The sequence below is a fragment of the Dreissena polymorpha genome, chromosome 1 (assembly GCF_020536995.1).
Source record: "Dreissena polymorpha isolate Duluth1 chromosome 1, UMN_Dpol_1.0, whole genome shotgun sequence".
In the NCBI taxonomy this organism is placed as follows: Eukaryota; Metazoa; Mollusca; class Bivalvia; order Myida; family Dreissenidae; genus Dreissena; species Dreissena polymorpha.
The window spans coordinates 107,805,119-107,864,223 of NC_068355.1; the positions used below are offsets into that span (position 1 = coordinate 107,805,119).

General features: G+C 34.5%; 1 protein-coding gene and 1 long non-coding RNA gene across 2 annotated transcripts; one reads left to right on the forward strand and one right to left on the reverse strand.

Moving 5' to 3' along the window:
* Positions 1 to 19,952: 19,952 nt before the first annotated feature.
* LOC127843580 (uncharacterized) lies at positions 19,953 to 30,874 on the reverse strand. Its single transcript, XR_008032220.1, has 5 exons — positions 30,693 to 30,874; positions 25,421 to 25,556; positions 24,328 to 24,459; positions 22,860 to 22,985; positions 19,953 to 21,539 (listed from the first exon to the last, which is right to left on the reverse strand). It is a non-coding gene; the product is annotated as an uncharacterized LOC127843580 (long non-coding RNA).
* A 27-nt stretch (positions 30,875 to 30,901) lies between these two features.
* LOC127843574 (TLC domain-containing protein 2-like) lies at positions 30,902 to 56,344 on the forward strand. Its single transcript, XM_052373245.1, has 4 exons — positions 30,902 to 31,254; positions 41,695 to 41,777; positions 54,751 to 54,833; positions 55,861 to 56,344. Exons 1-4 carry the CDS (start codon positions 31,037 to 31,039, stop codon positions 56,086 to 56,088), a joined length of 612 nt encoding a protein of 203 aa, XP_052229205.1. The 5' UTR covers positions 30,902 to 31,036; the 3' UTR covers positions 56,089 to 56,344.
* Positions 56,345 to 59,105: the final 2,761 nt, after the last annotated feature.

Genomic DNA, 59,105 nt, shown 5'->3' on the forward strand with positions numbered 1-59,105 from the left:
CTATATTAATTATAACCATAATATCCACAAATATTTTCCTTAAAATGTCAAAATACCATTGTGAGCGCTTTAAAAAACCACGTTTGCATGAATGACCAATCGCGAAACGATATTTCGCTGAACAGACGCGGAAACGTAGAGACGTGACGTTATGTCATACCATGATTGTGTTAGTCAATAGTTGGGGCCTCTATAACACCTTCTTGGTTTTACATTACGTTAAAATTTACGTAAATAGTAGTTTTTGCTTAAATTTACATTTGGTTTGTATATATTCATGTTTGTTAACATTTTTTCTGCGCATATACGTGTTGACATATATTAATACCAACAACATGTTGACGATGTACATAGTGAAAGTCAAATAAAATTTCTGACTGTCTAATTAACAAATATTTCAGGACACGTTTTGTCAGTTTATGCAGTGATTTATACAGTGATTTATTAAACGTCCCGCCGTGAATTGGATCTTCTACATTTGGATTATCCGTGTAAACATGGTGCAGTACGCACACCACGTTTATTCTAAAAAAAGAGTTTTTTTGTGTTAGTTTGTTTCTCAGTCAAAATATGACAATTGCACTTGTTTTAACACATCAACAACAATTATAACAAAACTTATTTTGTGATGTATTTGATAAGATCTAACACAAATAGATCCTTACTTACACATGTTTTAAATGAAAAACTTTAAAAGTCTTAAATTGTGCTCGTGTGATCACGTGCGATTTCATACACATTTTATACATTTATCTTATTCAGGTTTATGAATAATATGTGCTTTATACTTTGTTCTAAGAAGTTGAATGTATGATTATCATAAATGCTAGACCTTAATTTGCAAAAACTGGAGAAGATAAAAGTAAATCAGACCCGGGGGGGGGGGTAACTTCCTATATACGGGTATATAGGGGTGTGCCGATTTTATGGGGTGAGTTTTTCGACTGAAATTATAGATATGGGTATGGTTTTGAGCATCTAAGTATAGATATGGGTATTGAAATCAGAAATTTGCTTGTATATAAATGCATATAGATTTGAAAGTATCAGTATCAAAATGGGTATGATAAATGTCATTCTTGAATATAAATTGGAATCAAACAGTAAATTTCAGTAACGGGAAAGATGCAGAAACTTGACTGTGTCCACTTTATCGAATTCTAGTATTTATACGGGTCCAGTTTATCAAAATTCTTGTATTGAAATGGGTCCACTTTCTCAATAGTATTGTATACAAATGGGTATGCTTTAACAAAATTCTTGTATCAAAATGGGTCTACTTTATCAGAGTTCCGGTATATAAATGGGTCACATTTCGGAAGTCTCAGCGGGACACCCCTACCCTACAATTTGGGAAGTTACCCCCCCCCCCCCCCGGGAAATCAGATAATAATTCAATATAACATGTCAGCTTTCAATTTCCAGCAGAGTTGTCGTACATGTTCTCACATACAGGTAATAATACACTAAATAATTTCCCTATATAATTCAATGTAAATGCGACAACTTTGAGCGAAAATAAATGCAACATTTTGCACATAGAGACCCCCATAACCATACCTTTTCTTAAAGGCCATTCTAAGCGGAATCGATTTATGCAATAAAAAAGATATGTCATGTACAATGCAAGAAAGAACTTGACACAAATCAAAATCGACTGTTTTTGCAACTTTTTTTTCGGCCGTTTCTTAGTGGAATGTAACCTTTTCTAGTGCAATGGTTTACGATAGTCTTCACGTGTATCATATTTCAGGGATTCAGTAGTGAACACCTATTCATGCCCTACCATTATCACCGCAAGATAACACCCGAATAATGGTAAAAAGTGTAAAACATGCCTTCCTGTCAACTATGATATTTTTTTAAAGAGTACAGCCCTACATGAAGCGATCATTTAGTGTATTGTAACCTACAATGCGAATGTAATGTTACCGTCGTGGAACCAATCGTGATTATGGAAGCATATTTTATGGAAGCATATTTGTGCCACTACTTACCAGATGTAATAACGTGAAAATAATGGCGGATTTCGCGAAAAAAAAAACGTTTTTCTCGATAACAGATAAATGTTCACGAAAAGAAAATAAATTATGTTAACACGAATTTTTCCCTGTTAGTGCTTTAAACTGCCACCACAAAAAGATAAATTAAAGTTTTTACGAAAATAAATCACTTATCTCGAAAACAGATAACTTTTCATGAAACCTTACTTTTCGTGAAAACTTTTCACGAAACCTTAAAAAATTCGCGAAAATTGCCAGATCTAAAAATAGATGCACTTCAGAGCCTTTAACGTGAATACCTAACGTGGTGTTCTACGCGTGGTCTGTTAGTATGTTTTAATTAACTTATACAAAATAGATCTATTAATTGTATAATATAGTGATATTAATTGTTATTAAAAATGTTTGAAATGTGTTTGTTCTACACTTCTTTTATAAATATAATTTGGGAAGGCACGTATTCATAAAAATCAATGTTTTCATTGGTAAACTTATATTTTTTGTTACAGCTGTCCCAGAGCTTTTTTTTTTTACTTTTTGCTGTGTCTGAGGCACTTTATAAAACCTTGTAAGACCTAAATTATTTAACATGAAGTGTTAAAAGTGTTAGTATGGTCTTTTGTGAGTGTTTTTTTTTTTTTTTTTTCAGAGTATTACCTATCCTAGAATTCCAACATGCCAGATTTTCAGAGATAGATATTGCGATACCTTTTTAGACTGTGAGCACATGCTGTGCTACGTTTGCAGCTGCAAAGAAAGGGGTTCGATATGCCCCATTTGCATGTGTCAGTTCAACATGTCAAAAAACGGTTTTACTTAATAAGACTATATTTCTTGGACTGATTTATGGCGAGGGAGTAGTTGGGTACGATTGATTAACCAATGAAAACCCAGATGGTTTTTTTATACAGCAGTAACCAAGCTCATACTATGTACTATGTAGTTTTAATCAATATTTAATGAAAAGTATTAAGAAATACCCAAGGAGGGTGACACTCATGATATTATGATGTTTTTTCATTATTTTGGAAATTAGGTTTTACACACTTGAGCACAAAGTATTTCTTCTTTTGATTTTCTTGCTGTCCTGTTGGTAAATAGTTTTACATAGACTTATTTAGCGCCATCTTGGCCTTGTATATTTGACTTGAGGGTTTTAAACATGAGATGTCAGCATATATGTTCATGTATACTTGTGTACTGTTGGATTGTGTTTTATAATTGCTATGTTTTTACAATTCTTATAGAGCACTTATTAAACCAGGGTATCTTAAGTGTGGGTATTAATTTGTTCAAATTTGGATATTGATTTCAAATTTCTAAATGTCCGATTGACATTACATTGGTAAATATTTGGATATTTTTATATATAACATAGTTTGTGGATTTTTTTTCAGATTTCATTTTTTACACAATGAAAGTGTATATTTTAGCAATAGTGTCAAATGAAAAAATTTATGACAATGAAAGTCATTTTTGATAAGGCTGAAAATAATGAATATTGTAAAATGAACTATAAAATACATTTTCAATTCATCCAAACATTGCTTGATAGCTGGTAGAAATATTCCTGCTAATGAAAAGGAAACTGTGTCCCTTTATGTAAAACGGTAATTTTTTTAGAATTTTATTCTTGAGAACAAAGTAAAAACTTAAGTTTTCTGATAAAAAATGTATTCTTTTAGTAACATTTAATACAATGTTAATGTATACTTTTAGTAACATTTTAATAAAAAAAAGCAAATACCAATGAACATAAATGTTATACATTGTCATCTTTGAGATTATTAAATAAAGCTTACTCAGTTTAAAAGGCCTGTCTGTGAAGAGTTTGAAATAGTTCTGTATTACACAAATTTTCAAGTTTTTTTTCGCATTTTATATCCTTCAGTTTAAGTTGTTATCCCCCCTGATAGGTCGGAGGGGGATATGGGAATCGCGATCGTCCGTCCTTCTGTGCGTCCGTCCCTTTTTGTCCGGATCATAACTCTGCCATTTATCACTAATCAAATTTCACTCATCCTGCAACGAAGGCTCCCTACTATTAGACGATGTGTCTCGCCGTAAATTAAGATTGCTACCCCCAAGATCAATGTCACACTTATAGGTCAAATGTCCATATATGACAATATGATAGTATTTCGCGTCCAGAGCATAATTTCGTCATTTATCAAGCAAATTTCTTTTAACTTGGCAAAAGTGATCCCCATCATAAGACGATATGTCGCGCTTTACAAACCAGGGTCCCTACCTCCAAGGTCAAGGTCACTCTTATAGGTCAAATATCTATTTATGACAATATGATACAGTTTTTGGTGTCCGAAGCATAACTTAGTCATTTATCAAGCAAATTTTAATAACTTGGCTCAAATGTTCCCCATTATTTGATGATGAGTGGCACACAACAACCATGTCCCATTCTTCAAAGTCAAGGTCACACTAATAGGTCAAATATCTATATATGACTATATGATATAATGTTTTGTGTCCGGCACATAACATCTTCATTTATCAAGCAAATTTCATCTCACTTGGCACAAATGTTCCCCATCATTTGCCTAATTGTCGCGCTTAACACCCAGGTTCCTACCCCCATTTTCAAGGTCACACTTATAGGTCAACTGTCCATATATGACAATATGATAGTGTTTCGCGTCCAGAGCATAATTTCGTCATTTATCAAGCAAATTTCTTTTAACTTGGCAAAAGTGATCCCATCATAAGACGATATGTCGCGCTTTACAAATCAGGGTCCCTACCTCCAAGGTCAAGGTCACTCTTATAGGTCAAATATCTATTTATGACAATATGATACAGTTTTTGGTGTCCGAAGCATAACTTTGTCATTTATCAAGCAAATTTAAATTAACTTGGCTCAAATGTTCCCCATTATTTGATGATGAGTGGCACATAACAACCATGTCCCATTCTTCAAAGTCAAGGTCACACTAATAGGTTAAATGTCTATATATGCCTATATGATATAATGTTTTGTGTCCGAAACATAACATCTTCATTTATCAAGCAAATTTCATCTAACTTGATACAAATGTTCCCCATCATTTGCCTATTTGTCGCGCTTAACACCCAGGTTCCTACCCCCAATTTCAAGGTCACACTTATAGGTCAACTGTCCATATATGACAATATGATATAGTGTTTCGTATCCGGGGCATAACTTCGTCATTTATCAAGCGAATTTCATTTAGCTTGGCACAAATGTCCCCCATAATTAAACGATGTGTCACGTTCAACACCCAGGTCATAACCTCCAAGACCAAGGTCACACTTATAGGTCAAATGTCTATATATGACAATATGATACAATTTTTTGTGTCCAAAGCATAACTTCGTCATTTATTAAGCGAATTTTAATTAACGTGGCACATATGTTACCCATCATTTGACGATGAGTAACGCTTAACACCTAGGTCCGTACCTCCAAGGTCAAAGTCACACTTATAGGTCAAATGTCTATATATGACAATATGATACAAGCTTTTGTGTCCTGAGCCTAACTTCGTCATTTATCAAGCAAATTTCACTAAACTTGGCACAAATGTTTCCCATCATTAGATTATATGTTGCTTTTAACACCCAGGTCCCTACCTCCAAGATCAAGGCCACTCTTATAGGTCAAATGTCCATATATGATTATATGGTACAATGTTTCGTGTCTGGAGCATAACTTCGTCATTTATTAAGCGCATTTCATTTAACTTGGTTCTATTTTTTTTCCCCATCATTAGACTATGTGTCGCTCTTAACACCCAGGTCCCTACCTCCAAGGTAAAGGTCACTCTTATAGGTCAAATGTCCATATATGATTATATGGTACAATGTTTCGTGTCCGGAGCATAACTTTGTAATTTATTAAGCGCATTTCATTTACCGGTAACTTGGTACTATTGTTTCCCATCATTAGACAATGCGTCGCGTTAAACACCCAGGTACCTACCTATAATGTCAAGGTCACACTTATAGGTCAAATCTCCATATATGATACAGTTTCATGTTTCATTCGTGTCTGAAGAATAACTTCGTCATCTTTCAAGTGAATGTTATTTAACTCGGCACAAAGGTTCATCATGATTGTCCAGTGTGTCATGCTTAACAGCCAGGTCCCTACCCACAAGGTCAAGGTCACACTAAGACTTATAGGTTAAATCTCTATTTATGGTACAATGTTTCATGTCCTGCCTGCGTCCGTAGCACAATTTCGTCCGCGAAGTTCTTGTTTTTTTGTGTGTTTTTTTCTTCTTATTTTCTTACCTTTTTGATAACATTGATTTCACATTGATTGCTATGCTGTGATATGACAAAAAGTCTGTCTTATTTTATATAAAAAAATTCTTAAATAATCAGTGTCATTATTAATTTTATTTGCCCTTGCTTGACTTAATCATGTTAATGTGTTTTAGCTCTACTTTTCGACGCATGTTGAGTTATTGTTGTCAGACCATTGTAGTTGAGGACATCAGTCTTGTTTAAGTGTGTGACTGGTGTCCATTTTTCAACAACTATCAAAGGTTTTCACCTCTAACTTTGAACACTTTCAGCCAGTTGTGTAAACTTTGATAAAAGTTATCATTGGTTATCTTTTTCAATATCTCTGGTGTTTGGATAATTTAATTTGGATTCCAGTTGTATAAAAAGATTCACGAGACCATTACATGCTTTGGATATCGTTTTGTTGTTGTTAAAGTTAACCAAGGTCTTAACCAATTTGGACAAATTTAAGCAGTGCGCAAAGATAACCGGCGGATAAGATATCCAAGTTTTATACAATGGGCTGTTGTTAACTATCAAAAGGAGAACACCAACTTGCAAGACAGATAATCCAAGAAATATTTTGGCAGAATTATACCCCATTTTCAACGTATATTTGTTCACTTAGATTTTCATTTTATAATAATAATCTAGCACTGCCCTGAGAAAAGTCGAGTGTGTGGATGTCGAACGGTTCTTGTTTAAATATCAGCTTGATTACCATCAAACAAATTCAACTAATACAGCCACCTCTGACTTACCTTTGCACTTTCGCATACTCTGTGTAGTTGTACCTTAACAAATAGTTAGTTGTACATAACTATTGATGTATTTATCCATGTTTACTGGTGTGTTTGAGGTATGTTACTCAAAGGTCAAGGTCACATGTAGACTACTGCATAATAAAAATTAGTTTGGATATGAAACACTCTTATTGTATGGCATAAAACTGCTATTCTCACCCACATTGGCGGAACAATGCAAGACGAGAAGTGCCTTATGACAACCCCTGCATTCAAGGGAACACGAAAAAATGACACCTGACAGCCCTCTGACACGACTGCAAGAAACAATGATATCAAATTTGTCAGTCGTAATGAGTCAGTTTCTCTCGTTTATCTTAAGTCTTTACAGAACCGTCTCAAGGCTCACCTTGTGTTGCATTGTTCATACCGTATGCCCAAAAAATTTATAACTATTTGACAGTATAAGGGCGATTACCACACATGGGCAGAACAGAAGCATTCCATCGTTCATATGACATTTGAAAGTGTTACGCAAACAGTGCAGTGATCCAGAAATTATATTTCCAGACACTCTACCCTTCGTGTAACAGTACTTCACCCGTGACGGTATTGATTCCATATACACCGTAACCTGGTTTGTGTTTTATTTTTATTTCAGGGTGTTCATAACAAATAAAGCTAGCATTTTGGCCACATATTAAAATGATATTTTAAAGCGAAACTGACAAAACATGTATTGTTTTATTGACACACAATCAAACATGGCAATGACAACGCATACAAAGCCAACAGCTTGTTTAAAACTAGTACTTGCTCTGCTTTCAGACACAACTATATATATTAATTGACATTTTGTCAACCAATGCACAAGTTAGCCAGCTTGTAAGGAAGTATCATTAAGTTCATTTTTGTTTCATTTCCGTGTTAAACGAGGCGTTCAATGTACATGATTATTGCAGCAAAAAGCTCTGTTCCTTCTTCTCTGTTTCTAGGTGGGTATTGAAGATTCAAATCTCCGACAGCTGCTCTTGCAATTGTCAGGAACTCTTGTGATACACCAAGTTCTGGAGGGCGTTCTGAATACTCCCGTTCCACATCATTTAATTCCCTTTGGTCAACCAGTGATATTTTACAATCTCTTGCGCCATGTACTTCTGGCTGAAAGAACAACACCTCAGGTTTTCCTGCAGGACATGAAATTCGGTTATTTCGACGAACACAATGAGTATTCCAAATATTGCAAACTTCATTCAGGTCTTTACTAATGACAAGAAGAAAACAATATCTAATGCATTCTAAGTGCACACTATCAGATGTGTCCAGTAACCGAAATCACTCATATCTTTAAAATGGTTCATCCAGACATTTCCACACATTTCTCTAAGACTTCGCCAAAACCACTCAATTCAGACATTTCTGTTAGATGAAACATAGACGAAGCTTTGGATCCCCTGGTACTGATCTGCGTCTGTCCATCGTAATGCCATTTGCACATCACGGACAATAGAATTTTCTATACCGCGTCACCGTAAACCCGAACTGGAATGCCATCAATTTCCCTAATGTAATCTAAATAAAAGCTAGATATGTACATCGGCAGCACCTTGTGAATCAATGAGTCCTAAAATAAGACGAACCATCTCAAATGTAGCTGCAAGTCCATGATTAATCAGGAGTCTTTGACGCATTTGCCGGTAACCAGCATTTTCACCGGAAGCTGATAACTCAAGCAATATTTCTTGAATAATTTCGTCGAGACTGTGCTGACTTTGGCCTCTAGTCAGGCGGTAACGTCTCAAGACTCGGAAAATTGATCGTTCGCTTGTTATTGTTCCATGTCGTATGGCCATAACTCCAAGAATTTCACGTATAGAATAACCTCTCTGACGATACAAAACAATAAGCTGTGATAATGACATACCCCGAAGATCGGCGTCCTGAATATCGTATACGGGCATGACCTGGAATTACCATAAAGAAAATTAGAGATCTATTATTCAATTAAAAAATCCAATGGTCTAACAGGTGGCTTTCCAAAGGGGGAAATTGGTACTGTACCGTTTTCGACCTTTGAACTCTAAATGTGACATTGACACTGTATAGACTGTTGCATTAATGAATACAGAACAATCGCACATCCATTTCTCACCCAGTAATTTCCATTTTTGTGTCTGAAAATAAATATGTAAAAACAGCTTCATGTATTTTCGTCAACAAAGATGCATTTACATAAAAAATAAAAAAATAAAAGGAAACTTACTACTTGCTATAGTATGCACGTACACTCCAGTTCTTGGTCTGTAGGATAAAGACAATGTTCACCAATTGAAGAGCATCTATTTTTATATAACTGGCATCTTTCGCGAATTAATATTCATAATTTCATGAAGTTATCTGATTTCGAGAAAAGTTATCTGTTTTGCGAAATCTTCCATTATTTTCATGAACATTTTATCTGTATGTGTTGGCAGTTTAGAGCACTAACATGCATAAATTCGTGTTAACAAAATATATTTATTTACGTGAAAATTTATCTGTTTTCGCGAAAAGAATTTCTTTTTCGCGAAATCCTCCATTATTTTCATGTTATTTTAAGTTGTTAAGTGGTGGCACAAATATGCTTCCATAATATTTGTAACATACCTCAAACACACCAGTAAACATGGATAAATACATCAATAGTTATATACAACTAACTATTTGTTAAGGTACAACTACACAGAGTATGCGAAAGTGCAAAGGTAAGTCAGAGGAGGCTGTATTAGTTGAATTTGTTTGATGGTAATCAAGCTGATATTTAAACAAGAACCGTTCGACATCCACACACTCGACTTTTCTCAGGGCAGTGCTAGATTATTTTTATAAAATGAAAATCTAAGTGAACAAATATACGTTGAAAATGGGGTATAATTCTGCCAAAATATTTTTTCGATTATCTGTCTTGCAAGTTGGTGTTCTCCTTTTGATAGTTAACAACAGACCATGGTATAAAACTTGGATATCTTATCCGCCGGTTATCTTTGCGCACTGCTTAAATTTGTCCAAATTGGTTAAGACCTTGGTTAACTTTAACAACAACAAAACAGTATCCAAAGCATGTAATGGTCTCGTGAATTATACAATTGGAATCCACATTAAATTATCCAAACACCAGAGATATTGAAAAAGATAACCAATGCTAACTTTTATCAAAGTTTACACAACTGGCTGCAAGTGTTCAAAGTTAGAGGTGAAAACCTTTGATAGTTGTTGAAAGATGGACACCATTAACACACTTAAACAAGACTGATGTCCTCAACTACAATGGTCTGACAACAATAACTCAACATGCGTCAAAAAGTAGAGCTAAAACACATTAACATAATTAAGTCAAGCAAGGGCAAATAAAATTAATAATGACACTGTTTATTTTAGAAATTTGTTATATAAAATAAGACAGACTTTTTGTCATATCACAGCATAGCAATCAATGTGAATTCAATGTTATCAAAAAGGTAAGAAAATAAGAAGAAAAAAAACACAAAAAAAACAAGAACTTCGCGGACGAAATTGTGCTACGGACGCAGGCAGGACATGAAAACATTGTACCATAAATAGAGATTTAAACTATAAGTCTTAGTGTGACCTTGACCTTGTGGGTAGGGACCTGGCTGTTAAGCATGACACATTGGACAATGATGATGAACCTTTGTGCCGAGTTAAATGAAATTCACTTGAAAGATGACGAAGTTATTCTCCAGACACGAATGAGACATGAAACTGTATCATATATGGAGATTTGACCTATAAGTTCGACCTTGACATTATAGGTAGGTACCTGGGTGTTTAACGCGACACATTGTCAATGATGGGGAACAATAGTACCAAGTTAAATGAAATGCGCTTAATAAATGACAAAGTTATGCTCCGGACACGAAACATTGTACCATATAATCATATATGGACATTTGACCTATAAGAGTGACCTTGACCTTGGAGGTAGGAACCTGGGTGTTAGTTTAAACCTATTTATTTTAGCTCGATTGCATCGAAAGCCTAAGGCTTATATAAACGCTCTCGAGTCCGTTTCCTGGGCCGAGAACCAGTACTTGGTGTCTTTAGGGGAGATCTAAAGAACGCTCCCACGTTTGGGATCGAACCCGTGACCTCCCGGTCGCTAGGCGGACACCATATCCATTACACCACGGCGACCTGGGTGTTAAGAGCGACACATAGTCTAATGATGGGGAAAAAAATTAGAACCAAGTTAAATGAAATGCGCTTAATAAATGACGAAGTTATGCTCCAGACACGAAACATTGTACCATATAATCATATATGGACATTTGACCTATAAGAGTGACCTTGATCTTGGAGGTAGGGACCTTGGTGTTAAGCGTTACTCATCGTCAAATGATGGGTAACATATGTGCCACGTTAATTAAAATTCGCTTAATAAATGACGAAGTTATGCTTCGGACACAAACAAATTGTATCATATTGTCATATATAGACATTTGACCTATAAGTGTGACCTTGGTCTTGGAGGTTATGACCTGGGTGTTAAACGTGACACATCGTTTAATTATGGGGGACATTTGTGCCAAGCTAAATGAAATTCGCTTGATAAATGACGAAGTTATGCCCCGGACACGAAACACTATATCATATTGTCATGTATGGACAGTTGACCTATAAGTGTGACCTTGAAATTGGAGGTAGGAATCTGGGTGTTAAGCGCGACAAATAGGCAAATGATGGGAAACATTTGTGCCAAGTTAGATGAAATTTGCTTAATAAATGAAGATGTTATGTTTCGGACACAAAACATAATATCATATAGTCATATATAGATATTTGACCTATTAGTGTGACCTTGACCTTGAAGAATGGGACATGGTTGTTATGTGCCACTCATCATCAAATAATGAGGAACATTTGGGCCAAGTTTATTAAAATTTGCTTGATAAATGACAAAGTTATGCTTTGGACACCAAAAACTGTATCATATTGTCATAAATAGATATTTGACCTATAAGAGTGACCTTGACCTTGGAGGTAGGGACCCTGGTTTGTAAAACGCGACATATCGTCTTATGATGGGGATCACTTTTGCCAAGTTAAAATAAATTTGCTTGATAAATGACGAAATTATGCTCTGGACGCGAAACACTATCATATTGTCATATATGGACATTTGACCTATAAGTGTGACATTGATCTTGGGGGTAGCAATCTTTATTTACGACGAGACACAACGTCTAATAGTAGGGAGCCTTCGTTGCAGGATGAGTGAAATTTGATTAGTGATAAATGGCAAAGTTATGATCCGGACAAAAACGGGACGGACACACAGAGGGACGGACGATCGCGATTCCCATATCCCCCTCCGAACTATCAGGGGGGATAACAACTTAAACTGAAGGATATAAAATGCGAAAAAAACTTGAAAATTTGTGTAATACAGAACTATTTCAAACTCTTCACAGACAGGCCATTTAAACTGAGTAAGCTTTATTTAATAATAATCTCAAATATGACAATGTATAGCATTTATGTTCATTGGTATTTGCTATTTTTTATTAAAATGTTACTAAAAGTATACATTAACATTGTATTAAATGTTACTAAAAGTATACATTTTTTATCAGAAAACTTAAGTTTTAACTTTGTTCTCAAGAATAAAATTCTAAAAAAAATTACCGTTTTACATAAAGGGACACAGTTTCCTTTTCATTCGCAGGAATATTTCTACCAGCTGTCAATATAAAGAAGTGACACTCCAGCTGCTGGAGCAGTATTGAATTTTCATTAAAAACAATTAGTTGGTCCTTTATTTAAGGCAAGTGACCAATTGCCCAAACAGTACAAACACGGTTTCTTAAAAAATAATAAAAACACAATACCGCTACCAGCCTCTGAAGGCTGAAAATATAACAACATCGAAGATATGTACGGGGATACACGCTACTGCATCCACGCAGCACACATCAAACTGTTGTGCAATGCAATATAAAGAAGTGAAACTCCAGCTGCTGGAGCAGTATTGAATTTTCATTAAAAACAATTAGTTGGTCCTTTATTTAAGGCAAGTGACCAATTGCCCAAACAGTACAAACACGGTTTCTTAAAAAATAATAAAAACACAATACCGCTACCAGCCTCTGAAGGCTGAAAATATAACAACATCGAAGATATGTACGGGGATACACGCTACTGCATCCACGCAGCACACATCAAACTGTTGTGCAATGCAATATAAAGAAGTGAAACTCCAGCTGCTGAAGCAGTATTGAATTTTCATTAAAAACAATTAGTTGGTCCTTTATTTAAGGCAAGTGACCAATTGCCCAAACAGTACAAACACGGTTTCTTAAAAAATAATAAAAACACAATACCGCTACCAGCCTCTGAAGGCTGAAAATATAACAACATCGAAGATATGTACGGGGATACACGCTACTGCATCCACGCAGCACACATCAAACTGTTGTGCAATGTAATATAAAGAAGTGAAACTCCAGCTGCTGGAGCAGTATTGAATTTTCATTAAAAACAATTAGTTGGTCCTTTATTTAAGACAAGTGACCAATTGCCCAAACAGTACAAACACGGTTTCTTAAAAAATAATAAAAACACAATACCGCTACCAGCCTCTGAAGGCTGAAAATATAACAACATCGAAGATATGTACGGGGATACACGCTACTGCATCCACGCAGCACACATCAAACTGTTTTGCAATTCAATATAAAGAAGTGAAACTCCAGCTGCTGGAGCAGTATTGAATTTTCATTAAAAACAATCAGTTGGTCCTTTATTTAAGGCAAGTGACCAATTGCCCAAACAGTACAAACACGGTTTCTTAAAAAATAATAAAAACACAATACCGCTACCAGCCTCTGAAGGCTGAAAATATAACAACATCGAAGATATGTACGGGGATACACGCTACTGCATCCACGCAGCACACATCAAACTGTTGTGCAATGCAATATAAAGAAGTGAAGCAATGCCGGGGGTAAATTGAAAATGTATTTTATAGTTAATTTTACAATATTCATTATTTTCAGCCTTATCAAAAATGACTTCAATTGTCATAAATTTGTTCATTTGACACTATTGCTAAAATATACACTTTCATTGTGTAAGAAATGAAATCTGGAAAAATTTCAACAAACTATGTTATATATAAAAATATCAAAATATTTACCAATGTAATGTCAATCTGACATTTAGAAATTTGAAATCAATATCCAAATTTGAACAAATTAGTATCCACTCTTAAGATACCCTGGTTTAATAAGTGCTCTATAAGAATTGTAAAAACATAGCAATTATAAAACACAATCCAACAGTACACAAGTATACATGAACATATATGCTGGCATCTCATGTTTAAAACCCTCAAGTCAAATAAACAAGGCCAAGATGGCGCTAAATAAGTCTATGTAAAACTTTTTACCAACAGGACAGCAAGGAAATCAAAAGAAGAAATACTTTGTGCTCAAGTGTGTAAAACCTAATTTCCAAAATAATGAAAAAACATCATAATATCATGAGTGTCACCCTCCTTGGGTATTTCTTAATACTTTTCATTAAATATTGATTAAAACTACATAGTACATAGTATGAGCTTGGTTACGGTTGTATAAAAAACCCATCTGGGTTTTCATTGGTTAATCAATCGAACCCAACTACTCCCTCGCCCTAAATCAGTCCAAGAAATATAGTTTTATTAAGTAAAACAGTTTTTGACATGTTGAACTGACACCTGCAAATGGGGCATATCGAACGCCTTTCTTCGCAGCTGCAAACGTAGCACAGCATGTGCTCACAGTCTAAAAAGGTATCGCAATATCTATCTCTGAAAATCTGGCATGTTGGAATTCTAGGATAGGTAATACTCTGAAAAGAAAAAAACAAAAACACTCACAAAAGACCATACTAACACTTTTAACACTTCATATAATTTAGGTCTTACAAGGTTTTATAAATTGCCTCAGACACAGCAAAAAGTAAAAACAAGCTCTGGGACAGCTGTAACAAAAAATATAAGTTTACCAATGAAAACATTGATTTTTATGAATACGTGCCTTCCCAAATTATATTTATAAAAGAAGTGTAGAACAAACACATTTCAAACATTTTTAATAACAATTAATATCACTATATTATACAATTAATAGATCTATTTTGTATAAGTTAATTAAAACATACTAACAGACCACGCGTAGAACACCACGTTAGGTATTCACGTTAAAGGCTCTGAAGTGCATCTATTTTAAGATCTGGCAATTTTCGCGAATTTTTTAAGGTTTCGTGAAAAGTTTTCACGAAAAGTAAGGTTTCATGCAAAGTTATCTGTTTTCGAGATAAGTGATTTATTTTCGTGAAAACTTTAATTTATCTTTATGTGGTGGCAGTTTAGAGCACTAACAGGGAAAAATTCGTGTTAACATAATTTATTTTCTTTTCGTGAACATTTATCTGTTATCGAGAAAAACGTGTTTTTTTTCGCGAAATCCGCCATTATTTTCACGTTGTTAAATCTGGTAAGTAGTGGCACAAATATGCTTCCATACGTGATACATCGGCTATCTCGGATTCCTCCGTAAGATAGGCTATGAAATAAATTGTCTGCTGATCCAGAGTGATCGGTCAACCGTACAAAGGTCTAAAAATAAACCTTTATTTATAGATCTGCAATTCTTCGTTCACATTATATTATAAATTTGTGTTTTTAATCTATCTCTCTATGCCAGTACACGTTTTAGAACATGTCCTGTCATGTCATAATCCATATTTTAGGGTTATCAATGATTATTGTATATAAACCGATACAGCATTATTTGAAATTGGGATTAACATTACACGACGTCTTGACAACCATGTGTTTATTTGTTTACGCTTTTCAACGATCTAAGCGTGCAAAGGTCCTCGGATGTTTCGCCCCCAAGACGTTTCCGCCCTCGTCGTTTCGCACCTGGTCGTTTCGCCCCCAATTAGCGCAATGTTAAAATGTAGAATGTTTTGTCACATACCATTATTGTGTAGTTTGTGCATCGATGGTATTTAAATAAAATGTGTAACAATTTAATTGGTGATAGGTATATAATCATCAAAGAAAGTATCCTGAATCAATAATGTAAGTATATCACGCATAAATCCGACAAAGGGTAGGTGATAAAAACAAGGAGTCACAATAAGTATATACATAAATGTAAAATGCATACAATCAAACAAAATTAATTGAGAGTTAGATGATGATTTTTTTTATTGACTTGATAATCACAATCCAATAAATTCGAAACAAGTATCTTTCATAAGCGGTTCATCAAGCTGGTATACACATATATATTTGAGGAAATTGACCGTTAATTTTTATAGAATGCGTATTAAATTAACAATGTATTTCATTCCTTCATATTGTTATTGTGATAAAACAGGTGTAAGTTATGGTAGCTAGAGCGCTTACTATTTGTAGAAACGAAATGTGAAAATATTTGGCGATCCTGATTTATTAAAAAAAATATAATTACGACTCATTCAGTTTATAATTGTGATTTGCTTTATATCCTTATTGTGTATTATGTATACTCGAATAAACGAAGTGATCTGTTATATTCACAAAAGAAGTTAATTGTAAAAAGTTAATGAAATGATAAGTTTTAGAACAATATCAGTGAAATGCAACAATTTGGTAAAACAAAATAAACTCTTTAAGGGTGATGGAATATAGTATCCTTAATCAGATATGGTTTTAATGAATATAGAACTTCGGAACTCCTCATGTTTTTTTAACAGGTTTTTGTTTATTTACCTATGAAAAAACTAGAACATATTTATGTACTGCAATTTCATATTTAATAAATAATAATTTAAGTCGTAAGACATTATTAAACATATTAAATGCGTTAAATTCCTTTGATTAACTTGACACATAACGCACAAATTGGTGCTTAGACAATAATCAATTAATGACACACGCTTTCAATTGTCAACCAAACAATGCAGTGCTCCCACAATGGGTATTTGATTAACAGTCTGAACAAGTGTCATAAGCATGCCGCTCAATGCGGGTATCTTATCTTTGAGAACAATATGCCGCTAATCCGATGTAAAATAAATAAAGATCGGCATATGGAGTGGCGGTTCTGAAATAGTCCTTTTATGAATGTCTAATATATTAAGTGTATTGACAAATATATGATTTAAATATGTTAATTTTCAAATACACATTTGTTTATCAACAAGACTTTTGCGAAAAAATATAGTTTGATATAAAACTGTTCAAGCATACAAAAACGCAAATGAAACTGTGTGTACGAAGCATATTACAACCGTTTCTTTCATATTTCTGTCTTCCTAATTATTGAGTAATAGCGTATTATTAATTATTAAAATGAAAGGACAAATAAACTTGTCTTTCTATGTACTTGATTTACTTATAAAACGATATACATTTGAAAGGACAAATAAACTTGTTTTTCTATGTACTTGATTTACTTATAAAACGATATACGTTTACTTATTATAAAAAAAAGTTATATAATCCAGCTATATAGTGTATGGATAATCTGATAAACAATACTTCCGTCATTGCACTGGTATTTCTCTTGAGGAATACAAAGCCGCTGTAAAGTCAGGATGCTAGCTTGACTTCGTATGCAGTCCTTATTCAAAGGAACAGACATGTAGAACAGAGGCCACCGATATTGATGCCGACTACTTACTTTTCTTCATGTTGCTTGTACGCTGTTATGCTTTCATTGTCGTTAAGTACTGAATGATCGGAAGTGTTCATAAGTTTCACGTTGTTTTGCACTGTTATTTTATGTCAAATAAATGCATAAATAGATCAGAAAATTATTTTTTTTGTTGTTGTTGCTTCTCTAGACTATACGTTAAATTATTGACGTGATATATATCCTCTTATTTAAATAAAAACTGGGGGCAAAACGACGAGGGCGGAAACGTCTTGGGGGCGAAATAACTTGGGCGCGAAACGTCTGGAATTCCGTCCAAACCTGACCGTGTCAGTTTTGGAAGAAAAACTATTTGGCAAAACAATATGGAAATACAACGCCTTTGCAGCAACATTTACGACAATGATTTTTTTATTCTATTTTAATTGGATTTTTAAAGTATTAAATAAAACTTGTAACTTTGATAATGATAAGTAGTTATATCTCTTTTTATAGTGAAAATATTGTGAATAAACATATTAAATTTGGAATAAAGATTTATAGTGCTGATTGTGCACTACGCGCGCGAGGTGTTTATTTTGCGGATCGGCTAGTATGAATTACGAGTGTTATAAAGCCCTATTTGTCTGCGTGAACACATTTGATGCTTTAGATGCACATCATGTGGAGTTTTGCAAACAGCATTAGATACAGACTGGCACACTATTAGGAGTTCAGAATACATATTTATAGTGAAGATCCTGTAACTTCTATTTGCCAGCGTCTCTGCGTCTCTTCGCAAGTTTTTATACGGGCGTTATAGCGTTGGTGAAATAATGGGCGCCTACAAATCTTTATCCAGATAACGTTTGCATCATGCTTATAATGTACGTTAAAATCGGGTTTATAAATTATTGTTCCCAAATGATATGTGCTCAGTTTACATGACATGCGCTTATATACGTCCATTATCCCATAGTTGAACCCTACAAATACATGCGTCAAAAAATTGAGTGAGCTTGGGATATGCATAGGATAACTCGTTGACTTCTATCTATGGACTATCTGCGCGAATACGGGTGCAATAGCGTTTGGGAACTAATGAGCGCCGATTATTCTGCGTCCAGACAACGTTTTTTTATATCCCGCGTAAACGGTTATATTCGTGTTTAAAAATGATGGTTAACGGTAGTCTGGGCCCAGTAACATTTACATACGGTCGTACGTGCATTATAGAGCATTTAGAGCCCTATCAACCTGAGTCGAGAGTCAACACATTAAGCATAGGCGGCTCCAATGGAGGGGAGCGGACGCGGCGTACGCCCCCCCCCCCTTAAAATCTTCAAAGTAAAGTTAAATAAGTTGACGTTTCACCCTTAGCTAGATCTAAATCACCTATGTAAACTTATTTTTTTCTTCTTCTTCGTACTCAGCATTGCCCAATAATCACAGACAATCGCTAAAATGTTTTAACTTTATACTCTCTGTCGCCTGGCGTATAAACTATGCATACTTTTGGCATTATAAGAAGGTACTTTGATGAAAGTAAATAAGGCGTGACATGTTCGAAAAGTGGTTGACAAAGCCTTCAAAATCAGTTAAATCGAGGAGCTTCCGGGAGGAGGGGGGGGGGCTTCTGTTGACTGTGCTTTAATGCTATCAAATAACTAAGTTAATTAGATTGATGTACGTGCATAAAATCTCTGCGTGTTTTATTTTTTATATTTTTTTTTTACCATTGTATAATTAATACCCCACCCCCCTCCAAAAAAGCATCCAGACAACATCCACTTCGTGCTTATACGGTACAATTCGGGTGAAACCAGGGATGGATCCCTATTTATCTGTGTTTTATAAATGAAGGACCCCTATAAAGCAGCGACAAACAAACAATCTCATGTGCTTATCCCTTTACCTCTCAGAAATGCACTTTGACGCATTTTAAGTCCTTTAGAAAATTAAATTAAGTCCTTTCTTAATATATTCAAGTTTTAAATGCTTCATTTCCAATCCTTATGTACTGATGAGTAACAAACAGCATAAAACCTTAACAGACTGCGAGTTGCTGTTCTGGGTGTATGCTGGTTGCAAAATCAATTTTCACTTTGCTTCTTATGGGAGAAAGGGTTATACCGTCTATATTACATTTTAGAAGTTATACATTGTAATTACCTTATAATTGATGGATTGTTATTGTCAATAACTTTATGTTCTCTGATAATGTCATTTCTTCCGTTTTAATACAATAATTGTTACAAACAAAAATGCTTAGAACAAGAACAACATTTATTCAGCAACATAGCTTATACAAGCTCATAGCTTACATTATATATGGATTATACAATTTATATGTGATGGTAGAAGATAAAGGTTGGACGATATTGTTTTGAACTGGTTAACATGGTATGTTTATGAAGGGAATACATGATTTCATGTAATATTGCAACTGCGTATCTAAAATTTACTAATTTACTCACCAGACATACCATAAGAAGAATTTGCAGTATGGGGACGAACATATTGATACTGATTTTTCAGTTGTTTAATTAATGACATTAACATGATAAAAAGGAGTACACTTTATTGGTAAATGTTCAATGGGTTAATGTGCGTGATGCATATGGATCAATTGTTAGGGTATAAGACTAAATATATCTAATATGTATATCATTACATACATGCATGCATACATAAATATATACAACTTTATATGGTATTTCAATATGAACACACATCTATGAGATTTAACCATCCTTGGCCACATAAGTGCTGTTGAGTGCAGTCCTATGTTTGGTTAAATTTATTTGTTGCGAAAACCCGGACTAGACTTAAAAGGTTACAAATAAAAAATAATTACAACTTTAAGTATTGTAAGATCATCTTTGAAGAGTGTCGCCATAACTAATGTGATAACGACGAATATGGTTAATTTCACAACTATACACAGTTAACATCATGAAAACTCATTAATTACAGGTTGGAACACTCAATCAATCATACCATTATTAAAAATACATACGTCTCCTAAAATGCAGATAAAGTTGACATTTTAACAACGCATTTTTTATACGAACTTCATCTTTAATATTTACCAATTCAAGGTGAAATGGGTGAAATGGTGAAATGGTTTACACACAATCTATACATTTCTGCCATGCACGTCTGTGGCAAACCATCTCGTTTCAAGAAAATCATACCAAAACATCGAATAAACTATGGTTATACGCAAATGCTAAAAAATGCATCGATTTTTAATCAAGAAAAAATATAAACAAGCAATAAAGGGACGCAAATATGAACGCTTTTGTTTTGCGGACATATTACAAAATATAGAAAAGAAGAGCGTATTAATAAAAGAAAGGCACAACATTAAATATATAAGACATTTGACATTGCAATGCTATTTCAGCAAAATAACAAAATGCGATTGGTCAATCAAACGAAAATAAGCCAATGAAAATCCTTAAAAAGTATATTACACATGTGTAAGATAAAAATATTCGTAATGGTTATATTACATGGGGAAGCAGGGTATGGCATGTGATAAATATATATATCTGTATTGAAGTAACTGTTAGTTACACACTAAGCACACTCACTAGCTGAACTAAGCTGTGTTGGCCATAATTGCTATCACAACCCTTCTTTGCTGCCTTATTCATGTGATATCTGATCACTTTTTGTGTAGGGGCAAATCTCCTATTAGTTCTTGATGGAGCAGGTGTTACATTCTTCATAACAAATGAGGTCAGATGGCGTTGCATTTCTTCAACATTTGCAACGTCCTCTTCCACCACGAGTTCTTTAATTTTTGAGGCAACATCACTGTCGATACGTTGCAACAGCCCAGCGTTCTGTTGAAGATTCAATAAGAAATATAAATAGCAGCAATTAATATAAACATGCACTTTGCAAACATTATCACCCCAATTTACGAGCATCTGCATTTAATACAGATCTTCAAGCTAATATAAATACATTATTATAAAGAGCAGTCAATTGAAAAGATGTAGATGTCTCAGTGTCTGACAGAAAGTGTGACCCCAGAGTGCGTTGTTGCTGATTAGTTAAGATAATCAGTAAAATTTGAATCTTACATTAACAAGAGCTTGTTAACAGACAAAACAGCAGCCCCCTAGTGGATATTTGCTGCATTTTATTTATATAACCATAGCAATCAGCAATTTGAACCATATTAAAGAAACTGACATGAAGTGCATATTCCCAATACGGCCATTTATGCCCTCCAAATTTTATCAACTCTGCTTACGTACTTTTTGAGTCAGCACGCTTTTAGTTTCCAATCATTTCTTTAAACTCAGCAATAATTTGCGCAGGAGGCAAAAAGAAATGAAGGAAATTTTACATTCAGCTATTAGTCCCTCTTTCAACATACCAAATTTCATCAACCTAGGTAATTTACTAGTTGACATATTGCAATATGCTGATTGCGAAAGATGGACATACACACACACAAACGGAATGACAACTGCAAGTTCAATATACCTATGCCTTTCGGCAGGGAATAATAAAGAAATTATAATGGAAACCAGGGCATAATCTTTATGTCCTTCTTCTCCTCATTATTTCGTTATTATTATATTAATAATTGCAAAACTTTGACTTCTTAAGAAAGTCTTTAAACAGTCATTTTTTAATAAAAGTCCATATAAAAGATTCGACCACTGGCGTGTAGCTACCTTTGATTCCAGGAGCATGCTTTTAACAATCTTTAGTTATATTCTTTGATGTAAAATAACAACTATCAAAACTCAAGCATTTAGAGAAAATAAATTGTAAGTTATTTTATTATACACATCATCTTTTAAGGAAAGATCTAGGATAATGTAAAGGTACAGAAAGCTGCCAATCAAATCAGGTTTAAAGCTGGAGCAGTCTGATGACATTTTTAAATATTCTGCTTAATCCTATTAATCTTTTAGTTAACACTGGTAAAAATAGCTATGAAGCAAAGTCTTTGTATTTGGTTTTAAACATTTGCAAAAAATCAAATTCAAAGATTTTTACATTTTTTTTTAATTATTACGTGCCAGGTAAACAGGTAAACAAGAAATCCCCATGATGGGGCAATTGTTGACAAGTTTGTTCACATGTTACAGCAAATGAAACAACAGAAATTTAACTTTACAGAGTGTTACTTTACATATCAGTACCTCTCCACTTGTATGGTACTTGTGTTCGATGTTAGGAAAGACCACCATTATCTTCTTGATGCCTTTACTCAGATCACTCCTCACATTAGAATCAGCCATTTTTTTGTCCAGCTCGCTTGATGAACCCTTGAATTAAATGACATAATGTTGACAACCTAAACAGTGCTTAAAACAAAAAATAGCAAAAAATGATTGGATGAAGATGTTTAATTTAATTGTCATCATATTTTGCTTATCACACGTTTTCAGAGGTAAAAACAATAAAAATGAAGCAAACACAATAAAAATGAAGCAAACACAATACAAATGTACATTTTGTATGAATCAGAAGAAATTGATGATATAACCAGTGGATTTTGAGCATTGGTGCAATAGTAAGGTTTCTTAAGTTTTATGATTACAATAAAACAATGTAATGTACAGTAATTGTCCGGCTTGTGGGTAAATTAAATAAAAGAACAAGGGCTGTTTGTAAAACATGCATGCCCCCCATATGGGCTGTCCGCTGTAGTGGCAGCCATTGTGTGAATACGTTTTTTGTCACTGTGACCTTGACCTTTGACCTAGTGACCTGAAAATCAATAGGGGTCATCTGCGGTCACGATCAATGTACCTATGAAGTGTCATGATCCTAGGCAAAAGCGTTCTTGAGTTATCATCCAAAATTCATTTTACTATTTCGGGTCACCCAAACCTTGACCTTTGACCTTGTGACCTCAAAATCAATAGGGGTCATCTGCAAGTCATGATCAATCTACCTATGAAGTTTCATGATCCTAGGCTTATGCGTTCTTGAGTTATCATCAAAAAACCATTTTACTATTTCGGGTCACCGTGACCTTGACTTTTGACCTACTGACCTCAAAATCAATAGGGGTCATCTGCGAGTCATGATCAATCTACCGTAAATTTGCGGCCATAAGTCGACCTAAAAACGCTCCCAAAATTGACTTTAAAAGTCAACTCGACTTATGGATGAGGTACTAAATAAAAATAAAAAATAAACATATTTCTGTGCCTTTTTTTTAAAGTAATAAATCTCCAAAGCGGAAGAATAATGACTGTTTACGGTAAGGCCGACTCGTCTTTTACTTAAATGTCCGCCGATAATAAAATACTCATGTTTACATTGGTTTTTAATGCAATAATCTTCGTAATAAGTCCAAATAAAAACATGTAAAAATAACTTCGAAAATATTAAACATTTGTGAAATACTGTAAAGTGGCGAAAAATAAAAATAGCAATTTGTCTATCGATACATCGTCCGTTGTCTTCTAAGAACAATAGAAAATCGACTGCTGAACTTCGGTACCCATGAAGTTTCATGATCCTAGGCCCAAGCGTTCTTGAGTTATCGTCTGACAACCACCTGGTGGACGGACCGACAGACAGACAGACCGACCGACATGAGCAAAGCAATATACCCTCTCTTCTTCGAAGGGGGGGCATAAAAACAACACATCCAACCTCTTCAGGGGTGAATATCAACACTTCCTTCAGAATGATAGAAGCAGGACAGTCCAATTTTTTGGAGAGCTGCACTGCATGCCTTGTTTTCTATTTAGCATATGAATGTTGCTCACTGCTAACTGTCTTTGTCTGGAAAGTATGTTAATATCTTTACAACTTTATGTACATGAACATGCATATTTTATCTGATATCACACAGTGTTGAGTTTTGACAACTATTTGGACCAAATTTGTTTAAGAACAGATACTGTAAGTCTAATTTCATCATAATATTAGTCAGTATAAAACAAAAGGGTTAACATTTTACTCTTCATGGAATAATCTGATCAATGTTGGCATTTTACAAAGTCCAAAGAAATAAATTTTATATTTTTATCTGAGCATTCATCAAGACAATAAGACCAAATTTTTTTGTTCTGCACTGAAATCAACACCATTTTAAGAACATTTTTAAAATTCTCTGTCCATCATTACATGTACATTGTTTATTTGTGCATTAAATGGATTACAGGATGCGCTACATTGATGTTTCAAAGTTTATATATACAAGATTCTTGTACATTTAGCTGATTCATCTGGATCATATTTTTTAACAAAATTGTTATTAAATACAATGCTTTCCAATTCAGTAAAAACTGATTTATATGAGACATTGCTATTGTATTGTTTATGAAAATAAAGATTCTGCATACTAACAAGGTACTCAGGTAAGCTAACAAGAGCACCGCATAAAAGGTGCCACGCTCGGCTGCGGGTGCAGTTTTTAATATATGAAAGCTTGTCAGATTTTTTTTAAGAGGTCACAGTGACCTTGACCTTTGACCTAGTAACCCAAAAATGCGTGTGACATGTAGAACTCATCAAGGTGCAGCTACATATGAAGTTTCAAAGTTGTAGGTTGAAGCACTTTGATTTTAGAGCCAATGACAAAATGTTAAGGTTTAAGCATGACGCGGACGGCCAATGACACGACGACGGACACGACACGACAAGCTGGCTATGACAATACCTCGGGTTTTCTTCGAAAACAGCCGAGCTAAAAATCAATGACAAGCATGGAGGGGAAGGTTACCATTTTTCTGTCCAATACCTTCTCCTTTTCCAGTTTTTTCTTCTTATTCTTGTCTGTACCATGATGGCATTTCAGAACCTGATGTCCAAGGCTCACATACATGTAAGGGTTCACCCATGGACCCAAAAAACCTTATGGGAGGATGAAGTAACAACTGAAATTATTCATCAAAACAGTTTTTTTTTTAATTTTCTGCTTATGTATACACTTTATTTAAAAAACACAAAAAATTGAAATTAAACAAAAACAATCCATATCATGAATTCATTCATTTAATAGGAACAAGAGATGTGTTTGTCAGAAACACAATGCCCCCTATTGCGCCGCTTTGATTTTTGTTTTACCTTAGACATTGAAAGATGACTTTGACCTTTCACCACTCAAAATGTGCAGCTCCATGAGATACACGTGCATGCCAAATATCAAGTTGCTATGTTCAATATTTCAAAAGTTAATATTTCAAAAGTTATCGCAAGGTTACCAAGGTTAAAGTTTTGGGACAGAATGACAGATGGACAGGCCAAAAACAATATACCCCCGACAATTCGAACCGGGGGCATAAAAATAGTAGATAAAGGTACATAGAATCACATTGTTCTTAAAAAAAAAGAGAAAGTACAAATGTTTTCACCTTCATAAGTCTTCATTTTAAAACTTTTTTGATTTTTGAAAGACAATTTATAAAAATTTTGTGACAGGATATGGAAATGAACAATACTTTATCAATTGGGGAAAAATTATTTCAATTTTTTTTAAGTCAAAATATCAATGCAAGTAAAAAGCTATCTGTGAGGCATGCTTTTTTCTACTTACCCGTTGTGATAAATATTCAGGCCACATAAAAGCTTAATAGATTTGATAACGTCTTTACAAACTTATTGTATAAAAATAATTAATACCATGGTGTATTGCAAACATTTCATCATTTAAGAAATATATGAGTGTGGCAGAATTTATAGGTGCCAGTGTAAATTTAGTATTAATTTAGTAAATGGTGAATAAATAATAATAACATAAAAAAATAAACTTATTCTTCACATTTTTTTTTTAATGTTTTGCTCTAACATGGCTCATCTTGAAGGACATACGCTTTTTGGTACAAATTCAAGTGATTTATTTATTAACATACTAATCAAATTCTGAGAAAACACTGCTTATTGCCCCTGTGTTGCCATGGCTGTGAATACATGGCTATCATCACCTGGGTATAAATATCCATGCATCCAGAACAGTATTATCAGATTGCACAGCTGTTACTTAATAATAAATAAATGAAAATAAGTGCATGAAGAACAATGTACGCTGAATTGCCAACAGTTAATACCGTTATTTTCCATTAGAAGTTTACTGTGTTTATTTAAAAAGCACTGGGATTATAATTTGTTAAATAATCAGAGCTCGCTTCAATGTATTCAAAATGACAATAATGGAAGGTAATTGTATTTCTCTTCAACTAATAATTGATAATATTTGACAACAATTTCATTAATAATATTCACTCTAGTCAAGGTCTACAAAACGGTAGTGTCAATATTGTAAGGAAAACAAAAATGGAAATGCCGAATTTTTTGGTGCTATAACCGATTATTTAACAATTATACTATCAATTTCATGTTTTTAAATTTGTGCTTTTGCATCGTTAAAACAATTAAATAAAAGTATCTTGTCTTCATTGCGATTTCTCGTGTGAAGATTGGCAGACGACATCTTGAAAACTTTGACAAACATGCGGTTGCAGTTTCTTTACAGCAAAATTTTTGTTTCCTAACCATGTTGCCAAATTGTCCTTACAATACTGACTAGAGGAAGGTCCACAAAACGATTTCCGGTCTTTTCTCCCCCTGGACGTTTCTCCCCTGGTCTTTTCTCCTCCCAAACCCTAGTCTTTTCTCCTCCCAACATTTTTTTTTATTATCAGTATATTTAGGTAGGAGAAAATGAAGTATGTGATTGAAGAATGGTTAATGAAGGAGTATTTTAGTACATATATATAATATATATATATATTAATCAGTGAGTAGTGTTATTTTTAATTATATTTTGTTGTAAGTCTATAACACTATGAATGAAATAGTAATATAGCGACATATTATTTTAAATTGATTAAAACTAATTAAATAAAAATTGATTGTTAATTATTCTTGAATATTTATTAAATGATCAAAAGATGTTGTTTTTCACACCTCCTTAATATGTTTATATGTACTTCAGACTGATTTAATTAAATGATCACATGTATGATTGATCTGGAACATTGTTGGTTGATAATTAAATAATATAAAAAGGGTACATATATTTAAAATTTTATTAACTGTTTTACAAAACTAAACATTGTTTTTCATGTATACCATAATATTATTAGTAAAAATTGATGATTTGAAATAAAATAAAATAATAAGTAATTGTGTTGTGATTCTGTTTAAAATATATTTAAACTTTCATTAAACGGTTTTCAAAACTAAACATTGTTTTTGCTGTATACCATATTATGAATAAAAATTATGATTTGAAACAAAATAAATTAATTTGTAATTCTGTTGTGTTTCTGTTTAATGATCAGTTAAAATGAGCTAAGATGTTGATTGGCACATTCTTTCAAATAAACAAGGATGATACATTCCAAAGGTTGACACATACCACCCATGTAATTAAGCAAGAATTTTTCACAAGAATGTCTTAGGGATTCACACCTGACCATTTCCACATCCTGTCCATATCCTACCCAGTCCCAATGTAATGAAAAAAGTTAGTTTTGATTTGACTTTCATTGCTTCATGATCATTTTTAAATTTATATTTTACAGTTTGGAAATATTTATATTAAATTCAAAATTATTAATCAATATTCAAAATTTGGGTTGCTACACATTTAAATCACACACTTATTTTAGCAATTTATTTCAATTTCTATCATTCATTGTGTGATCTAAATCTTTAACAGTTTAACTAAATAAAAATTATTCACTTGAATAATCTAGTAACTTTTGCATTTTGTACATAAATTGTTTGGCATAATAAAAAGAAGCTTAGAATATGTTAAACATAAATGTACATACTTAATTCAAATGGGTTATGGATGTTTCGGTAAATGACCAGTTCGGTAAATTGATTTATAGAGTAAAAGTCGTGGATGTTTCGGTAAATTGATTTTATATAGGAGGTATACCTACAACGAGGTGTTAATGACACCTATTATCGGCTTACAATAACATTAGGGGCATTTATTTGCAAACTGTGGATTAATTTTGATGTACATTAATTGAGTTGTTTGGTACTAATTAAATTATCTGTTTAAATGTACGATGTTTGCAAAGTGTTATTATTAATTATCCAGGCTTGCAACCTATTAAATTTCTAATCGATGGAGGTAAATTATATATTAAGGTCATGATCGTTTTGTATTTTATATATGTTTTTAAACATTTAGTTGATAAATACCTTAATTAAAGCAGTTAAAAAAATATAATAATGTGGCTCTTACAAGAGGTGGCCTCCACGTGGCAAGAGCTGGGCAACATATTCATTATGTTGGCAAACTACCTCATGTTTATGTAATGGTTAATTTTCGGTGGTTTAAAATAATAAGATCAAATATGTTTGTTCGTATGTAAATAAATTTCTCGCTTTTTTTTCCTACAAACAGTTTCGTATATTAATCTTATACTTTCATATCATACTATAACGGTAATAAGCATTTGTTTCATAATAATGTTATTAAAAACTGATAAAAAAATGACATAATCTTGTTATTAAGTACAAACATGTTTTTATTATAATTACAGGATGGCATAGACGCATCAACGCACGAGCGTGTTCAGCCAACCTCGGGCTTTACAAGTTGGCCAACCTTCTCAGAGAGGAATCTGAGACTGTTGATCTTCATATACGGCTGGTGAGCCAGCACCTTCTCACGAAGATCAGGCGGAAGAAGTATGTTACGATACACGGCAGACTGCATCAAGCATGGGATGACTACGAAGAAGAGAAGCTGACAACAACTGAACTTCTGAGGATCATCAGCCACATCAATGCCCTCGGACCATCCACAGCGGTCCACCACATGCTCGACGACGACGAGGCTTGAAAGATGAACGACTGATATGGTTGAAATGTAACATTAAATTGAACAGTGTCGTACATGTATCTAATTTGTATTAGAAAATCTGAATGATAAAAATGTGTGATAAAAATGTAAAAATATTGTAGTGCGTCAAAAATGTATCTAATTAATATGTGCTTACTCCCTCATTTTTTTTAAATGACATGAAATATTCAAATATATATATATAGTATCCAAGGTTTAGTTGTTGCTTATTTATATTATATGGTAAATAAAACGGATTACAAAGTAGATCAGTTATTATTTATTTATTGAACCGATTTGTTAGGGCAAAAAATGATATCAGTTATTTTGGCCGTAAAACCCATTGTTCCAGTACAGTAGTCAGGTGCCAGTGTATTAATTTGATAAGATAATGATCATCACGGCAGCTTGCTATTACACAGTGTATTCATTCGGCTGGCGTTGTGTTATATGTCAATTTTATCAGTTTTCAAGTATGTGTATCTCTTCGCTTAACTCAACGTTCAATGACACGCGCACTTAACATAATTATAAAACATAACGCGTATCATTATATTACTTTTTATTAATTACGTACACGTTTTAAATTTTATATATTGTTTTTTTGTGTGTTTTTCGCAACCAGAAAGAAATAATAAAACATATAAATAAATATAAAATTCAACATGAAACCTTTATTCTTTAATCATAAAAAACTTTTTAAAATAGCATTAAACGTAATTGCAGAGCTTACATTTATTCCGCCATAAATCATTATTTCTTATTTTTACTATTATGTTATAATTTTGTTAATTAAATAAAAGCACCAATTTAAAAACCAAACAACAGTATTGCGTTATTTAAATCGTAAAATTAACTAAATTCTTTACCTTAGGCATGGCATTAATTACTCAACTCAAAAGTAATCCACAGTTTGCAAATAAATGCCCCCAATGTTATTGTAAGCCGATAATAGGTGTCATTAACACCTCGTTGTAGGTATACCTCCTATATAAAATCAATTTACCGAAACATCCACGACTTTTACTCTATAAATCAATTTACCGAACTGGTCATTTACCGAAACATCCAGCACCCATTCAAATTAATGTATTGATTTATTTTGAAATATAATTCTTAGTTACTTTATTGTTAATAATTTTTAAGTATTGGCTAACAAGTCAATTAAAATGTTAAAATAAGATACAAAATAATACAATGAATTTACCTGAATTACCAACGTTTGTTGTGCTGTAACCAATTATGTAACGGTTATTCGTATCAATTTCATTTCTTTTTATGTAAGCTTTTGCATCGTCAAAACAATTAAATAACATTTATGATAATTTTGTCTTCGTTGCGAGATTTCTCGCGTGGAGATTTACAGACGCCATCTTGAAAACTACGACCAACTTTCGGTATCAGTCTCTTTACGGCAATTTTTTTGTTTCCTTACATTGTTGCCAAATTGCCCATACGATACTGACTCGACGGACTAAAGCACACTACACCGGGTTTTCCCGGAAGAGGCACTCATTATATTAATTAAATTAAGTCGCCAAGTAAACAATTATGGCTGAAGCGGAGATTATTTTCGACCCTGAGAATAAGATCGACCAAAGTCATGGGTACTTTATGTTTGTTGCTAGCATCGCTGTGTTCAGCGTGTTGAACGTTGTGATCACATTTATCGGACCTCCAGCTGTGGTGCAAGAAGAATCGTGGAGATGGAACAATCTTCTGATATCCTGGATCCATGGGGCTATAGTTGGAACATGGGATATCCTGTGGTATGTGTTGCTTAAAGTTGCGACTTCTTTATTTCTGTAACATATTCATGTGTGTGTCAAAAAAACTGTATGAGTCATTCGCGAGCTTCTTGTTTCGTACAGATTCCTGGGTACCGGGTTGTTGTTGTTGTTGTTTTTTTTATCGAGTGCACCGGGATTGTCTCCTATATGGCCATCGCCCCCAGAAAGACGTGTTAGTTGGTTACGGGGGATAGTGCAAGATACAGAAGACAATCTGTTCCAGAGGTGACCCTGGGTCTTTTAGTGCCCGGTGTATAGCACCTAGTACACTGCACCTCGGTTTAACGTCTCATGCGAAAGACGAGTTAGTAGGTTAGGTGCAGCGGGGGATCGAACCAGCGATCTCTGGATTGTGAAGCCAGTGTGTAACCACTAGACCACGGATCTGCTACCCTGGGTACCGGGTAGATGGAGGTTTCTTTAGTTTATAATTCAGGTGCCGTATTAAATTTAAAGTTTTCGGACACTTTCAAATATTATTTTTGCCATGTCCGAAATTTTAAAGACAAAACTATTGTTATTTCTTTAACATATGTCCGTTAATTTATATGCAATAATACAACTCCCGGCTATATTGACGTTTCGGGTCTGAGCTGTACATATGTACTCATAAAAGCTCAGAGCATTCAAGAAGAACTATCTGTTAATTTAGAGACCATAAAGTATGTGCTTGAAAATTAAGAGACACTCTACAAATATTGCATTGACAATCTAATACAGATATGCAAGTTTAAAGCGTCAATTGTTTAAAAATTAATAGCATGTGCTTGTAAAATACCGTTGTATATACATTACCTGTATATATGTTTCTAAACCCTTTCCCACTCAGAAGCAAAGTGAAAATGGCTATGTGCAAACAGCATAAAACCAGAACAGTCTGCAAGTAACTCACAGTCTGTGCAGGTTTTATGCTGTTTTCTGCTCATCAGTATGTAACTATGTATTAAGAGATGAAAATGAACTTAATGAAGCCTTTAAAACTATAATCCAGTAAGAAAGGTCCTTGATTAAATAAATGTACTGTAACTTTCTGAGAGACTAAAAATACGTCTAAATACGTATCTAAGTAGGAAAGGGTTAAGGAAAGGGTTAAGCTGTTTGGTGAAACCATCATCTTTTACAGGCATGACATAGTTATTTACCCTTCAACGATAAGGTATAGTCCTTGCCTTAAAGCATTTGTCTGCTAGGTTCATGACCTTAATCTAGTTGTAAAAACGCATGATAAATGTGTCATCAGATAAGAGCAACAGGAAATCTGGTAATATGTTGTAAAATAAATTGTCTGAAAATTTAGAGTCATTAATTATGGACGAAAACCTGTCTGTTGGAAAATTTCAAGTAATGAAAATTGGGTGACTAAAAACTTAGAGTAATTACTGAATATTTATACTTATTTAGTTTGTGTCTGTAAAGGTGATAAGAAGGTTTTGTCACACTCATATAAAGTATAGGATAATGCACGATATGAACATTGAATATCACCATTTGAACAACGAATATTATGAATGCTATGTTTTGGGGAATAAGTATTTTAAAATAAATTGACATTTATTACTTGCAAAATGATGTTACGGTGGTCAATACAATTTAAATGAAATATGGGTTGACTTAAAATTATGTGTTCCACATGATAGAACCATTTATTTACCCTATATCTAAAAAGTATAATATATATTTACGAAGTTAACTACAACAATGTAATAATGCAATCAGTATTATAACACTTGATTAAGATATAAAATGACGTATAGTAATGTCTGTCATTCGAACAGCCGTGGGCGCCAAAGTGTAGGCTGCCAAAAATTTGTGCTCTCATATTTTGGTTTATTTTGAGAATGCATGTACCAGTGACAGGAAAAATGTAATTTTTGTCAGTATTATTCATTAATGTTTGACGTATGCAATACTTAATTTATCTTTAAAAAAAGATATAATAAAAGTAGAATATTAGTACAAACAATTTGATCTGTGTAAATATTTTGGGAATATTTTATCAACGGATTAATATTTTTCCTGTGGTGAACACTTTCTCGACGGATTAATATTTTACCTGTGGTGATCACTTTCTAAATGAATTAACATACTTGCTCACAATGTGTCTGATTAGATATAATAGGGACCAATTATTGGATTTATCTGCAGTATCGAGAAATCATACAATACCAAACAAAGGAACGATAACCATTTCAAAGCAATAGTACAATCTTTTGAAATATAGAGGTACCCGAGGAGGTAGGGATCAAGAGTTACGTGTATGGGACACAAATAGTGGAGTAAATTTAAATAATCTACAAATTTTACCATCACAAATTCCAACTGTAGCCTCTTTGAAAAGACAGCACACAAAACATTTCAGATGCAAACTTAAACAACCTCTCATACCCCAAGAAATGCAATACACTAAATGGTCTAAACGAAAAAATATCTTGCCTTACATTGAACTGTCATTTTGTTGTCAGAAACAAAGATGTTTTGAGTGGTCAATATCTGAGAGAAGAAAAAATCGACTTTACCGTATTCACAGAAACCTGGTCTCAGATGAAAAGCAACACCAAATAGATACCTCAGACTTAAATCAAAATGGTTACACAATGAGTACTGTAAATCGTTCAAATAGAACAGGCGGCGGAGTGGCTTTAACTTGTCGGACTGGGGTTACTGTACGAAAAGTGTCAAGTAGTAATACCCGCCCATTTGAACATGGTATATGGCAACTGATTCTCAAAACATTACAATTAATGTAATTGGCGTTTACAGACCACAATCATTAGGGACTGAACATCAATTTTTCGAATTCATGGAGGAAATTGTTCCCAACTATTCAAATCTTATGATTCTTGGAGATTTCAACTTGCATGTCAACAAAACTAACAGTGTTGTGACTGAATTTAAGAATTCTCTTGTAGCAATGGGTTTGGAACAACATGTTAATATCAGCACACACACAGAGGGAAATACACTCGACCTAGTAATCTCTGAGGCTACAAATGGTATTGAAATCAATTCGTGTGAACCAGGCCCTTTCTTTTCGGACCATTGTGTAGAAAAGTCGTTACCAAAGTACAAAAAGAAAATATCAAGAGTCAAACAATAACATTTCGAAATTTTAAAAACATAGACCACTCAGCATTTACTAACGACCTCAATGAAATGTCAATTACAGCAGACAAAGTAGATACTTTTATAGAGCAATTTGAAGATGAAATCTGTAGAATTCTTGATAAACACGCTCCATACATTGAGAAAAACAAAATTTGTCGTGCACCAAAACCATGGTTTAATGAAAACATTCTTGAGCTAAAACGCAAAACACGCAAACTGGAACGCATGTGGAGAAAATACCAACAACCAGACCAATATGAACTTTTCAAAAATGCCAGAAATAAATACACTTTTGAGTTGAATGCAGAGAAGCAACGATCGCTTAGTCAAAAAGTAATTGATTTTCACGGAGATTCTAAAATACTCTACAAGTTTGTATCAGAATTAACAGGAAAAAATACTGATAACCCTATGCCGGAAGGTGAAAGCGACACCGCGATAGCTGAAAATTTTGCCGATAACTTCCTGGATAAAATTAACAAAATTCCAGATGCCCTTGCAAGTTTCGAAAAATTCACACACGATCACAAGGAAGTACCATGTTTCGGTATGTTTGAGGAGCTAACCCAAGATGAAGTGAAAAAGATCATCAATCATCTTCAAACAAAATCACGCGGGCTTTATTTATTACGAACTAGATGCATTGCCAACAAGAGTACTTAAATCATTTTTAAACGAGTTACTATCGTTCGTGACAAAATTGGTTAATCTCTCTCTGAGTCAAGGAGTTTTTCCTTCAAAATTTAAACAGGCAATAGTAAGACCACTTCTTAAGAAAATTGGACTAGACCTGAGTTATGACTATAGACCAGTGAGCAACTTATCATTTCTATAGAAAGTGATTGAAAAGGCTGCTCTGTTTAGACTCAATATAAAGGTAAATGAAAACAATCTCCTTCCAAAAAATCAGTCAGCCTACAGACAATTCCATTCTTGTGAATCTGCTTTACTTAGACTAGTCAATGATATACTCGAAGGTATGGAGGAACAAGAGGTTACAGCACTTATCGCCATTGATTTGAGTGCTGCCTTCGATACAGTCGATCATGACATTCTACTAGACGTGTTGCAAAAACAATAGGTGCATGAGGCACGGCACTTAACTGGATAGACTCGTATCTTCTTCCAAGAAGCTGTTGCATACAATGTAAGTGTTAATTCAGCTTTATCGGCGGCACGTTCTTTGGAGTGTAGTGTCACCCAGGGTAGTTGTCTTGGTCCATGGCTCTACCTGACGTACGCTGGAACATTGTTTGATGTCGTTCCTCCCTCCATCATAGTCTACGGTTTTGAAGACGACCACACCGCAAACAAGCGATTCAAACCTACATCTTCTTCTGTTGAAAGAACTGCTATTCAAGAACTTGAAAGTTGTGCACTTGTTATTAACAACTGGATGAACGAGAATAAACTGAAAATGAACGCATCAAAAACGGAATTCATCAGGTTTGGTAGTAGACTCCAATTAAATAAATGTCAATCTAAAGAAATAGATTTTGCTGGTGACACTGTTAAAGCAGAAAAATGCATACGGTATTTGGGTGCATATTTAGACGAAACACTAAATTTTAAAGAACACATCAAAATTAAGTGCTGTACAGCCATGTACAACTACCTTAAAATCAAAAACATTTGGAAAAACTTAACAAAAGAAGCAACAGAAATACTCGTTTTGTCTTTAATAATATCCCATCTGGATTATTGTAATCTCATCTTGTATGGAACAGCTCAATGCGAAATAAACAAAATGCAACGTATCCAAAACATGTGTGCCAAATTGGTACTCTGCCAACAGAAATATGACAGTTCAAAAGATGCCTTGTATGAACTACACTGGCTACCAGTAAAGGCTAGGATAACATTCAAAGTACTGAACTTCATGTATAATTGTTCTGTTGGTCACGCGCCAAAATACCTTACAGAACTTTTAAAAGAAAAAGTACCAGCACGTAACCTGCGATCTACCGTCTCGTATGACGGATGTTATGATGTGAAACGCACAAAGAGAAAAACTTTCATGGACAGGAGTTTCGGAGTTGTTGGTCCGAAACTGTGGAATGACCTACCATCAAGCATTCGGACTTCTGTCTCAATAGACATTTTCAAAAGGAAATTGAAAACATTTCTCTTCAGAGACTTTTACAACCTATTTTAATTTTAATACCTGTAATTTCAAAACAAATCGAGGCTCAGTTGTATGGGCTTATTTGTCCAACAACCATGACTCAGAGGACTAAGAAATTAAAGAATTGTGCGGTCTTCTTTGCTGGAACAGGATATTTATTGAACAAGTGACCGGTAACCAAAAATCATTAGGGCTTCTTTGCTCAATGATTGAATGACATCATCCAGCGGTCTTTTAGTCACGCCTAGCCCCTCTAATTGTGTCTTATAGTCACACTGAAATTTTAACCTTCAAGTTGTGTCTTGTAGTCACACTTGGTCAGTCTATTTGTGACTTGTAGTCACAATAGTTCAAATACAGTTAAAACCCAAAAGAAGTGTCCGTAAGGGTGACAGGCGACCGGTAGCTGTGGGATCCGACAGCCAGAGTGCAGAAATATTTTTTCACGTATCCTTTCAATTGATGAAAAACAGTATCTTTATGTTGCCAAAACTTTGCTCATAATATCATTATAATTATTGTCTTAACCCTTGTTATATCAATTTATTACATAATATTTTATTTTTCCTGTGTTTTAATATCGTAGCCTGTATTGTTTTATTGCTTAAGTTTCTTACAGCATTTTTATTTATATCACACATTTTTAGATTATTAATCCTTTAATTAATGCTGCATAACAGTATCAATCACTCTTATTTCAATTGTATGTATATTAATATGTTTTGTACAACACCATTGAATATAATTATATAAATAGGCGTTTCATCAAATTATCAAGTTTCAAGTTTAGTTTGTCATTTACAAAATAATGTACAATAAATATTAAATGAAGCGCTCTTATTTTAATATGTGTGCATAATGTCTAAGTGCTTAAACGGATACCCGAAAATAAATTAAGTCTGTGGGTAAAAAAATACAGGTTGATCCGGGTCAAACAATACTGGTTTAGGTCACTTTTTACAAAGTAGAAGATAATGATTATATGTTTAAAGTCAGCGCCCTCACACTACTTTGGGGGAAGGGGTCCGCAGCCCTTAGGAGGGGGATTTTTTTGTAAATGGGGGAATTTTTATAACAAAACACAACAACTGTGTTGAACTGTTATAAACATATATTTCTATATATGTGACTGTCTATAGGACAGAAAGGTGGACTTTTATTCAATCTATATAACAGTAATCTTATTTAAAAGTCCAAATATATTGCGGTTGAAGGTGTCCAAAGATCACAACCTTGATATATCCGGCGCGCAATATAAATTGTCAGGTTATAATTGCATGTTTAAGTATGCATTAGCATAATTTGGCAATCTCAAAACACGCTATTTTCTTCCTTATTAAAGTATGTGTTATATCCATATGTTATTCATTGGTATAAAACAAAACATTATTCTGTGTAAGTATTGTAAGTATTTTCAAATGCGTATAATTAAATTTGTAATCTGAAAACAATTGCCAAGTTATTGTTCAAGAAAGCATGCACAAATTAGACCCCCATGTACAAAATCATCAAAAATGACGTCATCTTATCCTCATGGAAAGCATGGTGCATTTTGACAAACTGAGGGAGCTTTGCCTCTCAATTAAAAGCAAGTAGTTTACACTGTATCTAACGCGCAAAGATTGTCGAGATAGGTCAGTATTGACTTGTGACATTTACAGTTAAAATTGTATACACCTTTAAGTGTGCACTGTTGTGTTTCGGCAGTTCAAAGCAATTTCAAGAGAGAATGTTAACACCCAAAATGACCTGATGTTTGGCAAGAGGAGTTATTGTTTATCGCAATACACAGCGATGTACAATGAAACCAAACAATCTGGTCAAAACTGGATTATGAATGTCGGATTAAACAGAAAATTAAAGTGGGTGAAAAAAGGGTAAAATACTAGCTTGTACCTGATTTTATCTCAGCAAATTCTCAGATTAAAACATGTTATTTGGGGATTATGCTCGTCACATTTTTGGGAGCCATAACCATAGCTGATTTGTGATATATTGGACAACGCAATATAACGGACAGTGATATATTGGAGTCAATTTTCAACTATAAATCAGCGATTTTTGTTCTCATTTTCTGAAGGGGAAAAAAATCAGTTTTTTTGGGGAAAAAATATACTTTTCAGGTGGGGGACTGCCGCCAAAATTCGGCGGCAGATTTAATAGATTGAGGGCCCTGAAAGTGTATATAGATGAAACTAGTGCAGTTAAATTATTGTCTTTATAATTTAAAAATTGTCCCTTTTCTAAATAATCAAATATAAATAAAAATAACACACCAAAAGCATAAATGTCAAGCAGTATTTTTTATTTAAATATATATAAAATAATCGCGATGTAGTAAAAACAAAACTTGCAGGGTTTTTTCTGCCTATTTTGGGCAAAGGTGTCTGACCAAATTGGGAATTTTTTATCGACAAAATTGGCCATTTTGGGAATTTTTGCTTCCATGAAACAGCTCATGTGGGAAAAAATTGTGAATATATCATGCTTAAATAATTCAGTTGTTTAACAAATAAATTTGTTTTTATTTGTTATTTTGTCTTCTTTATATAAACAGATGCAATATTGGGCATGTTCAACGCTTATTCAAGTTCTGCAGTTTTGTTTTTCAGTTACAGTTACACTCTGAGATAAGAACTGAACAGTCAAAACCTTATAGCAGATATTTTTGACCAAAACAAACACTGGTTAGTCACACAAGTTATTAGACACTTCATTCTTAAAAAAAAAAATTTTTTTTTTTTTTTTTTTGGAAATTGGGATATTTTTTTATAATTTTGGTTTGGGATCGGGTCCGTTTGCTCTTTGGGAGTGCCTCCGTTTTCCGGAGGCGCAGACAGTGCTAAAAAAAACCAGACTTTGGTATTAAAAAGATGGACTCCAAAATTTATGTTTACAGTAAAAGGTATTTTGTCTTCTCCCCTTGTAAAAAGAGAAGCTTTAGTTGTTCTTGACAAGTTTATTATTAAATAATTAAGTAGATCAAACTATTAGAAATAACATTTTTATATTATCTGGCTTTACAAACAGTGGAATATGAAATGTTTATAAAAATTTTAGAAAAATTAGTTTTATTATATTTATGGCCCTCTTCGAAGAAGAGGGGGGTATATTGTTTTGCACATGTCGGTCGGTCCGTTGGTCAGTCAGTAGGTCCGTCCACCAGATGGTTTCCAGATGATAACTCAAGAACGCTTAGGCCTAGGACCATGAAACTTCATAGGTACATTGATCATGACTGGCAGATGACCCACCCCTATTGATTTTCAGGTCACTAGGTCAAAGGTCAAGGTCACAGTGCCTCGAAATAGTAAAATGGTTTCCGGATGATAACTCAAGAACACTTAGGCCTAGGATCATGAAACTTCATAGGTACATTGCTCATGACTGGCAGATGACTCCTATTGATTTTCAGGTCACTAGGTCAAAGGTCAAGGTCACAGTGACTCAAAACAGTAAAATGGTTTCAGGATGATAACTCAAGAATAATTAGGCCTAGGATAATGAAACTTAAGAGGTACGGTGATCATTACTGGCAGATCACCCCTATTGATTTTCAGGTCACTTGGTCAAAGGTCAAGGTCACAGTGACAAAACACGTATTCACACAATGGCTGCCTCTACAACTGACAGCCCATATGGGGGGCATGCATGTTTTACAAACAGCCCTTGTTTAATTAACTTTTTAGCTCACCTGATTGCTCAGGTGAGCTTTTGTGACCGGTGTTTGTCCGTCTCTGTCCGTCCGTCTGTCCGTTGTCCACATTTGGTTTGTAAACACTCTAGGGGCCACATTTCATGTCCGATCTTCATGAAACTTGGTCAGAAGATTTGTCCAAATGATATCTCGATCAAGTTTGAAACTGGGTCATGCTGGGTCAAAAATTAGATCACTAGGTCAAAAAAAAGGAAAAAACCTTGTAAACACTGTAGAAAACACATTAAATGCCCAATCTTCATGTAACTTTGTCAAAATGTTTGCCTTAATGATATGTTGGTCGAGTTCAAATGTTGTTCCGGTCCTTGAAAAACATAGCCGCCAGTGGGTGGGGCAGTTTTCCTTATTTGGCTATAGAGAAACCTTGTAAACACTCTAGAAGTCACAATTTTTGCCCAATCATCATGAAAGTTGGTCAAAACATTGGTTTTATTGATATATGGACGAGTTTGAAAATGGTCCAGATCGGTGAAAAAACATGGCAGCCAGTGTGCGGGGCATTTTTCTCTATATGTATATAGTGAAAACATGTGAACACTCTAGAAGTCACATTTTTGGTCCAATTTTCATGAAATTTGGTCAGAACATTTGTTTCCTTGATATGAGAGTTGAGTTCGAAAATGGTTCCAGTCAGTTGAATCTTGGTCATATTATTTATTTTGTAAGCAAAGTTTGATGTTTGGTAAGGGGGGGTCAACTCAAAATATAGGTCACCAGGTCAAATCTTACAAAAACAAAAACACTCCATATGCTAGAGTTTTGGTTCAATAATGATGAAACTTGACCAGGATGTTTGTCTGGACAATATCTAGGTCAAGTTTGACGTTTGGTAAAGATTGAATGAACCAACTCCTCTCAGGTGAGGGAACTAGGGCCATCTTAAATTCTTGGCCCTCTTGTTTTAATTACTGACCTCCCCGTCCCAAACTTTCTTGGGTATTGTAATTTTGTCCAACAGTAGGCAAACCGCAGATTTTTTTTTACCCATTTGAGCCCTAAAATGTATATGTATTAAAATAAATAAAAATGATATATAGTTTTAAAAGAATGTGCAATAACCAATAGTAAAATAAAACTAAATAATAGTGTTTTTTTTATGCTTATAAAAATACATCAAAATAAAGTAATGTCTGCATTCTAAGGATTTATTTGAATATGCAAACATTTAAACTATTGTAACTATTTGGATATAATTATATAAAACATTTTTAACATGCATTCAATTTTAGACAAACCGAGGGCTGAATGGAAGACTGTTGTAACCCATATTAAATAAAGAATGAGATGCAACAGTTTTCTGTTCAGCACCAACACACTTCTTAGTACATAAGACATAAGTCATAAGTACTAACTGCTACATATTCAAGTTTACACACAAATGATGCCTTCAATGAAGGGTATGTGTTTAAGTTTGGTGTTCTATCCAGAGAGGTGTACACGATGTATTGCATGTAGTGTTTGTGTGTTTCAGTTTGGTGTTGTATCCGGAGATGTTTGATGACCTGCTCCATCACATCAACTACTTCACCTACCTCATGGTGGCTTTCTCTACAGGTCTGTTACACACACATCATCATAGAGAGAGTAAAACATGCACTTGAACTCTTTTGTCAATCATGAAGAAGTCAACTTATAGAGGAGTGCATATCATGGTTCAAATTAACAATTTGAACATCATTTCTTTTCAAATATAATATATCTATTAATCAATAAAACACATACTATTCAATCAAGAAGATGATTTCCATTCACGGGAGAAGGATAGTTTCTTCAGTTAATATGCTTATGGCAGAGCTCCAGATAAGGGCCGTACAGACGAAAATACGCCTTTTTCATGAAGATTTACGCATTTATTTTTTCCAAACTGGACGTACAATTACGACATTAATATCCATTTTACACATTAACGAAAAAAATCTGGCCGTACCAATACGTCTGCGTAAGCGCGGCGTGATTTGTTAGTCTCTAACCTAACGGCGCTTTTCGTTAATTTAAATTACCGAAAAGTTGTAGACTGGGTTCATATATTATTGTCTATTCTGTCGCGTGATTTCCTGTAACTTGTACATCCGTCAAAACAACACTTTGTTCTCATATAATGACTACATACACAGGGCTCACGCTGGGTTCAAATTTTAGGGAGAAGTGACTTCTCCCTAGACACTGATTTAGGGAGAAGTGAGGAGACTTTAGGGAGAAGTGGAGAGACTCGGACAAAGGGTTTGCTTGTAAGGGGTTACAACATACATATATGTGATAGTAATAATCGACACAACAGATAAATAACCATAATTTTACTAGCTCTTTATTCAATCCATTTTGATGTAAACATACATAGTGTAATAAAGACTTAAGTATTTCAAAGATGATAATTGAAGCAGTAGCCAACATAAATATTTATGTTTGAAATATGACATATGCCAGGGGTTTTTCTGCCTATTTTGGGAAAAGGAGTCTGACCAAATTGGGAATTTTGTATCGACAAAATTGGTCATTTTGGGAATTTTTGCTTCGATGAAACGGCTCATTTGGGAAAAAATTGTGAATTTATCATGCTTAAATAATTCAGTGGTTAACAAATAAATTTGTTTTTATTTGTTATTTTGTCTTCTTTATATAAACAGATGCAATATTGGGCATGTTCAACGTTAATTCAAGTACTGCAGTTTTGTTTTTTCAGTTACACTCTGAGATAAGAACTGAACAGTCAAAACCTTATAGCAGATATTTTTGACCAAAACAAACACTGGTTAGTCACACAAATTATAAGACAATTCATTCTTAAAAAAAATTGGGAATGTTTATTATAATTTCGGTTTGGGATCGGGTCCGTTTGCTTTGGGAGTGCCTCCGTTTTCCGGAGGCGCAGACAGTGCTGAAAAATCCCTGTATGCTAAGCAGCTTTGTTGATTTGTGGTAAAAAAAACGTTGTGATTATCAACACTTAAATTCGTTGCTTTGAATAACTTTGAGCCAATGTTTGTCAATGTTTGTCAACAATAATAATATTAATGAAAACAAAAATCTATATTGACAAATTTAAAGTCTAAACAATGATCAATGTCACCATGAAGTAACATCCAGTCTGAAGATTAAAATGAAACATAGTTATTGCTAATTATAGGATATATTTATTTTACAACACGTTATTTCAACTAATGTCAACAACGTTGACAGTTTTGTAAGGTCGCGAAAATATATGACAATATAAGAATTACATTTTACTTGGTGAGTGATAAATCCTCCTTCCAAACAAGCTCATTATTTGTTGAAATAACAACTGTCTGTCCCTATTCATGTTAAAATTCATCATGATTGAGGACAGACAGTGTTTTAAAGTTTAGAAATAAAATCCAAACACAAATATGATTTTCCATGCCGTAATTTTGGACTAAAAATTGACCGCATATTCGCATTAAAAAATAGATTAATTTTCAAATTTTAAAAGGTATTTTGAATTAAAAAAATCAATATTTTTGCAAAAAAAAAAATCATAGCCAAAGATTTCAGAAGTTTAAAAAAATCAATAGTGCTGAGTTTGATTTCATTCGAGTGTGATAGTGCCTAACCAAGCGTGACCTGAGCCGCGTGACCTCAGAGATAATCTTTCACAGCATGTGACTATCGTCTGCAACAAAAGGCTTATTAGTGATCTGATAACAAACCATGCCCTTTGGGCATAATTCATCGTTATCACATTAATTGATCAATTAATATGGCAACATCACCCCCGTGGATTATCTCAATCAATATCAAATCAATAACACTTGAAAGACGTCAGTAAACTTCAATTATCACCCCACATGCACGTGACTGCATTCGAGTTGAACACTGACTTGACGTTCGCCGATTGGATAAGTTTGGAGGTTGGGAGAATCGGGGGCGGGGTCTACCTCAAATTACATGTCGCTCGATTGCGACACGCTTCGGGCAGTTACAGTGTGTATTGGAAAATGTAATCATACCTTGACATCGAGAAAACCGGATGTAAACAAATTCCGATGAAAAGAGCGACTGGAAGTCGCTTTTTATCTACGATTTCTTACATTTTAGGCGACATTTGGCGTAGGGAAAGCGACTATGTCGCTCACGTCGCCCCCTAGCGCGAGCCCTGATACAGTGTCATCTAACCATCCTGATATTAAATCTGTAAACACAGAAAAAGACATCGTCGCCCCGATATTAAACGATTTGATTGCATCGGTGGCTTAAAAACGTAAGAAAACACGATGGGGAAACGGATGAGACAGTGAAAAAAGTGTTCATTTACTTAGCTTACTAGTTGGTTTGTGTTTTCTTGTCAAGAAAAATGAAGAAATAGTATTAGTCATTAGTTTTAATGTGTAGTTGTATTTGCATCATAATTCAGAATGGAAAACCTAATACAGTAACTGTTTAAGAAGCTATATATATTTATTATAATTGCTGCAAATGTTTCTGTAAAGTCAGTTATACACTCTTCAATATCCTTGAACACGGGTAGTACAGTACTACCATGTATTTTTGGATATGGTAGTACAGGTACTAATTGATTTTAAGCGTTACTCCTTTTCTTTCTGTCAGTGGCAGTACCCTTACTAATTTCACAAATCTTATCTGGAGCTCTGTTATGGACACTTTTGGTTTTTGATATTCAAGACTATATGCAAATAAAATATTTTTAGCTCATCTATTTTTTGGAAAAAAAAATGATGAGCTATTGTCATCACCTTTGCGTCGGCATCGGCGTCAGCGTCGGGGTCTGCAGGGTTCCCTCTGGGCTTTCAAAAGTTGTCGCCACTTACTTTCGCCAAATTAAAAAGTTGTCGCCACACTGGGGCTACATTTGGGCAATGAAGATCATGTTATTATAATACAAACAAAAACTGAGCATTACAGTATGTTAAGAGGAATTGATTTAATAACAGTAGTATTAATAATAACAACACATTTAACATTGTTAATTAAATAAAGGCACATTCAATCAGTTGTAACTCTTGTTGATTAACACCTTCTTAGCAGCCTGAATATGTTGCCACAGTTTTGGTGCTTTAGAAGAGCATTATGGTATTCTGAAAATACAAAAAGGGAAATATAATATTAATATAATACTAATAATAATCAATGAATGTGAAGTATATAAATAATATAAATGTGTGCTAGCATATGATCTACTACATAGAGCCCTTAACACAACAGTCAAATAAAATAAGCATTTGTGTATATCAAATGTCAAATTGATTTCCATGTGCTAACTATGTTTACCTTTTTTTTAAGGTACATCCGGTAGTGAATGAATTGATAAGTGTTGAGGATATAAAGAGTTCACACAGCATAGATTGTGTGTTGGAAATCATATTGAAGGAAATTAAATTCTGATAAACAAACTGTCTTTGTTTGGTTTTTGTTGTTAGCTGGTGAATAATAGCGGTGGGAACGTTTGCATTTTGAATGAGTCTCAAAATAAGCAGCATCTATGTTCACTTTCTAAAAGTCGTTTTACACTCTGAACTTGCATTTGACGAGTGAACAGCAATATGTCACCGTTTAATAATAGAACCAATACATGTAAAAAAATGTTTTACTATTTTCTATAATTACACCGATTTTTCTAAAAACAATCGATACTGACCTTTTGATTGTCATTGTTGTCAATTTAACGGTCTTGAATCTGCTTCGAACACTGTGACAAACACTTCACATTTAAGCGCAAAGTCGGTATATTCAATATTGCCTTATCTCTGAAGCAATAAAACTGCCGACCAATTAAGATAACTTGCAACAACACCCCAGATAATCGCAATTATCACCATAACATGCCACTTTGCGGTAGTCGGCAGTCAGCACCACGCTCCATTGATTACAGCTGTATCCCTTACACCATGGAAATCTATAGTATTACGACTGCCGTAAAGCGGCTGGTAAACACAGCGTCTTTTGTCATTTTAAGAAATATGAACGCAAGAAAAATGGCCGATTTTTTTAAATCGCCATTTACGAAATTTTGTCGCCAGGTTTTTATTTTGTCGCAATTGGCGCCAATGGCGATCGACAGCGGGAACCCTGGGTCTGGTTAAGTTTTGTGTTTAGGTCCACTTTTCTCATTAAGTATCCAAGCTTTTGCATTCAAACTTGGTACACTTACTAACTATCATGAGGGGACTGGGCAGGCAAAGTTAGATAACTCTTGCGTGTGTTTTGACAGAATTATGTGCCCTTTTTATACTTAGAAAACTGAAAATTTGGTTAAGTTTTGTGTTTAGGTCCTTTTTTCTCATAAAGCATCAAAGCGATTGCATTCAAACTTGTACACTTACTTACTATCAGGAGGGGACTGGGCAGGCAAAGTTAGATAACTCTGGCATGCATTTTGACAGAATTATGTGCCTTTTTATACTAAGAAAATTGAAAATTTGGTTAAGTTTTGTGTTTAGGTCCACTTTATTCCTAAAGTATCAAAGCTATTGCTTTCATACTTGTGGCACTTACTTACTATCATAAGGGGACTGTGCAGGCAAAGTTATGTAACTCTGACTGGCATTTTGACAGAATTATGGCCCCTTTATATTAGAAATTTGAAAATTTCGTTAAGTGTTGTGTTTTGGGCCGCTTTACTCTCCTAAAGTATCATAGCTATTGCTTTTAGACTTGGAACAATCACAAACTATCATAAGGGGACTGTACGGAACAAGTTGCATAAATCTGGTTGTCATTTTGACGGAATTATGGCCCTTTTTGACTTAGTAACTTTGAATATATGGTTGAATTTTGTGTTTACATCCACTTTACTTCTAAAGTATCAAGGCTATTGCTTTCAAACTTCAAATACTTTCATACTATCATGAGGGTACTGTACCTGGCAAGTTGAATTTTACCTTGACCTTTGAATGACCTTGACTCTCAAGGTCAAATAATAAAATTTTGCAAAAATTGCCATGACTTCGTTATTTATGATCAGATTTAATTGATACTTTGACAAAACAACTCTTACATGACATACTACAATAGACTACACAGGGCTCGACATTAACTTTTGAAGCCACTTGTCCAGTCGGACAAGTAGACCATAATTTCACTTGTCCTGACCAAAAGCAACTTGTCCTGACCATTTTATCTTTATTTCTGCTAAGTACTTTGCAAAATAATGAAATAATAAAAAATGCTCAAATCATAAAGACTTGAATCGTTCAAATTACATGTAAACATAATTGTAGGCAATTTCAATACAAAAGAACTGACTAGAATACAGGAAAACTCAAGATTATTAAATTTTTATACCTGACAAAAACTTGTGTGTTTGCCACATCAAACGAAAATGTTAAAAGTGATGTATATGACATACTTAACTGATATTTAAAAAAAAGAAATCATTCTATACATAGGGAGGACGTCACCTACGTTAATTGTCTGTAAGAATCGGTGTGTACCGGTGTCGTAAATCGCATATTCTTTACAAGGGAGAATATTCTTGTTATCTTGGCAAAGAAAAAAATGTTAAGGGTTGCTTCCGCTTGTGAACAGTTCAGTGTAGTACATGTACAATGTATCACATGGAACTATCGGAATATCTCGGGCTTCGACGATTAAACGTATACAAAATATACTCGGAAAAGTTGAGTGATATCTCCACAGAAAATAATGGCTTTAAAGGCATTTTTTCTAAGTTTTACAATTATAAATGACCACTTTCCTGTCGGACTAGCAAATTTCTTTATTTACTTGTCCGGACTAACAATTTGGTTGTCCCGGACAGTCGAACTACCTTAAATGTCGAGCCCTGCTACACCCCAAACATTCCCCATGCCCCCCTCCCTGAATTCCCCCCCCCCCTCAAAAGAAACAACAATTTTTGTTCATGTTTCTTTTAAAGATCATCTTATAAATGACCACAACCTCACTCTATACCCCCCCCGACCCCACCCCCCCCCCCCCCCCCCCATTTTTTTTTTGGAAACATGGTTAAAAAAACAAAAATATTTATTTTTATTATTTTATTTTTGAAAGACGTGCAACTATCCCACCCAAGAATCCCCCCCAAAAAATTTTTTTTTTATATTTTGTTTTTGCTTTTAGCGAGGCTGTTTGGAGAAAACCCGAGCTATTGTCACAGCCAGCTCGTCGTCCGCCGTCTGTCGTCCGCTGTAGGCGTCGTGCTAAAACCTTAACATTGGCAATAACTTTTTAAATATTGAAAATAGCTCCTTGATATTTGGCATGCATGTGTTTCTCATGGAGCTGCACATTTTGAGTGGTAAAATTTCAAGGTGAACATCATCCTTCAAGGTCTAGGGTGCAAAAAACGAAGTCAAGGAAGTAATAAGCTTTAAATGGACATAGTTATCTGACCTGCCCACGTATATATTTTTGTTAAATAAATTAAAGTGGCGCAGTAGGCGGCATTGTGTTTCTGACAAACACATTGTGGTAAAAGGTCAAGGTCATCCTTTACGGTCTACGGTAAAAAACAGATTTAGGGAAGTAATAAGCTTTAAAAGGGAGAAAATAATGCAATATTGAACATAGCCACTTTATATATTTGGCATGCATATGTATCTCATGGAGCTGCACATTTTGAGTGGTGAATCTACAGTCACGGTAGTGGCTTTTAATTATTTGCTACTAAAAATAGAGATTTGTTACAGACAATTATTTTCAAGGAAGTAATTTATATAATTATAAATCTCATATTATACTTCCTTACCAAGAATTGAAGTTCTTTTCACAGTTACTGTACTGATTATTTTGATTATTTATAACCCAAATGATTGATTTGTCATTTTTTTTAAATGATATAATTATTTCTTTGATGTTCATTACATACCTGTGGACTTATGTCCATATATACATGATCAACTCTGGCTATGATCTTTTTTAAACCACAGGCCTTGGTTGTCAGTGATGTCTGACATGGTCATAATTGACTGTGAGACTCCCCTCCCCACCCCCCCCCCTCCCCCCAGTTGGATTGGACAAAATTCAAGGGAAGTAATAACCTTAAAAGGGAGATGATTTCTATACCTACCAAATGATAAATAGAAATTTTATTTCAATGTGGCTCAGTGGGGGGGGGGGGCATTGTGTTTCTGGCAACACATCTTTTGTTGGGTCACTACGTCAAAGGTCAAGGTCACTGACCTCTAAAAAAAAATTCTGACAAGCTTTCGCAGCCGAGCGCGGCACCCGTTATGCGGTGCTCTTGTTATTTCTTATTTTGGAAGATAATGTAATAAGACTTATTAATTTCTGAATATAATTAATAATATTTATTTTCGCGGAAACGAATGTTGTTTGCTGGTTTCTATAGATACGATTACGGATGTAAAGTTATGTACAGAATGCTTCGGTTGAGTTCGTTAAAACAATGGAATTACGCATTTCCGTACCACGTGATATTACGTCATTCCGCCTTTTGCAAACTGCCTGTGCTTTTGTTCGGATCGTAAACAAACTTAATTTAAATTAAATCTCGAATCATCTGAAATAATGCCGCGTGGAACAAAGCGGAAATTACCGGAAAATGTGGAAGAGGTTGGAGAGGACGATACCCGGCTCTTACAACCGGACCCAGGTAGAGGCTTTATTGATTTTGAGAAGATAAAAGATCTAAGGGCATCTAAAATCGTTCCTCCTATTAATACACGTAACGTTGAGGGGTGCGGTGTTAGCGGGGAATCAACTCTAAGTTTTCGGTAATCGAAAATACACAAGTTCAATCTCTTGCTTCGGCTATTAATCAGGGTCAAAACATGATATAGTTGTCAGGAATTAACGCGCTTATCAAACGATGACTTGGCTGCGCACGTGCCAGCCGCATTGAAACAACAAATTTCTAGAGGCGAATATGTCAATTGGCTTTACTGTTAAAAGGTGTCTTCGAATTATCCGCTTTTTGTAACGGTAGTGTTTTGCAACTTTCGGCAGAGGGCACTCTTGAACAGCGCCCTAAGGAGTGTAGGGATAAAATTCATAACATCGAACGGTGGTCGGACACTTTCTTGATTTATGCGTCAATCTACTATAGCACGCGACGCGATAAAGTGCAGGAGATTTTGCATTAAATTTCCCTGTAATGACCTACTTAATCTCGCACCATCGCCGGTGAATAGCAAAATATTACGTAAATATTTAACATCGTATAATTCTACAGATCGAAATGACCTTTAAATGTTTTTTAAAAATGGGTTTTCAATGCATTATAACGGACCCAGAGTCAGTAGAATTAGTAAAAAATTAAAGTCTGCAATCGCAAATGCTGACATAATTCAAGATAGATAAATAAGGAGATTTTGGCGGGGAGGTTGGCTGGGCCTTTCAGCGAACACCTTTTTCTAATTTCATGGTTTCCCCAGTTGGCCTGGTGCCAAAAAGACACCAGGTGAATTTAGGATGATTCATCACCTTTCTTTTCCAGAGGGTAACTCGCTTAATGACTTCATTGATAAAAATACTCATCCGCTCAGTACACAAATTTCGATGAGGCGGTTCACATGGTTCAAGATTTAGGGCGACACTGTAAACTTTTCAAAATGGATCTTAAGATTGCATCTCGCCTACTCCCAGTTCGGCGAGAAGATTTCGAAATACTGGGCATACAGTTTAATGGTATGTTTTATGTGGAAAAAGCATTACCATTCGGAGCTTCAGTCAGTTGCAAAACATTTGAACAGTTTTCCTCATTCCTTGAATTCTGCGTTCAGAGTAAATGTCATCGGGCAAGCTTATACACTATTAAGACGATTTTCTGGGTGGCGATAAATCTGAGCTAGGTTGCCGCTAGGTGTGGATTCGTTTATCAATTGCATGCACGAGCTAAAACGTGCCGTTAGCCACGGAGAAAACAGAAGGGCCCACGGAAATAATCGTGTTCTTAGGCTTAGAATAAGATTCGGCAGAACTAGTAGTCCGCATTCTTGAATAAAAATCGTTGAGTTACGGGAAAGAATTCACACATCGTGCAGAAACAAAAAATAAAATAAAATAACCTAAAGCAAGTGCAATCGTTAATAAGGTCTCTTAACTTCGTGTGCAGGGCAATCCCAGTCGGCCACCCGTTTTGATTAATTAACACCACCTGTGGCATAACAAAAGCATTCCACCGCATACGTATAACACGTGCTGTTAGGCAAGACCTCGAAATGTGGTTGACATTTTTGCGCGATTACAACGGCGTGTGGGTTTCCATGACCGATACTGGATATTCAATGTTGACACTGAATTGTTTACAGATAGTGCTGGCGGGTCTGGTTTCGGTTTTTTGGATTTATTTTAAAGGTCACTGGTGTAACGCTCGTTGGCCTAATTTATGGCCGCGGAAAATTCTGTTTGCCGGGGGTCGGATGGGCATGCGCATTTATACATTCATCTGAATGGACTCTGTGACTACTTGCGTAGTTTATCATCCTTGTCCTTTCGGGTAATTCCAAGTTATTAAAGTTTAAGCTTAAACAAAATAAAAAAAGTAGCAATACCGTAGGGTAAAAAATGTTTAGGTGTCAAATCGCTGGCTGAGCGATAAGTTGTATTTTAATGTCCGATTAAGTTTGTAAAAAGGTACAAGTAATATTATCACAAGTGTGGCGATAAAAGTGATCACAAGTGTAGTGATCAAGTGAAAGTATTATCGCAAGTGCGAAAAAGTGTGATCACAAGTGTAGTGATCAATGTCCGATTAAGTATATTATCGCAAGTGCGAAAAGTGTGATCACAAGTGTAGTGATCAATGTCCGATTAAGTATGTAAAAGGTACAAGTAAAAGTATTGGATCACAAGTGTAGCAGGGTCTTCCCGGCCATTTAAGCGCCCCTTGCCGGGGCGCTTGAATTTCGAAATCAGAGTCCCCGGGCGCCTGAAATTTTCCGATCAGTGTATTCTTCAGTAAAAGAAAGTGGAGATTGTCCAAAAAATCAAGGTTTCCCTATCAGTGTATCATTTAATATTCCCTGTTTTAAAAGAGCACTCAGTACCTACTTTCACAAGTAATCGCCATAAACAACACATGGGGTAATGGATAATCCACTGATAAGAGAATAGCATGACGCGCGTATCGATTATTCTAGCCGCATTACAGGGTCATTTAAATGCTGACAAGGATGTAACTTTCCAGTCGTCAAACTGTGAAGTTCATCGTCCAATCGGTTACGCGAATGCTTATGAGGGCGGGGTTAACTATCGACCATTATTTTTGATTGACGTCGGGCATGAAGTAAGAGTTTCTCGCAGCTTGATTAGCAAGAAGTGTACCATTTGAGTAATATAAAACTGGTAATTAGTACAGTACAGAACATTAAAGACGGTTTCGGGCATCATCATCACACCTTTTTACTGTAAACAAGTGTTACCTATGACTCATAATTAATACAAGAAATTAATTTCAAGTGGTAAACAATTAATTATTATAGCGAGTAAGTTGTGCAAATGACTCCCGGTTAAAATTATGTGATAACAATTTATTTAATTCCAGTACATGTATATTTCAACATGTCCATTTATAGAACTGATTCACCTCGTTTTTCTGACATTTATTCGACACGTAATGCGCTTTAACAAATGTTCGTTGAATTAATTACGCACACTTGTAAATGTTTCGTCCGATAATCGATAGTTAGAAGACTGATGATGGCAACCGGCCGTGATCCTCGTGGACAACGTGAATTTCATGCATAATTCCGTCAAAACATTTTTCGACTCGTAAAGTGTTTAAACAAATTATCGTTGAATTTATAACGCAACGGTTAATATTTGTTGAAATCTCAAATGGGAATAATTAAATTTGTAATCCGAAACCCATTCCCACAAGTCGATGTTAACGCGTTTTTAATCCGAACACACTTCCGAATGTAAATGTTACCGCAACGTTAAATATTTATATTTTTGCTTCAAATTAGGCAGTGAAATTATTTTGTGTCGAATCTTTTTCTCAATTAAAAAGAGCGCGAAAATTATGCAGCATGTACAACGTCGCGTCTATTGCATACAAATGGCGTGTATTGAGCGTTTTACAAGCCCACAACAGGTCAGGGGATTGACGCATATTCAGGGGCAATATTTCATCAAATCTATAAATAGTCACTTAAAAATGGCAAGGTTTGTGTTAAAGAAATAACTGAAAGCTTTTATCGTAAATATTTACCAGAAAGAGATTGATAAAACGGAATAAACGGGATTATCGGGTAATAAATAGAAACTTGAAAATAGTAAGTATACAGTAATAGAGTCGGATTGAAACGGATGTATTGGGGAATCGTTCGAGTCGGGATTTTACTATCTGTGCGGAAAAGTTTTAAAACAAATAAACAATATAAAAAAATATTTTAAATGACTGGGGGATTTTTTTGAAGAGTCATAGCGCGTCAAATGACGTCTTTTGACGCTGTTTTTCTTTGAGTTATAACGCACCACAGAACGTGAATTGACACGTTAAATTAAAAAAAAAGAACCCACCCCCGATCGGCCCCGGGGCGCCTGAAAAAAATCCTGGGGCACTGAAGTGTAGTGATCAAGTAAGTGTTATCGCAAGTGCGCAAAAAGTGTGATCACAAGTGTAGTGATCAATGTCCGATTAAGTATGTAAAAGATCACAAGTGTAGTGATCAAGTAAGTGTTATCGCAAGTGCGCAAAAGTGTGATCACAAGTGTAGTGATCAATGTCCGATTAAGTATGTAATTCGCAAGTGCGAAAAAAGTGTGATCACAAGTGTAGTGATCAAGTAAAAGTTTAAGTGTGTCATTAAAAGTGTCATTGCGATTATCATGTAAAAGTGGATCCAATGGTCAAGCGATTGGTATAACTAGTTTTAGCCCAGCAAAGTATATGGTTCTTCCTAGTTCGGTCGCTTGAGGAGCAATAGCATTTTTTATTTTGGGTACGCGGTGTTGCTACTATAACGGTGTTACGTCACGTTTTGTAATTCTATCGTGTGCTCATCCACCTCCGGTAGGTATATTTTCAAAGTAACAGGTTTCCACGAGTGAGTAGCCGATCTTTCGTTGGGCTCGTGGTTACAACCGGCTGTTTTTTCGCTGCGGCCTTTTATATCCCACTTTTTACTGGTATAATATATTAAAGAGATCTGTTAGTGAATACTTTGTGCATTCTATTACATTTTTGTGATATTTATTGGAAGGCAAAATATTTTGGAATCGGTCCATTAGTTAAATGGAGTAATGTGTTGTTTTTATCGTTGCAGTCGTAAAATAAATGACCACACCCCCAAAGGATACACCCCTCTCCACCCCACCTTTCCATCTTTTTGATTGAAGTATTGAGATAGTTCCCTTCACCTTTAAAAGAAAAATAGATGAGCGGTCTGCACCTGCAAGGCGGTGCTCTTGTTTATTTTGTTACCACTTGATTTATACAATATAAGGAATTTAAGTTAACAAAAATGTTTAAAAATGTTAATGCTGTTATAATTGTGTAATATTTGGTTTCATGTCAGTTAAGTGATTACTTAATATTTTTTATCTGTAACATGCTGCGGACATGTGTTACCTAAGCTCAGGTATTTTTTTTCGATTATGTTAAACATTATTGTCTGTTTTTTTTCAGGCTATTTCGTGTACGACTTCCTGGACTTGTTAATCAAGCGCCAGTTGTTTTCCTGTTGGGAGGTTACACTTCACCATATTGCAGTAGGTGTTTCTTTTTCTACAACAGGTCCAAATGTTCAGGTATGCACATGACCATGTAAACTTCTAGATTTCGAAATATTTTTTTTTAACTTGTGGTCCTGATGTGGATACAATGTATTATATCCGTTCAATGACACATCAAAATTAATATCTATTAAAATTAAATATCTAAGTAAAGTTTTTCCATGAACAAGTTATAGAATCATAGTAATTAAGATTTGTTTGAAATGAACTTGTTTTTTTTGTCTCATTGTTTTTAGCTCGACTATTATATATGAAATATATATAGTGGAGCTATCCTACTCACCCCGGCGTCGGCGTGAGCGTGCAAATGTTTAAGTTTGCGTTCTACCCCTAATATTTCCTATGTCCCTTCACATATTGCTTTCATATTTTGCATGCTTCTTTACCAACATGACCCCAAGCTATACAAGAGCAGACAAGTGTATCAAGCTTTTTGTAGGAATTATGGCCCTTTTTTGTCTTTGTAACTTTGTTAAATTTTGTGTTTAGATCCACTTTACTTCTTAGGTATTAAGGCTATTGCTTTCAAACTTTAAATACTTTCTTACTATCATGATGTTACTGTACCTGGCAAGTTGAATTTGACCTTGACCTTTGAATGACCTTGAATCTCAAGGTCAAATTAATAAAATTTGCTTAAAATGCCATAACTTCTTTATTTAAGATCAGATTTGATTCATACTTTGACAAACACAGCACTTACCTGACATACCACAATGGACTCCACCAAACTATCCCCCCACGCCCCACCCCAGAAAGCCCCCCCAAAAATGTTTTTTTCTTTTTTTTTCTTTCTTTTGAAAGATCATATTATATGACCACACACCCACATTATACCCCCTCTCCATGATGGCTTAAGTTATACTGTCAAGCACTTGAATAGTCCAGCGCGCTGTCCTCTTACAGCTCTTTTTTATGTATTGACTTTGTCTGGATCAGTTAGAAATTTACTATACATGAAGGTTCCTAGTATTGAAAGTTCCTATAGGTAATACTTTTTCAGGTGACCTCGATGTTCTGGTACAACTTCCACTGCCGAATGTGCATAGGATACAATGTGGTGGCATTGATGGCAGAGATCAATAGCTTCTTCCTTCACTCCAGGAAGTTGTTGCACATGTTAAAGTTTGAATTCACCAACAACTTCTATCGTGCAGTTTGCTATGTGAATCTGCTCACATTTTCTTCTTCCGTGGCTGGTGGTCGCTGTGTAGAATATCATATGGAATGATAACAGAATCTCACCGTGTTCCACTTATGTACTTTCGACTCCTGATAGCTTCCATATTTGTTATGAACATGATTAATCCTGTGTTGTTTTGGAGACTGTTTAAAATGATGTGTTGAGAAGTTCTAAATCTCTAAAAAAGAATCAAGGAATTCTAAAAGGTGACAGAAATCAAAACACTCATATAAAGGCAACTTAGTAAGCCTCAATATTTAGATGTACTTGTCTACATGTATTCTGTATACAAAGTTCATGTGTTCTTCATGGTTATTATTTTATAGATCTTTGATGAAGAATTTTTATACTGTTTTTTTGTTTTTTTCTAAAATATTTTTTTCTCTGTATATTCTTACTTACGGTCTTGATTGATCAAATGTTTTTTAAAGGGGCATATTTATAATATCAAATATAGTGTTTTACTTTAAATTAGATCTAATGAATGTTGACTGATTGTAATCATGTAAGGTAAATAAAAGTTTTCAAACAGGACTCAGAAAATAATCAGAAAAATTGTAACCATCTATTTTTTTTTGACCAGCTTTTGAGTCATACTATGGAATTACATTTTTGAATTGTAAGTGCATTTTATTTTTTATGCTCCCCCAAATTTTTTTGGGGGGAGCATATAGTGGCTGCTTCGTCTGTCCGTGCGTGTCTCTGTGTGTCCGACCGTCAGTGCACAATTTTTGTCTGGGCTATTTCTCAGTAATTAATGACTGGAATTCATTTAAACTTTATGGGAAGCTTCACTACCAAGAGATGTGCATATTATCAGCCGGTTCTGGTCGGATGATTTTCACAGAGTTATGGCCTTTGAAATTTTCCATCAAGTGTACATATAGTGCAATTCTTGTCCCCCCAACTACTTGACGTTTCCTTTTATCTGAATATATAGTGCAATATTGTGACAAAAAAAACTTTGGGGAGCATCACCCGTCTCCGACGGTTTCTTGTCTAAGTTTTAAGTTGATTGTCTTCAATCATGTTCCTCCTATGTCCTATCATAAATGTGTATCTACATTGGCCAAGTTCAACTCTTGTTTATTTGCAGTAGACTTGTAGACTTTAATGGTTGCCATGGTGTAATGGATAAGGTGTCCACCAAGTGACCGGGAGGTCATGGGTTCGATCCCCACTGTGGGGGGCCTTTTTAAGATCTTGCCCAAAGACACCAAGTACTTGTTTTAGCCCCAGGAAACTGACTCGAGAGCATTTCAATATGCTTCAGGCTTTTGAGCTAAAATCAAGCTAAAATTTACGTTTAAACTAAACTATACTTGCAGAATCAATTCATCACATATCTTAAAACAGATTTTTGTTGTTGCTTTGATGATGGAATTCTGTATTCTTCATGTTTATTTCATTAATGTTCATATTATGCCATTCTGCTTCCGGCATGTTAACATCAGCACAATTTTTGTCCTTTGCAATTTCATAAAGATTTGTAGCTGAGAGTTATTTTGACAATTGTTGTGACTTGATGGTAGCTACTAGAAGTTTGCCATATAAGTGTGATATCATGAATCCATTATTACCCATGATCAGGGTTGTCATTAAGATTCTACCTTGAATACTTGTTATGGAAGTGAGGCTGCTTTTCTTCTGGATTTGTTAATATTCTAGGGTAGTGTGTTCCCAGCCTACACCACTCATCAAGGAATTTTATTTCAATGCATACACAAATCATAGCTTTCAAGCAAGTTTTACTGTAAAATTTTCCATAATTAATCAATCAAATGAACAGCTTTTTAATGAGTTTTAATCATTTTTATTTGTTATGTCATTGGTAATTTGAAGGGGGGGGCAAGCCCTTTTATGATTTTTTTTATAATGCAGATGCTAAATAATAGAGTAAGAGCTTGTTTGGACTTATGTTTCACTTTGTGTAATGTATCAAATTTACCACCAAACTAAATGTTTTGAAGCAATATTAGTTTTAGATTTCACTTTTACTTTCGATTTCATGTGAGGCTGGGTTTGCTTGAAATCAGAATGGTTTGGGACTTAAGAATTTCATTAAGATCATTTATCCTGATGAAAACTAACTGTCCTGTGAATAGTTTTGCAACTTGAATGTTCATTTCTAATCATAGGAATTCAAAGATGAAAATTGTTGACAAAACAATGACACTGTAAACAGAATACCATGTTCAACTAGAAAAAACACTACTCAAAGACTAATACAAGTTTTAATCATGCATAAATATTCCAATTATTGCTTGACAATATCAGAAACAGTTAAACTGTCTTTATAAATTCTTCTTTTTCAAAAACTTGCTCAAAGCATTCATATAATTTTCTTGTCTACATAATGCCCTGTCATTCATCAAAAGGCTACATGTACTTACATGTCTGTCATTAAATAAATAATCATGGTCTAAGCTTTCATATAATTACTACATGTACTGGTAATTATTTTTTATGCTTTAAAGCACCACTCTAAAAAAGCAACAACACATAGCGATTATAATGACCCATGGTCAAAGATTTTCATATAATAGAGTTAAGAGAAGGTAATTTTTTTATTTATTGGAAAACGGGACATTTTGTGCTTGAATCGGTCAACAATGGCTGACTGCTGTATCTTAAGGTAACCCTGATTATTATAAATTGATTTTTTTCATATATATATATATATATATATATATATATATATATATATATATATAATATATATATATATATATTATATATATCACTGACATAAATATGTATGTGATATTGCGTTATGGTTGATGTTTTACAGAAGTCATGGCAGTTACTTTTCGGATTGTTGCATCTTTAGTTAGAATCAGATATTTAATATGATATAATCATTATCTTATCCTAAAGGGGCCTTGTGATGTTTTGGTAAATTGACAAAAAATTTGCAGATTTGCAAATTTTCGTTGTAGTTATGTTTTTTTTGGAGGAAACCGTATTACTGAAAATTTACCATGCTCTATATAATGTGCATTATATGCATCTTTTGATGATTTAAAAACCTGAAGATTATAAAGCGTTGCGACGCGAAACGATTG

Excerpts from the sequence above, each read along its gene's own strand:
- LOC127843574 (XM_052373245.1), top strand. The coding sequence starts at position 31,037 with ATGGCTGAAGCGGAGATTATTTTCGACCCTGAGAATAAGATCGACCAA. Across the intron at positions 31,255-41,694 it reads GGAACATGGGATATCCTGTG|TTTGGTGTTGTATCCGGAGA; the intron begins GTATGTGTTGCT and ends TGTGTGTTTCAG. Across the intron at positions 41,778-54,750 it reads CATGGTGGCTTTCTCTACAG|GCTATTTCGTGTACGACTTC; the intron begins GTCTGTTACACA and ends GTTTTTTTTCAG.